Consider the following 72,089-nt stretch of genomic DNA (forward strand, 5'->3'; position numbering starts at 1 on the left):
ATTTTTTCAATTTGAAAATTTGAGTGTTACCCATTAAATTCATAAGTTAAATTCTATTATTTATTAAGTTTTATATAATAAATATATATTTTGAAAGGATAACAAATATATTATTATATGTGTAGCGCTATATCAACTTGCTATTTTTAAATAATACTTATAAATTCACGACATGTTAATTAGTGAATATAACAAATCAAAATTGAATTATTGAAATTTGAAAAGTATAAAATTAAAAGTTATCATATTGGAAAATAATGATTAAATGTATAATTTAAGCATAGGATGATATTAATAGCGAGAAATTGAAAAATACAAAACTAAAATTGATCAAATTAGAGTATAAAGTTAAATTTACAACTTTGATAAATTAATAGAAAAATTTTACCATTAAATAAAATTATTTTAACAATAAATAAATAAAATTAAATCGATTTGCACAAATAAATTTTATATTTTTGTTTATAACTTAATTTTATAGACTATAAATTAAAAAGTATTAAAATTATATTATTATTTATCTTTTTATTTCATTCCTCAATTATTATCAATAGACTCATTAAATTAATTAATTGTTATAAATATCAAATGTGAAATTAAACTAATATTTCAAATATTAACTTCTTTTATACGACCTGCAATGAAGATATTGAAATAATATTAACTTCCTTTTCTTGGTTTACGTGGCTTAAACATATATATCAACTTCTTCAACAATAAATAAATGTGATATATCCTATCATAGTTTAAATAATATTATAAATGTTAAAATTTAGGATAAATTTTGGTCCACGTGCAATATAAATGTACAATTTGTTTGATTAAATTTTAACAAAACACTACCATCATTATCAATACTAAATTATGACACATTTGCGACATGGATAAAAATATATATAACAAATTAAAATATAATAGACTTTGATTAAATTAGAAAGTTGAATTGTTAAATATCATAATATTTTGGAGTCTGAATCCAATCATATTACAAGTAACATTTTAAATTTTATAAATAAATAAAAAAATAAAATTGACTTCAAAATAATATATATATTACTTCATAAAAATAAGAGGGTTTTGGTAACAATATGACTGAATTGAGACTAAATTAATTGGTGATATCAACTCAATCAAAATATTAACATTATTTTATGTTAAATATTACATACACAAATAATTATACTTACTTAATATAAATATAAATTGATATATGATTAATCTAAAATAAAATTAATGATTAAAAGAAAGGTATTGTATTAAAATGTTATAGCAACAAAACATTGGATCACAAATTTATGTAAATAAGTTTAATTTATTAATTGCCAGGGGTCACATCGGTTAAAACCAGTTTAATTAATTAATTAGCCCCCAGAACAAAATACCAGGAGTCACCGTTGGGGCAATCAGTGGTAAAATATAATATATTTATTTATCTATACAAAACTTCATTCAAGAAGTTGAAAAGAAATGTTTAATTTCATAATGCTCCCACAAAATGTAAGACATAAAACACACTAAACCAACCATTTTCCAGCTCAATAAAATAAAGATATCAATTTCTTTTTAACCCAAAAAAAATTAATAAATCCAAAAATGCTATAGAGATAAAAGATGGGGTACTCACATGATTATATATTTGGGAAGCAACAAAAACCCACACTTCCTTGAAGGAAAATCGTAAAAATCTTATCTGAAAACCTTAATTTCAACGCAAAAAAACCGCCAACTCACCTTTAGAGAAAACCCTAGTTTTCAACAAAGACAAAGTTATCTAAAACAAGGGGAAAACGTGGGAAGAAAATTAACAAAATAATTATTTAAAAAAAAAGAGTTTTATGAGTGAGATATAATTAGGTTTTCTTCTGATATTTTTAGACATAAATGATGGAAGAAAATAAACGAAAATAATGAAACTAGGGTTTCAAAAAAAAAAAAGCCTTATGTCTGGTAATGTTGAATCAGAAAAACGAGGGGCCTAGTTTAATTTTACAGAAATTCTAATTTTGGTTATTATTCAAACTAGTTATAAACTTGTATGAAGTATAGCATTGAATAACACATTCATATTTATTTTTCATATTATAGCATGAATCCATCCACATACACAATTACAATATTTCTAACAAATCACCATATCACAAATATACTCAATAACATTTTTTTTAGGAAGGCAATACCCTAACAACAACGTGACTCGAACCTAGATCACATTTGGGATGGTAAACATCCTGACCATCAAGCCAACATATGGGATTCTGAGATCAATAGTATTATTACCTTATTTAAATTATTATTTAATAGGCTATGAATTGAAATCAAATCATGAAAGCACAAATCGAATAGGGCTACTCGTCTACAACCTTCATTTTTCCTTTATCCCTCGACGTCTCGATGTCGTCTTTAGTTACACACCATAAATCTGATTAAGAAAAACTTATTAGTTTCACTTATTAAACATAGAGGCATATTAATTAAATATGATATGCAATCTATTCAATTAAGTTCCTTTAAGACCTAATATATGAAAACTTTTTATCTCTCAATTTTCTCAATTGAATCAAATTTGGACTTCATATTTATTCACTAAGGACCTCAAACTATCAATTTATAGCATATACTTTCAACAACTTTCATTATTTATAATTTGGCACCTAATGACATATAATTAACTATATAGCCTAATTGGAAATGGTCTAAAAAAATTGTCCCTATTTCAGACATAACAATGTCTATTGTAATATCCCGAATTAGGGCCTAATTAGAATAGTGGTTTTGTGTCCACAAATCTGAGATAGAAATAATTATTTTATGATTATTTTGAGGTCTATGATATGATTTTATGATTGTGTGAAAATTTCGTGAAGAAATTCTATGCATAAAGTGCTTAATTTGAAGTTAGGGACTAAATTGAATAAGTTGAAAAACTTGCATTCTAGAAGTTTCTAGTATGAAATTGCTTTGAAATATTAATTAGGAGGTCTTAAATAGCAATTTGACAAATTTCAAAGTTTATGGAAAAATATTGGATATGAATGGAATTTTTGGAAAGTTTAGTAGTAAGGGCATTTTGGTCATTTAGGGGTAAAATGAATTAAAATACAAAATTAAAAGCCAATTTTTCTCATCTTCTTCACCATGGACGTGTATACCAAGGGAGACTCCATGGCTAGGGTTTCCAAGCTTCCAAGCTCGATTATGAAGGAAATCGAGATTCGGGCTTAAATCGGGAAAATACAATGTTATGGACTAAAATGGTAAATTGTTGTTTCTGGATCGAGGTAAGTTCGTATGATAATAATAATGCAATGTTATGTTTGAATTATATTTCTTACTATTATTGCATATATTTTATGATTTAATATATTGGAAAAGTTGATGGAATGGTGTTTATGATGTGGAAATATGACATGAAAGAATGTTATATGAAATGCAAGAAAATGAAGATACATGACAAGTGATATATGAAATATGTGATATATGTTATGTAAATTCTTAAAAGCTGATTTGATATTTGAGTTGTGTCTTATTATACTATGAATGGACAATTGGTACTATGGATAGTGAGATCGACACTTGAGTAAATTCGTACATAAATAATCTATCGATTCTTTTTATGTTATTATATTTTGATATCATATGAAATGTGGCTGCCTATCAAATGGTTATTTGATGTAAATTATGAATTTAAATTGATTACGGACAATTTAGTAAAATGTTTAAAAGTGAGGAATTTCCCGATTGAACCTTCAGAATAAAAACTGTAACGCCCCAATTTTCGGGAATTCTGTGAATGTTGGCATAGGTTTAATTATGTTAGTGGGCCTCTAGAAAGCCCAAACTTAAGATAGAACCCGACAATTTTAGTTAATTTTTGTTCCATAAGAAAAAGGGGGTGAAATTATGAAATAGGACCTATGTGAAAATGTTTGAAAATGCTATAGGCTAAATTGAAGTGGCCAAATAAATAGGAGTGCAAAATAGGAGGATTTGCATGACAAACCTCCCATTTTACATGAAGTGGCCAACCATCATGTTGTTGTAGACAAATTGATACAAATTGATAATAGGTTAGGTAAATGTTCCATGATAATAGGTTAGGTAAATGTTCCATGATAATGGGTTAGGTAAATGTTTCATGATAATGGGTTAGGTAAATGTTTCATGATAATGGGTTAGGTAAATGTTTCATGATAAGAATTTCATGTCTTTTGTATTAAAGAATTAAATGGATGAAATATGAAGTTTTATTAAAAGAAAAGGGTGAAAAAACAAAGTTTTGTCCATCTTTGTTCATCATAGCTGAAAGTTAGAGAAGAGAAAGGAGAGGAGAAAGCTCTTGAGTATTCGGTCATTAGGAGGAGGAAAATTGAAGGTAAGTTCTTGGTACCTTGCTTCTATTTTGAGGTTCATGAGTTCTTCTTGATTCTACCTTAACTCTTGAAGTATATTTTGATTTTTAGTTGTGCTGTGAGCATTTATTCATGAATTAAAATGAAGGAAATGGTTGTTGTTTCATGTTCTTTTGATGAAAAATGGAAGATAGGTGAAGTTGAGCCAAACAAATGAGCATGCATGTGCCTTAGATGTTAACGGGAAAAATCAGCTAACATGTTGTGCTTTAAAATGATGAAATGGAGATTATACTTAAGTAAAATCATAGATATGTGATGATTGATTGGTGATATACATGTTTAAATAACATGCATGCAAGTTATGTGTGAAAGAGTGATTTGGTAATAAATCTGCTTGGGATAGCAGCAGTAACGTGACTTTGGAAAATCACCATAAATTGTGGGAGATGAGTTAGAAGGTGAATAAATTATGTAATTAAAGCTTGTTGAGTCTAGTTTCAAATGAAATAAACGAGAACATATTTTGAATTCTGTACAATGAGAAATTTGATTCGTAATGAAGAGTGGTCAGATTAGTCAAACAGTGAAACATGGGAAACTTTAAGAAAAATCTGGTATTGATTGGACAAACCAAAAATTCTGAAAATTTTATGGATAGAAGATATATAAGTCTATTTTCAGGGAAAATTAACAGCACTTGATTTGGAGTTTCGTAGTTCCAGTTATAAATGATTTAGTGACTGTTGCTCAGAAAGACAACTTGCAGTGAAATTATGATTATGTGGTAAACATTGACAAAAATTTGTTAATGAGTTGCTTATTGATTTCTTATAAGCTTACTATGATCTGTAGGTGTGGTTGACTGAATATTGTAAGGGGTTAATACGTAGTTCGTATTTGAATAGTTAGATTAACGTGTTAGTAATCCAATTGTAGGCAGTTCGTGTGTGGATCTAAATCAACATATAAATGCAAGCAAGTGTGTAGCGACACCTCTCATAGACTAGATTGGCAAAAGCGAAAAGCCAAAATGCCGAAAAGTCGATATTTTGGGAATTTGGGAGTGTCTGAATGCTCGTAAGATAGTTGGGTTTGTATATTTGGTAATCTAAAGTAATAAACTGCGATGCAGCGATTTCGTACATTTTGATAATTTGGGCTTAATGGGCCAAAGATCGGGTTCATGGGCCAGCGGGCCCAATTCGATAAGTGTGTGCGGTAAGTGTTACGATAGTACGTAAATATTTAGGATATGCATGAAAACCCTAAAAGTAGCTAAATTACTATAATACCCTATGTATGAAAAATTCTTTGTTATACCCTTAGGTGCAAAATTACCGTTATACCCCTAGGGTTAATTTTGGTGAAAAGCATGACGATCGATTACGTATGATGTATGCCATGATTATATATCATTGCATGAGGACATGGGTTATATTATAGAGGAAGCGTTACGGTGGCTATGCCACAAATATCGATCTGGTGGCTCGCCACATATATCTGATTCGGTGGCTCGCCACGATTATCATATCTGGTGACTCTGTCACATTATACGATTCAGCAGCCATGCTGCAAATTACGTGGTGTGTAGCAGTTGGGTGGGTCGAGTTGTCTCCCTACGGTGTAAGGTTGGTGCGGGGTGTATACGGTTGGATATGGTTAGGTTTACGCATAAACATGTAATATACATTACGTTACATTATGGGCCTATGGGCTTTATTTTGAATTACATTGCAGGCTAAGGCCAACTTATTCTATTTACGTGGTTTAAGCTGATATAGGCTATGGTTGGGTTAATTTACACTGAGTTTCCCCAAACTCACCCTTTTATTTTCATCCACGTAGGTAATCCCCAACCATAGTGGGCTTGGAGTGTGAGGGAAATTGAGTGGCCACATTCGAAAGTTTGATTTTCTTACGGTGAAGCTGGACATCCTTTTATTTACGCTTGAAGTTTTGGGTTTTAAATGTAATAAGGTCGCTTATTTATTTTTGATGGTTTTTATATGTATTACTAAGATAGGTAATACTTATTTTAAGCTATTGAAATTGGATAGCTTTAGGCGCATTTTCAAAACAACAGTTGATTTCAAAATAACACGACAACAAGCAAAGCTTCCGCAATGAAAGTATTTTCCAAAATTAATCACTTTTCCTAAAATGACTTAATCAAATCGGTTTCCTAGAAATATCCATGACGTTAAAGTGTGGCAATGGCAGTATGCATGTCTAGGATTGGATCCGAAGGGAGCTTGATACTTAAGCAGTCCGATGGACTCACCACCTCTTTTCCGGTTTCCTACCTGGTGCACAGCTTCTATTCACTTTAACCTTTAATGAATTAATCTTTTGAACATCAAGTACGATTTTACGGACTTAGAATGGAAAATTTTTTTTACGTTTTGATGTGGCATGCGGATCCGCCATAACTTCGGGCGGGTTTGGGGTGCTACAAAAGCAATCTGAATGATCTATTGTGAGGTCGCATATGTAGTACTAAGTGCAGGCTACTATGCGTGCAAAAGCTGTGATCACGTGTGTAGTACTAAGTGCGAGGCTACTCGTGTATCGGATGGTTAGGTCACGTGTGTAGTACTAAGCGCAGCTACTACGTGTACCGGATAATTGGTCACGTGTGTAGTACTAAGTGTAGGCTACTACGTGTGCGGATAATTGGTCGCATGTGTAGTACTATGTGCAGGCTACTATGCGTAGCAGATAGCTTTGGCTACAAGTGTGAAAATATGTGCAGGCAATTGAGTATCAGTTATTATTCCGAAGAGTTCAACGGGAAAATCGATTAAGTAAAAATACAATTGAACATGATTCTATGATGAATAAGTGTAGGTATATGTTTATGAAAAATTATGAGCAATGTGCTCGATAATTGGGTGAATTTCAATAAGACAAAATGGATTAAGTGCAATTATGTAAGAATGAATTTTAGTGGTAAAATAGTGTTGGACAGCAGCAGTTGCATGACTTTGAAAATTCACTAAAAATTGTGGAAGTTGAATAAAAATGCAAATGATATATTAAAATAAATCTTAATGAGTATATTTTCCCATGAAAGAAACAGGGGAAGCAAAAGAATTCTATATTATGTGATATTTGAATTCTTGTGAAACAGGGTCTGAATGAATTCGAGATTCCCTGCTCTGACTTTATAAATTCACCATAAATTATAAAAAAATTATTAAGAGTCATACCTTACATGGATGGATTCCTTATTGAGTCTATTTTTAATGGAAACAAACTTCATATTCGTTGGAATTCTGTACAGGGAGAAATTTGGTTCGTAGTGCACAGAGGTCAGAGTAGTCATACTCTGAAACAGGGGAGAATTTAACTAATAAACTGTACTAATTGGCTAAACCAAAAATTCTGGAAATTTTATGGGAGAAATATACATGAATCTAGTTTCAAGGAAAATTAACGAAACTAAATTTGGAGTTTTGTAGCTTCAGATATGAATGATTTAGTTACTGTAACTCGATAACACATCTTAACCTGAATATGTGTAATTGTACAATTATAGTGTTTTATCTTGAAAAGCATGGTAGTAATTGCTTATTATTTTCATATGAACTTACTAAGCGTAAAGCTTACCCATCCTCTCCATTTCTTTAGTATTGGCAGGTCGGCTCGGGGTTGGAGATCGTCGGAGGCAAAATCACACTATCAAACTATCATTTTTGGAAAAATTAATTCAAATATTAGAAATATCAAGTGAGTGGCATGTATAGGAAGTTGGTTTGTGATATGTATTTTTATTATGATTTTGACCTTACGTATCAGTCTGCATTGAGTTATCGTATATGAGTTTATAAGTTTAATTAATCGTGCCATGTCCTACGTTTTGATGTGATGATATAGTTAGCTTTGTTTGTTATGCATGTGTTCGAAAAGTTTTGAATTACATGAAATTTTATGGCCCCGTTTTCGTCTATGTGTATTGTTAAGTCTGGTAATGTCTCGTACTCTGTTCCGGCCTTGGATACGGGTAAGGGGTGTTACATCTATTGCTAGCAATAGTGGTGTAGTAATGGAGACCTCTTCTCTAGTGTCTAAAGTAAGAGAGTGTCAATCAGGTGTGGTGCTCACGATTTTGCGTGGTTTGCACTTGACGGGTGTGGTGCAATCATTGTCTAGCCGAGGGTCTGAGGCATGGTATATTCTACGGTTTATCGTTGGGTCAAAAAGGGAAATTAAGCGAATGCGGCGGTTGGCCACCATGGGCTATTGTTTAGCAGGAAAGAAGTGTAGTGGGTGATAGAGGTTGTCGTTAGTAAGGGTGTGCATTTGGTCGGTTCGGTTTTTTTATATCATAAATGGAATAAACCAAATCATCTATGTAAATCAAATAAACCGAATCGACCTAGGGAGCAAAACCGAATAAGCTAAATGGAAAATTTTCTGTTTGGTTTTTTTATTTTTAGCCTTTTTTTAGTTGGAAAAAAATTCTAATTGAGGTGCTTATAATTTTATTTCCTTTAATTTTTCACATAATTATCTTCTTTCTTTAGTTTAGTATATCGTATTACTTTTAATTTTAATTTTTAATTTTAATTTATTTCAAATTTATTATAAAAATATTGAAAATTAAATCAAAAATTTTAATGAACTCAAAAAATATTTATTTTCTTACATGGTCAACATATCATTTTCATGTCTTCTACCGTACTTAATAAGTATACATCAATTTAGGTTTTTATATATTAAATAATAAAAATAAAATAAATATCATAAAATTCAAATTATCATTAAATATTAATGGGTATTGGGTTTTAAATTTTAATTGGTTTAGGCTTTTAAGAGTGCTATATTTTAATAGGTATTTGAGTTTAAGGTTTAATTTTGGATCTGGGTATGTAAATAGGTTATGTGCTTTTGGCCTTATAGGTTATGGCTTATTCAATTTACATTGTCAAAATCAAAAACCATACGAATAAACCAATTAAACCGAACATGAAAATCGATCAAATCGAAAAACTGAATAAACCAAAAAAATTTAATTTTTTCGATTTGGTTCACTTTTATTTTTTTGGTTTAGAAATTTTTCACACACCCTTAGTCGTTGGGCTATACCTGTTGAAAAAATATGATTTGAAAATAGTTTTTTTGCACAGCGAAAAATTAAAATTTTAAAAACTAACCTGATTTGTGATATTTATAGAAATAAACCTGTAAACTCTAAATTATATGGAGTTTTTATAGTTGTTTATAACACCTTTTTACTTAAAAAATTATGTTAATCTCGAATATTTGATAGTTAATTGGGTGGATTGTGTTTATATTGAGATAAAGGGCATGATTTTGTAAAGTAAGCAATTTTATACTTTCATGTATTCAATTTGTGCATAATTTAATTATTCAATGCTACATAATAATTTCTTCTATTTAATTGTTCCAGTGCGACCATGGAGTTAATAATTTGTGAAGCTTATTTTATTTATACATGGACATGAGCTTTATTCTATCTTAATTGGATGGCAAAGGCAAGCAAATTGGGTCAAGAGAATGTCACTTTGATCCATTTAAAATTGATTTAATTGAAGACCAAGTCTGACAAGTAATTGGGTCACAAAACGTCCAAACAAAGGGGAAAGAAGCTTAATTCGGCAAGGGCATATAAGAACCCAAAATCAGCTTTTGGAAGATTTATTCAGAGGTCTTTATACTTGTCAAAAAATTAAAAATCAGCTCCTAAAAATCACCCAAGAAACCGTTCAACCCTTGCATGATTCATGCATGAAATCAAGCATGAATCAAGCAACCAACAACCTCCCCTCTCCACAATTCATGGTCAGTCAAGCAATGGAGAAACCTAAGGGATATTCAAGCTATCTTTAGTGAACTTCTTAGCCGTCCCTCTACTATAAATACCACCCTTTAATTCCCTCTACTATAAATACCACCCTTTACTTCCCATTCATTTATCCCTCATCATTCAATAATTCCTCAAGCCCCCACTTCACATCTTTCCTTTTCCTGTTATGCATAAACCATCCATTTTCCCTTCCATTCAGCTAGCAATTCCTTAAGAAAATTCTCTCTTGGTTGGCTACCTTGAGGAGTATCTTGCGAAGGAGAACTTACAAAGATCGAAAGAAGCCATTGCGATCAATTTCCAGAGGATTGCCGAAATTATTTCAGAGTTTCTTCTTTCTTAATCTTTATCGTTGTTCAACTTGTTTGCAATTTGCTTTGTAGTTTTTTCATTAACAATGATAGATTAATTTTGTTTAGCTAGAATGACTACATTAAGTTGATGAAGTTCAATTGATTTGTGTTCATGATATTCTGTGCCTCAATCAATCATACATGTATTTCATTCATTAAAATGCAATTGAATGCATTAGAATTAGATGATCAATCCTAGCCAGATGACAATTAATGGACGCAATAATTGAAAGGTGCATGGTTAATTTAGGTCCTAGCCCGATTAAATTAAAGGTTCGTAATAACTCGAGAGAGCTCTATTACCTTGCATAACTTTTAGATTTGTGTGGTTAAATAGTTTTAAACCTAAACCGTTCCTGTTACTTCACATAAACTCTAAGAAACCCTTAGCTAAATATGATCATGGTAGTATGCATGTTTTTCTAAGTAAAATATTCTGAAGGAACTTAATAGTGGTTTAAAAAAGATCATGAAAGATCGAGTTGTCATGGAGTATTTTCTAGAACATTGTGAACATGATAAAAATGAACCAAGTCAATTGTTTTAATTATTCTAGTCTATTCATGTTATTATTGTTAAAACTTGCGAATTTGCTGCTAAATCAATCTATCCATTTTAATTATTCATCACACTTAGGTTAATTTGCATTTAGGTTTATTTTGCATCTAGTTATTTATTTTTACATCAAACACTCAAAATTATTGTGTTTTCTCATCAAATTGTAAAACATTAATTTTGCAAAATATTGATTAACATATATAGCCCATATGGAGACGATAACTCTTTTACTTACTTATTACTTGATAACGACTATGTACACTTGCACAAACCCGAGCATTACAAGTTTTTGGCATCGTTGTCGGAGACTATTAATTTAATTATTATTTGTGAAATTATTTCTTGCATTTTTTTATTTTTATTTTTAATTAATTTTTTATTCTTTATTTTTTTATTTTCAAGTTGTAATATCCCGAATTAGGACCTAATCGGAATAGTGGTTTCGTGACCATAAATCCGATATAGAAATAATTATTTTATAATTATTTTGAGGTTTATGATATGATTGCATGATTGTGTGAAAATTTCGTGATGAAATTCTATGCCTAAAGTACTTAAATTGAAAGTAGGGACTAAATCGAATAAGTTGCAAAATTTGCATTCTAGAAATTTTTAGTATGAAATTGTTTTGGAATATTAATGAGGAGGTCTTAAATACCAATTTGACCAATTTTAAGTTCATGGACAAATTTAGGACATGGAAGGAATTTTGGAAAGTTTAGTAGTAAGGGTATTTTGGTCATTTAGTTATTAAAATGAATTAAAAACAAAATTAAAAGCCAATTTTGTCCATCTTCTTCATTAGGCAGAAATTTCAAGGGTTCTCCATAGCTAGGGTTTGTTTCAAGCTTCCAAGCTCCATAGTAAGTGATTCTAAGCCCGTTTTAATGATTTTACGTTTTGAGATCCCGTAACTCGATAAAGCTTATGTTAGCAATAATTTAACCTAGGGTTTATATTTGGAAAAATACCCATAGGTGAAATTTGTGTATTTTGATGTTTTATGATAGAATATGAAGTTTTAAATTATGTTAGACAACTTGTACTACTCGATTTTAAGCAAAAACGAGAAAAAAGGCTTAATCGGTAAAAATACCTAATAGTCACAAGTACATGTTAGAGTGAGAATTTGATGTTGCCATAGAAGAGAAAAGTGATCAGCATGTTGTAAAACATAAGAATAAGGAATAAAGTTTAATCCCGAGCCTAGGGCCAAAAATGTAAATATGTAAAAGTTTAGGGGCAAAATTGTAATTTTGCCAAAATTTGAGTTAAGGATTAATTTGATAATGTGAGTATTAAATGAGCTAAATGTGTTATTTTAGATCAAGAAAGACTTGGAATCGACCTCAATCGAGGAAAAGAAAAGATTGTGGACTAAATTGCAAAATCTTTGTATTTTGGTACCAAGGTAAGTTCATGTGTAAATAATGTAGCATAATGGTTTTTTAAGTTATTGATGTTAATTATATGTTATGCTGAATTTTATTATGAAATGTATGCTTTGTGGTTAATTTCAAATAATATGTAAATTATGTGAACTACTTGTTAAATATAATTATTCTGAGTATTGATTTGGCATTCTACGGAAGACGGCAAGGATAAGTGTTCGAGAAAATCCCGTTTGAACCTTAGGAATAGATTAGGATACAAGTGACATGTCACTAGGATGGTTGAGCATCCGAACTCGTTGAGTTGAGTCCGAGTTCACTTATGGATGCGAATGTTCGAACTCGTTGAGTTGAGTCCGAGTTCGTGAAATGTAACTAGGCATCCGAACTCGTTGAGTTGAGTCCGAGTTCACTTATGGATCTGAACATGAGCTCGTTGAGTTGAGTCCGAGTTCGCTTATGGGCGGGTTACATGATTGCTTGATTGCATATATGGCACTTATGTGCAAGTTATCCATGTATCCGAATTATATTCGATGTGTTCAACGGGTAAAGTTCTACTCAAATGGAGGAATATTCGAGATGTAAAGAGATGTATTGGTAAGTGATGTGAAATGGATATTTTGGACAGGTATGTATTTAACCCTCGGGTTGAGTATTGATACAACCACGATAAGGTAATAATATGATGAAAAATGATTAAAAATGTGATATGTGTTTTAGTGATACATGCTAATGTTGATTGGTATAACTGTTTGTTATGTTACTTATTATTTGCATATGAACTTACTAAGCATTTATGCTTACTCCTCCTTCTTACTCATTGTAGTTTTGGACAAGCCATTTCGAGAGTCGGGATAGGTCGAAGGCTCGATCACACTATCCAGGAAGACTTTTGGTAAATGGCTTGTAAATTTAAGTATGGCATGTATAGCAATATACCTTTTTGTGTAAATGATCTTATGGTATGGTGATGGAATGGTTGAGGAAATGCTTGATAATGATAAATTATGAAAATAGTTAGTTTAGATTATATTTGATGTTAAGGAAAATTATTAAGATACTTAGTGCATAAAAACTCATATAAGGGATGAAATTTGCCATAAACAGAATACTGCAGCAACACTGACGTGAGTTTAAAAATTTACTAAAAATCATAGAAATTTAACTTGGTGATGGACTACATATCAAATTGAAGCTTATTATGTCTAGTTTCACATGAAACAAATGAAACAGGTAAAGGAATTATATGTTACAAGATATTTGAATTTTAGTGAAACAGGGTCGTAGCAGTTTCTGAATCCCCTGTTCCAACTTTAGAAATTCACCATAAATTGTAAAGATATAATTAGGTGTTGTATTTTATATTCTCAGAATCCTTATTGAGTCTAGTTTGAGGAGAAATAAACCTAATAGTCATATGAATATTGTACAGAGAGAAATATGGTTCGTAGTAAACAGAGGTCAGACCAGTCAAGTCCTGAAACAGGGGTAACTTTAACTAATAAACTGTACTAATTGGCCCAACCAAAAATTCTAGAAAAAAATTAGTAGATAGGTATATGAGTCTAGATTCAGGAAAAATTTACGGATCTTGATTTCGAGTTTCGTAACTCGAGATATGATTTTTCTTGTGACTGTGAGGCAAGTAGCTTAAAAGCTGTGAATGTAGAAATAAATAATCCAAAGTTCTAAATATGTTAAACTAAGCTTAGTAACACCTCATACTCGACTCCGGCGACGGTCTCGGGCGTGGGGGCGTTACACAAGTCTTCATGAGCATAGATCGAAACATCAATTTACTCCCTGTAGACCCTGAAATCGAGTGGGCATTTACACAAAGAAGACGAGAAAAATTAGCCTAGAGATAAGCCGGAGAAATAGACCTTGAGAATCAAAATCATGTTCAAGGGAATGAGCCGCTAATGTTCGTAATCCAATCCTTATTGCTGATGATAGGGATCGTGCTATAAGGCAGTATGTTGTGCCACTTTTTAATGAGTTAAATCCAGGAATTAGGAGACTAGAGATCGAGGAACCGTAGTTTGAATTGAAGCCTGTGATGTTTCAGATACTTTAAACAATAGGCTAATTCAGTGGAATGCCCATAGAAGATCCACATATTCACCATCGATTGTTTATGAAGGTGTGCAATTCCTTCAAGATAGCTGGTGTAACTTAAGACACACTAAGTTTGAAGTTGTTTCCATACTTGTTGTTAGATCGAGCACAAGCATGGCTTAATTCATTGCTACTCAACTCAATTTCTACTTGGCAAGAATTAACGGAACGATTTCTGGTAAAGTATTTTCCCCTAGCAAAAATGCTAAGTTGCGAAATAAGATCACCACTTTTCAGTAGATGGATGATGAGTCACTATATGAGGCATGGGAAAGATTCAAAAAGCTACTACATAAATGCCCTCACCATGGGATTTTGCGTTGCATCTAGTTGGAAACATTTTATAATGGTCTCAACACACACACAAGGTTGGTGGTAGATGCTTCTGCAAATGGTGCTCTCTTATTCAAGTCTTATAATGAGACTTACAAAATCATCGAGAGAATAGTCAGTAAAAACTACCAATGGCTGACAAATTGAGCAGCTTCAGGAAGATGAGTAGCAGGAGTGCATGAAGTAGATGCCTTTACTTCACTTTCAACTCAAGTATCTTCTATCTTTTCAATGTTGAAACAATTTACTACTAATGGTTTAAATCATGTTGCAGCTTAGCCATTGAGTTACTTTGATGTTATTTCATGTGTATATTGTGGGGACGGTCATTCTTTCAAGAATTATCCATCAAATCCTGAGTTTGTTTACTATGTAGGGAATCAACACCAAAATGAAGTGGACAAGGACTACAATCCAACTTCTATAATCTTTCGTGGCGAAAACGTCCAAACTTCTTTTGGAGTAACCAATGAGTTAGATCAAACAACAATTACATGTAGAACAGATCAAATCAACCTCTTGGTTTCAATCAACAAGTTAAAAAACCACCGTAAGTTGAACCTTCCAATAATTTGGAGAATTTGTTGAAGGCATGCATTGCTAAAAATGATGCCTTGATTTAAGGCCAAACAACAACATTAGAGAATCTAGAAAATTAAGTGGGACAACTGTAACACCCTTAACCCATACCCGTCACCAGGACAGGGTTACGGAGCATTACCGGAACATTCAGAAACGTTTACAAATAATTTATGTAAACTAGTATTCATTAACTCAGATCATTCAAAACACCCCTTAATTGGACCCTCGAGGCCAATATAGGCACTAGAATGGAGTCGGGACTTAATTGGAGACTCTAAGAATTTTCCGCAAAATTACAAAAATTTTCCAAAGTGCAGGGCTCACATGCCCGTGTGACCCCAGGACACGTCCATGCTACAAGCGTGTTCGAACCCGTGTAACTCTCTAACTTGTGCACACGGCCATGCGACACGCCCATGTGCTAGGCTGTGTGGTTAATTAAATTCTTTCGAACTTAGGTGTAGGTTTCACACGGCCAAGACACACGCTCGTGTTCTAGGCCGTGTAGCACAAACGGCTGAGACACACACCCATGTCTCTGCCTATATGCTCAATTCTGAGCATTCAGTTTCTCAAAATTAAGGTAAAGGGGACACACAGCCTAACTACACGTCCATGTACCCGACCGTGTGTCACACATGGTCTAGACACATGCCCATGTGTCTGCCCGTGTAGACAAAATAAAGCCATTTCTAGCTTCATTTCTCACCCAAAATCACACCCATGACCTGCACTTGAAACACACATCCAATACCAACCATTCCAAGCATTCAAATTAAACAAATTTCATCATTCAACAAGGCATATCATTGCTTGCATACATATTTATAATCTTACCTTGGTATATTACATATGTTAGACATAATTTGATCAACTACTTAACATATATTTAGCTACCGTAGCATAACATTACAAGTATATCAAAACAGCCATTACTAGCCATTCCAATGGCTAGATTACAAATATCATTATCAAGCCTCTAATGGTCAAGTTGTCCTATACATGCCATTATACCAAAATGATTTTACTATGTATACCCAAAATAGCTAGTAGATAATGTGTCGATGCTCCTATGATCTCCAACCTTCGGGAGCTTCTGAGCACTATAAAATAGGGAAAATAAAACAAAGTAAGCATTACATGCTTAGTAAGTCCGTATAACAGAAACTAAACTTACCAATCTCGTTTATTAAATCTAAGCATACAACAACATGTTTTCCATCCATTTGGCAAAATTGCCTAAGCACATACATCCACTCAAACATGTTAGTCACAAAGTTTACACATACATCAGGTAAGGGTAAATGAGCTTATCATGCAATATACTTTCAAGTCATTATCATTTCATCTCATAATTCTCATACCATCTCAAGAGTTTTATGTTCGTTGAATAATTGAAATTCCGATGGATGCTCAAGTAGTACACTCGAGGTGTATGATTCAATAATCCTTCAATTTCTTATTCAAGGGCACCCATTAGGGTACTTAATCAAAGAATACACTCTCGAGCCACATATCGTATAACAAGATTACCAGTCCAGGCTAAATCCTTTATATAGCGTATATTCAAAAGAGCTCAATTAGGATTACCAGTCCAGGCTAAACCCTAATCATAACGTATATTCAAGAGGTATTATATCAGGATTACCCATCCTGGCTAAATCCTTTCTATAATGAGGTCAATAGGATTAATCATTCGAGCTAAATTCGTCAGCAACAAATGTAAGATCTCATCCATCTCGGGAAAGCACATATGTTCATCGGAATTTAATATTCAATCGGGACATAACCCTATTTCACCATTTTCAAGCATGTATTAATTTCTCCTATTATAATATACAAGTAATTCACATAAATGATAATCACATTTCATACAATCACATCATTTAATTTAACATAATTACATGCTCGATTAAGTTACACGAACTTACCTCGACACTTGTTCGCGTAAGTAATCTACTAATCCGAAACCTTTTTTTTTTCTCCATCTAATCTCGAATTTGTGTTATCCAGATCTAAATAAATAGCTTTAATCATCAATTTCTCATATTTCATACTCATTTGGACTCAATTTACGTTCTAGGAAAAATTACCATTTTGCCCCTAACTTTTCCATAAATTCCAATTTCATCCTTAGGCTCGAAAAATGAAACTTGTGCAATTTACTCCCTATTCCAAACCTAACCAAAATCCCTATATAAAATTTACAGCACATGTATTCATAAAAATGAAGAATTTTTCATCAAATTTCACAACCTTATATTTTAGTCCCTAAATCATGTTTTCATCAAAAATTACTTTGTAAAAGTTGTTTATCTATCAACAACCTTTCATTTTATACCATAAATTTCTAATTTTTAGCATATTCATCCATGACCCAAATTTCATACCTTGATAAATTTTCAAATTAATCCTCTAAATAGATAGATTAGACTATCCCGATTCCAAAAATATAAAAATTACTAAAAACGGGACTTGATATCATACCTTTTTAAGCTTGAAAAGTTTTCTTCCTCTCTCCTAGGGTTTCCATAAAAATTTTAGGGAAGAAGATATGAAAATAAGATGATGATTTCTTTTTAATTAATTATCATCTTTTAATTTTTGTGATTTCCAATTTAGTCCCTACTCTTTTCTAATTTTTCCATGGATGAGTCACTAAAATATCTACATACTTTTCTTTAATGGTCTAATTACCATATAAGGACCTCTAATTTTGAATTCCATAGTTATTTAATCCTTATAGCTACTAGAATTCAACTTTTTCATTTTATGCAATTTAGTCCTTCTCGTAATTAAACACATAATCAGTAAATTTTTCTTATCAAAATTTTTATGTGACACTTCTAACATAACACGGACCATAAAATAAAATAAAAATAAATTTTATTTTTGGATCGAATTTGTAGTCCTAAAACCACTGTTCCGATTTCACTGAAATTGGGTTGTTACAACAATTAGCTAATAGGCTTAGAAGTAAACCCTAAGGTCTTTGTAACACCCCATACCCTGCCTGGACTCCAGGCCAAATAACAAGATGCCACACCACTGTCTCACGTCAATTTCATTGTAATTATCATAGTTGAAATACATATAGTTTCGTTTTTCTTTAATTATTCTAGCATTAATGATAATATCAAGTCATGCAATCTTAGTTTAGCGTTTAATCATACTAACATACGACAAACAAACATAGAATATACATATCTCAAGTATTGGGACCACTTAGCAATTTTTTTCAAAAATGTTATGTAGGTATCGATACCGCCTTTATGGTATCGATATTTCCTTTAAGTGGTATCAATACCACCTGGAAAATCGATACCAAACAAGAAATCTGTTTCTAGCTAAATTTCAAAACATCAAAAAATATTGGTACCTTTTGCAAGGTATCGATAATTACACCATGAGTATCAATACTTGGGCCAAGGAATCGATACCAAATTGATATTCTGACTCCCTACACTTTCGAAAATACAGAGGCAAGGGCACATGAGCAGACCAAAATCAGCTTTTCAAAGATTTATTCAAAGGTCCTTACACTTGTAAAACAATTAAAAATCAACTCAAACAATCACCTAAGAATCAAGCGTGAATCAAGAAACCAACAACCTCCCCTCTCCACAATTCATGGCTGGCCAAGCAAAGGAGAAACCTTAGGGATATTCAAGCTATCTTTAGTAAACTTCTTAGCCATCCCTCTACTATAAATACCAACATTTACTTTACATTCATTTATCCTTCATCATTCAATAATCCCTCAATCCCTCACTTCACATCTTTCCTTTCCCTCTCATGCATAAACCATTCATTTCCCCCTCTATTTAACTAGAAATTCCTTGAGAAAATTCTCTCTTAGCTAGCTACCTTGAGGAGCATCTTGCGAATGAGCAATTACAAGGATTGAATGAAGCCCTGTGATCAATTTTCGAAAGATTGCCAAAATTATTTTAGAGTTTCTTCTTCTTTAATCTTTATCATTATTCAACATGTTTGCAATTTGCTTTGTTGTTTTTTTATTAACAATGATAACTTTTTTTTTTAGCTAGAATGATTACATTAAGTTGATTAAGTTCATTTTATTTGTATTCATGATGCTCTGTGCCTCAACCAATCAAGCTTTCAATTAAAATCATGCATGTATTTCATTCATTAAAATGTGATTGAATCTATTAAAATTAGATGATCAATCCTAGCTAGATGACGATTAATGGAAGCAATAATTGAAAGGTGCATGCTTAATTTAGGTCTTAGCCCGATTAAATTAAAGGTTCGTAATAACGAGAAAGAGCTGTATTACCTTGCATAACTTTTAGATTTGTGTGAGTAAATTGTTTCAAACCTAATTCGTCCTTGTTACTTCACATAAACTCTAAGAAACCCTTAGTTAAATATGATCATGGTAGTATGCATGTTTTTCTAAGTAAAAGATTCCAAAAGAACTTAATACTAGTTTCAAAAAGTTCATGAAAGATCGAGTTGCCATGGAATATTTTCTAGAACATTGTGAACATGATGAAAATGAACCAAGTCAATTGTTGTAATTATTCTAGTCTATTCATATTATTGTTGTTAAAGCTTGCAAATGTGTTGCTAAATCTATCTCATCCATTTTAATTATCCATCACACTTAGGTTAATTTGCATTTAGGTTAATTTTGCATCTAGTTATTTATTTTTACATCCAATACTCAAAATTATTGTGTTTTCTCACCAAATTGTTAAACATTAATTTTGCAAAACATTGATTAACTATATACAGTCCCTATCGAGACAATAACTCTTTTACTTACTTATTACTTGATAACGACTGTGTACACTCACACAAACACGAGCGTTACAAAACCCTAGACGAAATTCGTACATGTTCTTTCAGATAGGCAGATCATTGTCATTCCCTGCTTTCAACGAAACAATCATCTCCGCTATTCTCATACCACGAACTGCTACGAGTGTGGATTCAAACAAATTGAATCAAATATAGAACCAAAAATATTTTCTTTACTTTCAGTAGAAAAGTAAATCTCTCTAAATAGAAACTCGTAGAATTGCAATTCCCATAAAATAGAATTTATTCTTAAAAAAATTATTTTCCACTATTTTTTACCAAAGTAGCAATATTAAAAACTTCAAAGAAACTTGTGTTTTTCTCTTTCAGTTGGAATGATTTGAAGCCTACTAGTGCTATCTATTTATAGGAAGAGTTGGTAGAATCCTGATTGAATTGGTAGAATACAAATAATATTATTTTGATTGAAAAAATCTCCAACTCGCTATTATTTAGGGAAAGGGGTAGCAACCCTAGATGTTTCTTAGACTTTAACCTAGCACTTTATAATTTATTCCAACTCAGTACATGCTTTTTTTTTTCTATTTCTCAAATTAAATATTATTTTCTCAATTAATTTAAATTAGTTAATTTCTCAATTAAATAATTTTCTCAATCCAATTCTAATTCCGTTAAAATCATGACAAATTTATTGCAAAAGAATCTATAAGAAAATATACTTGATTTGTAACGCCCTCAACTCGACCTGATTCACCGAGTTCAAATCTCAAGTGTTACAACATAAAATACTTAACAAAATATCGAAATAGTTTACATAAACTCTTGAATGAAAAACAATTTACTTATTATTGTAATTGAAAAACTGAATATCTAGGAACAAAGGAAAATATTTAAAATAAAATAAAATATTACAATAGTCTTGTTACAACTCATTACAGTATAAAAGTTTGCTAAGACAGACTCTTAGACCGTAACCCTAAACTATGCCATTATCTCACTGTATGCATAATAACCCACTTTGCTACTACCTTGGCACGGTCTTGCCCTATCCCTCCTAGCACTTTCAAACAACTGTCACACCTAAAAACAAGTACACATCTTGTAAGTTCAAGAGAACTTAGTGAGATTTATTACAAAAAAAAAATACCTTGGTGGATACTTTATCTTATTTGAAGAACATTTGTCGCTAACTACCCTTCTGAACCAATTACTTCCATTTCGGATGGACATTTTATAGTTTTGACATACACTTACACGCCAACTTTCATACTCTTAACTTACCAATGTACCATTCAAAAAAATATTCCTTCAGAGCCCACTTTATATAGACCAACTATTCGCACATACATTCATTCCAAAAAAATTGTTCACTAATGCTAATCGCTAGCGAATACATACATGTTTGGCAGGTACTCACTTTGATTTGCATACCATCAATTTACTAATCAAATCATACTCTGGCTCGATATCATACAAACTCACATTGATAATGTACTATACAAATCATCCAAATGAATTTCATACAACTTTATTACAGAACCCCAAATACTCAAAAAATACAATGACTCGATTTCCATAAGATTCCAAAAACAGGCATGATACTGTTCAAATATGGCGTATACCTGTAACCTCGAAATTATATAGGATTTTTCTAGCGGTTTTTACCACATTTTGACTTAATAATTATATTAATCTTGAGTAATTGTTAATAAATTAAGTGGATTTTGTTTAAATGTTAATATTGGACATGAATTTACAAAGTATTGGAAATTATGCTTTATTATAAGATTTTTGTGCATAAATTATATTATTTTCATGATAATTATTAATATGTTAATTTTTATTATGCAGTGAGTCCATGGAAGATGAGATTATCATGATGTTGCATGGACATGAACACATCCACATTACTAGGATGGGAAAAACATGCAAAATTAGGTCATAAGAATGTTAATTTTACTGAGCAAAAATGTTGTTACAAAGTGGACATGTCTGGTTATTTATTGGATCATGGAACTGTCCAACAAGGGGGAGTCAAGCTCAATTTCGGCACAAGCATATGGCTGCCCAAAAATCAGCTTTGGGATATTTTATTGGAGGTATTTTCAAATGCAATTTAATCAGAAAAGAGCCTTGGAAGATTTCCTTGAAAACCGTACACTTTATGCCTAATTATAGCATGATTTTGTGCTCAAAATAAACCAAATTACCACCCTTTCCACATATTGTGGTCGACCAAGCAATAGAGAAGATGGAGGGATTTCAATCCCTATTTTTAGTAAACTTCACCCTTAACCTCACCTATAAATACCACACTACTCTCACCTCTCAAATCATCCCTCATATTTCATTTTCACAAACATCATTCATTCTCTCATTCCCTCTCTTGCTCTCTTTTCCCCATGCATAGCCATTCCATTTTCTATTCCATTTAAGCAAAAAAAAAATGCCTTGAAAATATCACCTCTTGGCCAGCCACCTTGAGGAACCATTAGCAAAAGAGCAATAAATGGATCGGAGGAACACTTTTAATCCAAATTCGAAAGGCTGCTGCATTGAAATAAAGTTTACTCTTTCCTTACTAGTTGTTTAATTTAATCATGTTTGTAATGTGTTTTATGGTTTTTTTCAGCAACAATGATAGCTTAATTATGTTTAGCTAGGATGATTGCGTTAATTCAATAATATTTGTTTGAATCATGCTTAAAGTGTTTGTGTCTCAATCGATCATGTTTTCAATTAAAATCAAGATGTATTTCATTCATACATGATTGGATACATTCAGATTAGCTGAGCGATCCTAACCAGACGATGGCTAGTAGATACAATAATTGAAAAGTGCTTGCTTAATTTAGATCATTAAACCTTATAAATTGTAAGCTCATAATAACTTTAATTAGCTCTATTATCTTGCATAGTTTTTAAGTTTATGTGATTAAATTGTTTCAAACTTAATCTGTCCCTTTTACCTCACATAAATACTAAGAAACCCTTAGTTTAATATGATTAGTAAAATGCATATTTCACTAAGTAAAAGATTCCAAAAGGACTTAATTTCATTTCCAAACTCATGAAAGATCGAGTTGCCATGAAATGTTTTTTGAACACTATTAAGTATTATGGAAATGAATTGATTTGATTAATGTAATTATCCTAGCCTATACATGTTATTTATTATTGAAGTTTTGTTTCTATTGCTAAAATTCATTCATACGTTTTGATAATTTTGCATACTTAGTTTAAAATTGCATTAGGGATCAATCTTGCATTTAGTTAAATTAATTTAGTTTAATCATCATCACTCAAATTATTGTGTTTTTATCACCAAATTGTTCACTTATAATTTTGCAGATAATTGATTAATATAAACAGTCATTGTGGAGACAATAACTCATTTTATTTACTTATTACTTGAACGACTGTGTACACTAGCAAAAAAATCCCGTTACAATACCAAATACTCATATTTCAGCACTATACAACACAGACGAATTCAAATAAACAATTTCTTATGTCTCTCAACTGCTAATACACCTATATTCAACTCTAATAGATTATCATGACGAATACCTTTCTTAGCATATAGATACACACTTCTCTTCAAGAACTTCATTAAAAACTTATCCAATTACTTTACAGATCTTATTCCATCAAAATAACCTCAGACATATCATATCTTTATCTGAGCAATACTTATTACAGAACATTCAGGATTTACTCAGACTTACCATAAAGGCAGATAAGTATATTTTACCAGACATATTTATCGGAATAAGCCGCAAGGGCCAAACAGAATATGCCATAAGGGTATCATCTAGAATCACATGTTTACTATCCCAATAGACTTTCACAGAAGGTGCCATGGATTTCTCTCTCATGGACTTATACATAAGTTCATGTATCATGACCTGCCTATTCGGTTTACAAATCATCGAAGGCTACACCATAACATTCATACAAACATATCTTACCATGGGTCTTAACCACATGGTCTTACACACATTTATGTATCATGATCTGCCAGTCCATTTTTCATCTTACTGGACGCTTCACCATGAGTATTTCCAAATCATATCAATATGCCATGGGTCTCAACCTCATGATCTTACAATTATTTTCATATCGTGATCTACCAATCTGGTTAGCAATATAACTACCCTACCAGAGGCTTCACAGAGGGACATTTCTCATCATTTTCTTACCTAGATTTATTTGCATTCCAGACTGGCTCATACTTTTCATATCTTAAACTTTACTTGCATATTTAACAATCAACATTCCTTTCAACAAATCTTATTACATATCACCATAGCACTTATCTCCTCTTTAAAATACTTGTACATTTACTGATTATTATAGATATCATCATCTTCTATATATATTTTCTTCTACTTGAAAAGTTTATATAAGAGAGAGAGTCAGGGTAAAGACTCACCTTAAACTCATTTACTACAGTTTTAAGCTCCAGACTTAGACATCCTTCTTGAACCAGCAGCAATAATTGTTTACAGAACATGGGATCACCATTAAAACTCATTTACATATAATTTACTATTATCTCAAACTCTAGTAACCTTCATGCAAAGCCTTACACTTACAACTTACTATTCATATACCACATACAAACTCACTCTTTCAAAACATCTAACATGTATAGCTGTAATACTTACCCAAAGATGGAATGATAACTGATTAAACCAAGAATCATTAACTTCCAGCTTAATGAGGAAAATATACCATTGGACTTAAGAAAAAGAATTAGAAAGTAGAATTGAAGAAAGAAGAAGAACCTTCTTCAAAACCCTTCTCACACATAGATATGATCTATTTTACTTAGTGGAACTTAACAAGTGTCACAACTTTAGAATTTGTCCTTCTTAATGGCCTAAATTTTTCTAAAGAAACACAAATGAGAATCTTACATTATAAATATCAAACTAGTCTATCCAGTTGGCTTCTAACCATGTTACTTTACAACCTAACTAGCACAGTACTTCAGAGAAACAATGTGTACTATACTTTTGGTGTTAACTCATGCCATAATTACCTTTTCACTTAACTAAGTATTTCTCTTTAACTAGTAGAATAATTTGAAATCTTCACTTACTTATACGGTGGATACCATACGCCCACACATATGCTCCAAAAGAAACATATGGGCAAATTACATTTTGCCAAACAAATTATTTTCCCTCTAAATGCCAAAATCTTAGATCTATCAGACTTGGGGTGTGACATGATTTTCTTATACATTGTTTCAAATTATGTTAGCACCATTAAGCTAATTCGCAGGTGCGAATTTGTTTATTTCTACGTATAGGTGACGATTAGGTCTTGTAAAATCGAGTAGATTAGCATCATTCGAGTCTAACTTCTTAGCTTAACATGTTTATATTGTTCTTTCAATGCTAAGTTTGAGTTGGCATGTACCTAGCATAAATAATAGTAGTTAAGGTCCAATTTCATGATTTTGAACTTATAATGCTATGAATTGCAATTGGATTGGATGTATGCATATGCTTTAAATTTCATATTGTTTTGGCTTGAATCATAGAAATACCATTGAGCGTATTTTCTCAACGTACGATTTGTTTTCTCCGTTTGTAGGTATAACAGATTCATGGTAGAACGAGAAGTTGATTTGGCATCTCTGAAGCAATCTCCAACTAAAAAAAGCTTGTATAGGTTTTGTTTTGATGTCAAGTATGACATGTACCTAGGTTGAGTCAAATTTTGGTATAATACTATAACTATATACAACCTTGAACTTGATGTATGGAATTGGTCAATCGGAAGAAATTTTGTAAATAGATTCCAAATATGTTTTGAAGTAGTATGAAAAGCTGCAATGGCTTGGTGAATAGGCATGTATGTTTAAGGTTTGAATGAAATATAATAGTTAGTTAACCTAAAGATCAAATGGCATTGGTAAATAGTTGAAACAAGTGTTTTGGTTATGTTTGTGACATAGATATTACATGTTTTGGCTAGGAATGTGGTTTGAATATGCATATTCATTTGATTGTAAGGTATAGGATGGAGACTCATTTGGGAATTGTAGAAACAGCTTGTCACGTTGCGAAGTCGAGTGTATGTCATTGCAACGAGATTAGGCCACCATGTCACGACATGACATCGAGCATGGGTCATTGAGATAAGGTTTAGTCAGTATGTTATGTCGTGATGAGAAATCCCTTGACGTCTCGACATCAACTTGAAATTTTGAAATATTATAGTTTAGTCCTAATTCGACCTCAGGTTAGCATCAAAGCTCCTGTAAGCTCGTATAAGACTCAAAAATGTATAAGAATCATTTTATATACTTGTTTAACTTACATTGGGATGTTGATGTTATAAATTGAACGGTGAATAGATTGTAGTTGCTCCGACAACGAATGTGACACCTTGTAACTCAGACCCGGCGATTGGTTCGAGTATAGGGTGTTACAAAGTTAGAGAGAGAAAACTTTCATATGGTAATAAATGTTAATTTTCACCTTTCCTAGCTTAATATTTTATCTCAGATGTTACAAGAAATCTTGGTAAGCTTGTAAGCTAATATACGATCATATTTTTGTGTATGAAAAAATGAGGAAATGTTGAGAAATAAATCTTTAGCTAGGATAAAGATAAATTCAAGTAAGAGGAGGCTTGCTTTTGAGTTAATGCGCATCCAAAAGGTAAGTACCATTGGATATCCTTACTTCTCCTATGCTAATATGTTCAGGTACATGGTGGAAATTGTGTAATAATTATGAAAATGATTATGAAATAAGAATGTGTATATTTCATGGTTTTGATGTGTTGATAATATGTGGTTTGTAATATTTTCTCTAAATATGCATTGGTTATAAAGTTAAAGTATTAACTACAAATGTGTTATTAAATTGTGATTACTATGGAATGGTTAACATAAATATCATTTACTATGTAAAACTAGAATAGTGTTGACAACACTAAAAAGCGACATAAAAACACAACTAAAGCTAAATGCAACATATCTAACTTCTATAAAATAAAAGACTCAATTTCATTAAAACAAACTAAAATAAGCATGAAATTTACCTAATTGCATATTTCAAATCTTAGCACATCAATATACTATTACATGATATAATAATAAATTATATAACTGTGACTAAAACTACTAACACACTTATAACTATTATTAATATTATATATTATAATAAAAGAAATAATATTGCATAATATTGTAATGTTTAATCATTAATGCATATATATAAACTATTAATATATTATATATTATATTATATGAGATAACATTACATAATATAGTTAGAGGGCAAGTTTTCAAATATAAGAATAGTATAAGGACTTAAAGCATATTTCAACCAATATAATAGTAAACAATAATATTTAATATTTAATATTTAATATATTATGTATTACTATCACTTGTATGTGATATAGTATTACATAATATAATAATATAGTATATAATTATGACTAAAACTATTAATACATGTTGTTAATTTGGTGTACAACAAGATATGGTGGTACTAAAAAAGTCGGTTCACCTTAAGAGATAGAGAGCCAGAAAAGACAAGAGGACAAAGAGAAAGTTGAGGAGGATAAATGCTCAAAGATTGCTTAAGGGCTCCAAAAGATCCTTTTTCTCATTGTTTAAAATGATATTTTATAAGCGAAGTCTTCTTGTTTGTTAGTGTAATGTGGCAGGTCATTGCAAAGGAGTTGCCATCAGGGAGTATATGTAGGACATGCACTGTGAACTCATTTTGTTATGGTAGTACAAGATTGTTGTGCTCAGGAAGGGTTCCATGATATTCAAGGGTGTGTTCACACTTAAGGAGTGTTCACACTTAAAAAAGGGTAAGAATTTTTGTCAAAATAGGTGGATTATTCCTAGAAGCAGGTGGTCTAGATCCCTATTAATACAGAGGGCCAAACGGTGAGTAGGGATCCAGGAGGGCTAGTCATTGAGGCATCCGAGTAGAGTCAAAGAACTAGCTACGGGCATTTCTTAGGTAGCCTATTATGCTGACACGTTCCCAAGTTAAAAGGAGGTATAACACACATATATATTACTTTTATTTTATTATAGATTATTATAAATGATATAGTATCAATAGTTATGTGTAATTTAGTATATTTCACTACATGTTTACAAAAATATTATTAAAACTTAATATTTTAATAAAATAATATTTTTATTAAATTAGATTTTGAATTAGGTTTTAACTTTTACAAGTTGTATTTAGGTTTAATTTATTTTTATTTTAGACTTGAAATTTGAGCTAGAACTAATTTATTTTGAGTTTGGGTAATCATGGGTGTATTATTTGAGTTCTAAGTTTAATATAATATATTTTAGTTTTGAGATAAATATTTTAGAATATGAGTATTATGTTTTAAATTTAATAATAAAGATGAAAGTTATAGAAATGTGAATATAATATAATAATAAATTATAAAATATATTTTCCTTAATTCATATATATATTATATAATAGATTTTACATAATAAGCATTGTAAAATTTTTATATTATACAACTCTTTAAATATATATATATATAATTTATATAAATTTAAATTGTTTTACTTACTGTTTAAAAATAAAATAAAATATTATTTTAAAATTAAAATATTTATAATTTAAAAATTTAAAATTATTTTAGTTCGAATCTTATATGATAATTTAATTGTTAAGTGTGTTTATCATATTGAGTATGGTCTAAATTTAAGTGGATGTTAATTGTATTTGTTGTTTAGATTTTAGGGATACTATAATTCACTAAAATTATATTTTAGCTTTGATTCAAATCCGAATTCAAAAGAATGGAGCTCCAAAATATTCAAACCCGAAAATGTGAGCTGAAAAAATCCCAAAAAAACAGATGCAACAGCCCGTTTGCCACCCGTAATTACAAACTGTCAGTTGTACGCTGAGTACGCTGATACAGCTTTCAATTCCATCTCCAACGGCGATTCCTATCTAGCGCTCGCCTCGGCTCCCCGGGAAAGCGGTCGTGGTTCCTCGCTGGCTCGCTCAACCCTGTAAAAGACTTAAGCGGAAGACAATTGATTTGAATGCTAAAAGCGTAACCCGAAAGCGACTCCTCCCTTAAGAATCCTCACTTCCTCTGCCAATCATTTTCACAAACACCTTTGCCGCAATATAATTTCAAAATCCCTGAAGTAGTGAATATCCGACAGTATGCTTGGAAGGTCAATTTTGGAATTACCACGTTGCCGAGGGGCTCCTTGGAGAATACCCAGGCAGATTATGCCCCAGGTAAACTCAACTGTTTTCACTTTCAGTATCAATTTTGGAGTTCCTATGTACTATTTTTATAATTGATCCTCTTACGATGCATGGTTAAAATGTAGTGTTCATCACCTTTTATTTATTCAAGAAAGCAATTTTCGACTTCTTCTGGAGAAAATGGTACTCCGAAACCTGAATCGAAGAGTGGGCTTTCAAAATTTGTCCTTGGAACTTCTCTTATTGGTGGTGCTATTTTGGTTGCTTACCAAACTGGATATTTAGAGCAATATGGCGCACGCCCCAAGGTTTCTATTGATTCAACGAAAACTGGTTTTGATGAGAAAGATGAAAAGGATATCCAAGATGTTTCTTCTCGTGATGAAGAAATAAACAAATTGACTCCTCATGTGGACTTGCCTGAGCAAAAAGCTGCAACTAATATCGATCTACCTCCTGAGCCTGAAATTTCAAGTGAAACCCAAGGTGAAAACCAGTCGAATATTGAAGGTAAGTTGAACGAGATAATTGAAGAAAGCACAACATCTGTACCAGAAAAGGCATTACCTGAATATTCTCAGAGCAACTTGCCATCTGCTGATCACAGTGCAGATACCGATGCATCAGCGGAGGGGAATCTTAAAAAGGTTGAGTCTCAAAATGTAACGGCACTGGAGAAGGAAATTCAAGATATTCCATTGGATACCCGATCAAGTGCATCCCTTGGAGAAAAGGAGACAAAAACTGTACCATCTCCTACTACCGCAGTTAAGCTGCAGGTACTCTTTTTTATGCACCCTGTATTAGTACTGATACTGATCGATTGGAGTTATAGATTTTATGAAATTTTGAAGAATGACTTAAGCATCTATATGCGGATTCCATCTTTATGGTGTAATGTCTATGCTAGCCACTATTATAATATTAAAGAGTGATCAGATGCACTTCAATATGAACTAGACAATATAGGTTACTTTGTTATTGTTATTAAAGTTTTGCTAATCTATTTCTATCGCTCCGCAACTCAATTATGGCAGAAATGCACCTTAGCCAATTGTCATTTGTTTGCCAAGAAACACCATTGGCACTTTACGTGTATCTATGCACATTCTTATTTCTTTCAATATAATTTACCTGCCATGGAATCTGGCAATATTTCATAATTTTGTGCATGGGTGCATAAAGAAATGTCCCTGGATGCCAAAGAACCATGGTGCCTTTTCTTGTTTCCTGGGTAGGGCACTGGTTTATATGGAAGTTTCAGTAACAAAGGGAGTGAGGCTTAACTGTTGTAACTTGCTAAGCATTGAATCTCTTTGTATAACTTTGCATTTTTTTCAACCGCAAGTATCAAGTTAAGTGGCAACAATACCACCAGACTGTTTCTAGGCTTACTGTACATTCCAAAAATTTAATACTGGAAAAATATCATCTTTTTCGCATATACTTATACTGCACAGGCTCAATATGACTTGTGGTGTTCCACCATTGCAGGATGAACCAAGTAAAGGTGCAGAAGTGCTTAGTTTAGGCCCTGAAGAAAGTCAAATAAATTCTGTCCCATCTCTGCATCCCACTATAGAAGTATCCTTTGTTCTCCTCATCAGTTTCTCTTCTTAACACCCTACATTTCATGTTGTTTCTGGTTTGTAACTTCTTGGAATAACTTCACGTACCATTGTTATTCTTTGTAGGTTGGTCCATGAAACTTCTTAAAAAGTTTTCATGTTTTCATTGTCTGAATATTAAATACTTTGGAATGTACCTTTTATTTATTATGTTCTTCAGCACATTGTTGGTTTAAGGGGGGATAAAAAGTCTGGTTGGAAGGCTTTCTCCACTTTCTGTGGGAATAAATATGCTTATGATTCAGAGGCTGTCCACTGCTTGTGGATACCTAGCTAATGCTTTAGGATGACAAAGAGTCACCGCATTTCTTTGTTTAGTTCCTTGGCAAGGGAAGGCTTTATACCAAGGTTTGATCCCCAAAAGCGTAGCTTAGGATTGCAACATTTGAGCATTATGTGTGTGTTTAAATGAGGAAAAGACTGTCATTTGAGGTGGCAAAGAACTTGCATTTCCCTTTTTATGTTCTGGGCAAGAAAAAGCTTTATAGGGAGGTTTGATCCCCTAAAAAGTGGGCTTAGGATTGCAACATCCGAGGGATTAAAGTTTCTTTTATGCCTGAGCAGCTCCTGTATTCACTTCAAATATATAGATATTTATATAGGTATATATGTACATATACTTATTCATTATTCTATCAGAGTTGATACAAAACAACATTTGGTTTTACTTTGCTGCAGGATAAACCCAGTAAAGATATAGAAGCTCCGAGTTCTCTTCTTGATGCCTATCACCTTAGGGAAAAGGCAGCTGAAGGCTACTTGGCTTCTCTAAACAGAAAATATGAGCAGCTTTCTAAAGAAAAAGAGGTTATTTACATCTCCTATTTTTTGTTTAATACATATGATAAGAAAGAGTGTCAACTAACACTAGGTTTTCATTATTTTTAACACGCTAGGCTTTTGGTACCGCGATTGAGGAACTTAATGAGGGATATTTATCGAAGGATGGAAAATTAGTTCTTGATTTCCTGCAAGCCATTCATGCTGCTGAAAAGCAGCAAGCTGAGTTGGATGCACGTGCTTTTGCTGAGGAAAAACGAGAATTGAAGGTCTGAAGTTTGAGCACTAGGCTCTGCTACACATCATCTGCCTTCTTAATTTCTGCAGCTTCATTTTGGCCATCGCATACTGTTTGCTAATGTTTTTCTTTTTTTCCACCCACTCTCTCTTCAGGAGAAATATGAAAAGGAATTAAGGGATTCAAGAGCCAGGGAACTAATGCGTACAGAAGAGGCAGCTATGTTGGATAAGGTTACAGCTCTTTTCATATTTTCATTGTTTTTACTATGTTATATTTCATGTGATTGATAGCTAAGCTTTTTGTCATTGCTTTCAGCTCTATGCTTATTGGGTAATTCTAATTTTCTTACATCACATTGACTAATGCATTCATGCTCTGACTTCCTCTTTTCTCTTGCGCTTGCTGTGCAAAACATACAGTAATTTCTTTCATGTTTCATGGTGAAAGAGGGAAAAAATATTAATTTTTTCATCTCTTTTGTGGTACTTGTGTCTTCTGTTTATATAGATATATATTTATATATACTTTGTAAGGGCTTGAAAACATTGATTTTTTTTCTTCATTTTTGAACTATACACACATATAATGAATTATTGTCTGTCAAATGAAATCAGCCAGAAGAGGACTTATTTTTCTTGCTGTCCACTTTACGAGACACATATTTGATAACCTGCCTTCTTCTTACCCATGTGTATTGTTGGAATTCCTTAAATTAAGCAGATTTTCTACCTTAGTTCTAGGAATTTCCTTGTACTATTAGCCATAATCAAATTACTAATTTTTAGGGATAGGCTAATTTCTAGAGATTATTTCCTTTTTATTTTTCCTGCTATTCTTTAAAAGGCTATAGTCAGATTAGAAAAAATAAGAATAATTCTTCTTCCTAAACTTGTTCATGGTATCAAAAGCATCAGGAATTCAGTTGATCCTACTCTTTCTTCTCTTTTCTTGTTCTGTTTTCTCTGTTAGAAACCCTACTCCCATGGGTGACACCGAAAATTCCTCTGAGACTCTTCATAAACTTCGGCTAGCCAAAACTCAATTTGAGGCTCTTCATAAACTACTCAGGACTCCTACAGCTAGTGGGTCACTAGCTATTCAAGGTACTGCTTTAAATACTACACACGAACCTATCACAACTTCCTGGATACTAGACTCGGGTGCATCCGACCACATGACAGGTAATCTAAGTTTGTTTCACACCTATTTACCTTGTCATGATCACTCTCGGATTCACATAGCTGATGGATCTTACTCGCTGGTGGCTGGAATTGGGACAGTTAGACTTACTGAAAATTTTTCCCTTGATAAAGTTTTACATGTTCCAAATCTTTCCTATAATTTACTCTCAATTAGCAAGCTGACCAAGGATCAAAAAGTACTTGTTGAATTTTCTGCTTTAGGTTGTGTGGTTCAGGAACAGGAATCGGGGAAGATGATTGGCACTGCTAAAGTTGATGATGGCTTATATGTTTGGAACAAAAACAGTTCACAAGAAGGGATGGCCTTATCTACATCAAAAGAAGATTCTATCATGCTATGGCACCATAGACTAGGACACCCAAATTTCATGTACTTGAAGAAATTGTTTCCTCTACTATTTCTAAATAAGAAAATAAGTTCATTGAACTGTGAAGTTTGCCAACTGTCTAAACACACTTGTGTCCCTTATCCTTTGAAACCTTATGTTCAATCTCAACCTTTCTCTTTAATCCACAGTGATCTATGGGGAGCCAGTCGAGTAAAAAACATCACAGGGGCTAGGTGGTTCATAACTTTCATTGATGACCACACTAGAGTTTGTTGGATCTATCTCCTTAAAGAAAAATCCGAAGTCTCTAGAGTCTTCAAAATTTTCATTCAATGATTGAACCCAGTTCAATTCAAATATTCACACCCTTAGAACCGATAATGGGAGAGAGTACTTTAATTCTATCCTAAGTCCTTATCTTTCGAGCAAGGAATCATACATCAAAGTTCTTGTCCGACACCCTCAACAAAGCGGGGTTTCGAGAGGAAAAATAGACACCTTGTAGCCGTGGCTCGTGCTCTTATGTTTACTATGGGTGTACCAAAGTATTTATGGGGAGAAGCTGTCCTCACTGCTTGTTATCTTATAAACCGACTCCCATCTAAGGTATTAAACTTTCAAACACCTTTACATACTCTTCAAAAAATTTTCCCTTGTTTCGTGTTCCTAATCTCCCAACCAAAACATTTGGTTGCAAAGCATTTGTCCGCAACCATCAACCTAACCGATCTAAACTTGATCCTAGAGCCCACACTTGTGTCTTTATTGGTTACTCACCTACACAAAAAGGGTACAAGTGCTACTCTCAAACCTTACACCGGATGTTTGTGTCCCTTGATGTTACTTTCTTGAAAACGAGCCATATTTTCAGCCTCTCATCTTCAGGGGGAGATACTTAGTGAAGATGAGACCTTGAGCAATCTTCTCATTATACCTCAAGACTCTATCAGCCCTACCACCACTACAAAACCTGCTGAAAATCCTACAGCCACTGTTTTTCCTGTTTTGGAACCTGTTTTTCCTGTTTTGGAACCTGTTTTTCCTATCTCCACTGTTCAGCAACAAGAAACAAGGGTGATTAACCATACTAATGAAGAAAAACAGCCCACTCATTCTGAAAAACAACAAGAAAAAACTCAGGGGCTTCGTGTATACTCTCGGAGACATCAGCTGCCTGAAACAGAAACAGCAGTGCCAATGCCATCTTTACCCGAGGACTGTCTTGAGGAAGAAGTTTCACCTCCTTCATCTTCCATCTATCTTCCAATTGCAGTAAGAAAGGGCACTAGGAGCTGCACTCAACATCCCATTTCTCGGTTTGTATCCTATGGAAACTTGTCTAAATCCTACAATGCCTTTGTTTCTAATGTTGACTCTATAGAAACTCCAAAAAACATAGAAGAGGCTCTTAAGTCAACCAAATGGAGGCAAGCTGTGTTGGAAGAAATAAAGGCTCTTGAAGACAATGGAACTTGGGAAATATTTAAACTACCTACTGGGAAGAAGACCGTGGGTTGTAAGTGGATTTTCACCACAAAATTTAAACCAGATGGGAGCATTGATCGATACAAGGCTAGACTTGTGGCCAGGGGTTTCACTCAAACATATGGGTTGGACTATGAGGAAACATTTGCACCGGTGGCCAAATTGAATACTATTCGAGTGCATCTCTCAATTGCTATCAACTTAGAATGGCCTTTGATCCAATTGGATGTAAAGAATGCTTTTCTCAATGGAGAATTAAACGAAGAAGTCTACATGGATTTTTCGCCTGGATTCGAAGGAAGCAAGGGCCAAGTATGCAAGTTGAAGAAGTCCTTGTATGGACTAAAGCAATCCCCTAGGGCTTGGTTTAATCGTTTTGCCAAAGCCATGACTAGTAGACATTATACTCAAGGTCAAGCTGATCACACCTTATTCTACAAACACTCGGATAATGGGAAGTGTTGTATTCTCATTGTCTATGTAGATGACATAATATTGACAGGGGATGATTCTATTGAAATTGAAAGACTAAAAGAGTTCTTAAGTCTTGAGTTTCAACTTAAAGATTTGGGGAATCTTCGATATTTTCTAGGAATGGAGATAGCAAGGTCAAAGGCAAGTATTTCAATCTCTCAAAGAAAGTATGTTCTTGATCTACTTTCTGAAGTCAGACTGTTGGGTTGCAAACCAGCCGAGACTCCTATGGAACCAAACCTTAAATTAGGAACTGATAAGGATGGAGAAGAGGTAGACAGGGGGAGATATCAACGGTTAGGGGGAAAACTTATCTATCTTTCTCACACTCGTCCGGACATAGCTTTTGGAGTAAGTGTTATAAGTCAATTTATGCATGCTCCTAGGGAGAAACATTAGGAAGCTGCCTACAGGATATTGAGATACTTAAAAGGGACTCTTGGTAAGGGGTTGCATTTCAAGAAAGATGTAAATCGAAGCATAGAAGTCTACACTGATGCAGACTGGGCAGGGGCAGTTAATGACAGGCGCTCCTGGCGGTTACTGCAGCTATGTTTGGGGTAATCTCGTGACATGGAGGAGTAAAAAGCAATCTGTTGTGGCACGCAGCAGTGCTGAATCTGAATATCGAGCTTTGTCCCACGGTATATGTGAAGGAATGTGGTTACAACGGCTAATGGGAGAACTAAAATTATCCTATACAAAACCTATAACATTATACTGTGACAACCAGGCAGCAGTTAGCATAGCTCATAACCCTGTACACCATGACCGCACCAAGCATGTGGAAATTGATCGCCACTTTATTACGGAGAAAATTAACAAAGGGGAAGTTTGTGTTTCATATCTACCTACAAGACAACAAGTAGCAGACGTGTTAACCAAAAGCTTGAGCAGAAAAATATTCGAAGAAATTATGGGCAAGCTGGGTTTGATTAACATCTACACTCCAGCTTGAGGGGGAGTGTTGGAATTCCTTAAATTAAGCAGATTTTCTACCTTAGTTCTAGGAATTTCCTTGTACTATTAGCCATAATCAAATTACTAATTTTTAGGGATAGGCTAATTTCTAGAGATTATTTCCTTTTTATTTTTCCTGCTATTCTTTAAAAGGCTATAGTCTGATTAGAAAAAATAAGAATAATTCTTCTTCCTAAACTTGTTCATGTATCTTTTTCTTTAACCTTTCAACAAAGCCACAATGACTCCCATCTGCACTTTATGCTTAATTGTCCCGGTGAATCCACTTTCTTTTTGTATCCCTAGAACCTGTATGTCAGGACTGAACATGAGGCAGAATGGGTGAGTTGGGACTCTAACACAAACAATTTGATTAAAAGTTGATGGTTCTGTAGTGCTTTATCGCCCATCACATGACAGAAATGGATATGATAGGTAGTGATTGATAGTTGAAGCTCTACCATTTCACCACTGTAAAGAAAATTTTATCCCGTGATATAGAGTTTCATGCAATTTTATCAACCTTATATATTTTGGTTTTCCTGTTTTGTGTGTGACAATGACAAAACGCAATCGTTATTTTATTAGTTTGGAACAACTTGATCTGTTTGTAAGGAATAACAGAAGCCGAAAACTTTGAATTATAGGAAGACCAGTCCCAATCAGTTTCTCTAATTTTTATGCTAGTTAACGAAATTACATTAGTATGTTTATCAATAAACTTAATCTATTCTATGATTTTGCAATATGGATTTTGATGAGCATGCTTATTTTTCTGTATTTACCTTGGAAAGTCAATTTCGCTTCGAGATAGAGTATACTCTGGCATCCATATGCCCTTCCGAAGGGTTAAAAGATTAAGTAAAAGAAAAGAGGTAATTATATTATTTTGTGAATTCAAGCTTCTATGAATTCGATTTTACCACTTTCAGGAATTGAAGAGAGAAAGAACAAAAGCAGCAGCTGCTATAAAATCCCTACAAGAGAGAATGGAAGAGAAACTAAGGATGGAACTTGAAGAAAAGGTACGTAGTTTTATGCTAACAAAGAAGTTCTATAGCATTTTTTCATAACTAATGAACTCAAGCTGTTAAATCTTTGGTTATTGCAGGAAAGAGAAGCTGAAATGAATTTGAAAAATGCACAGGAGCAAGGAAAAGCAGAATTGGTATCTGCAATTGCAAATGAGAAAGCAGCACAGATTGAAAAAATGGCAGAAGCAAATTTTCATGTAAGCTATTTCCTGGTGGAATTCTTTTATTGAAAATCTGAACAAAATTAAGTTTTCTAGTTTTTAGGAAGAAAACATGAATTGGAAAGTTCCTTTCAGTGTTATTTGATAGAATATGGAATAAATAAATTTAAAACTTATGATGCAAGATTTTTCTTATATGATATGTTGGAATATAGAATGTCATGGCTCTACTTTGAGGGATATAGCTTTCAGGGGAAAAGACAAGCTAAATGTCATGGCATGCATCAATGTTTTAGCTTTCAGTTTAACGCAGTATCAACTTTCATGCTTTCTGTTTTCTGCATGATGATGCTCCATTTGTTTGATAGACATTGTGCATCAGTATATATTATATTTATGTGTGAAAAATGAAACTGTTTTTTTGTTGAAGATCAAACTCATTAAGTGATCAATGATCACAAGCAAATTAGTGAACCTCTTGTGCAACTTCTTGCTAAAATCAAAGGTTTTGCCATTAAATTTTTCTGAATATTATCATTTGCTGGAATGTATTGATTTACAATCTAAACAGTTAATATATTTCCATCGTCACAGAAACCTGAACAAAGTTTAACTAGTACCACCTATTTTGCAGAAGGAAATGAAAGCAAGAATAGTTTCTGATATATGCTTCAAATATTAAAGTACCGTATTTTATATATATATTAAAGTACTAAATCAAACATGAAAATTATTTCAGGATCAATGTGCATGTCTAAAGTTAAAAAAGAGTAGCCTTCTGAATTGGAAGCTTCTAGTTCATCAGTTACAAACATTAGTTTTAAAAGTGTTTCTCATTTTTTATTTTATTGTATACTGTTCAGATGAATCTGATTTTGAGAAATACACATGTTGTTAACTTCATGCTCGAGTATTATTTCATAGTCTAAAATATTGGTTTATTATTAGCCATTCAACACCATGGATGTGATTAGAGGATCTAAACATGGCCTGAACTATTCTGTTGTAGATAAATGCCTTATGTATGGCATTTTATGCACAATCTGAAGAGGCGCACAAGATTCATTCTATTCACAAACTTGCTTTGGTACCTTCTCCACCTTAATTCGTTGTTCTTAGACTCTTTTTTTTTTTTCTTTGGAATCTGAGTTATGTTGTATAATGATTGATAGATCTAGTAATAATTCGTCTGAACTTGTAAATCATTGTCACATAACTTGAATGTTCTTGGGTCCTACAGGGAGCTCTTGCTCTAGAAGATGCACTTTCCAAAGGATTACCAATCCAGAAAGAAATAGATACTCTATACACCTATCTTGAAGGCTTTGAGAAGGATTCAGTATTAGGTTTGGTCCTTTCATCCCTTCCAGAAGAAACTCGGTACTGTGGAACAGACACTCTACTAGAGTTGAATCAAAAGGCAAGTTGTTTTGTACTCTTAAGAATTATATGCTACTTATTTCTGAATCATTTCAAATGATATGATCTTTTGGTTACATGGTTGATAGTTTGCCCTTCATAGAATTCAATGCAAGAATTGTATGCTTTACATAGAATCTTAGTTTGTCATGATATGTTTCAAAGAATGGAACAATTTTAAATGCTTTATAGTGACCGGCTAAGAGTATATAGAATCTTAGTTTTTTCCAAAGCCTAAAAGCCGGGAGGATGGCATCATTCACTTGATCCCTTTTAGCTATTTATAAATTTGTGCACTCTTTTCTTCCTCTTATAGCGGCAGCCACAAAGCCCTTGTCTGCGCTGAAAATGGACTGCTTTTATGATTGTTTCATTGTCAATAGCATTTTTCTTTGGCTATGCTAAATAAATTGAACTAAACATGCTCTCACCCTCCTCTTTGTTGTTATCGAATATGCTTCCTCTTTGATTAGGATTGGCTTTGCATTCATTTTTCGATGAGAAACAAAGAATATGTAGGTTCTTTAGCAGTCAAATTTCCCAAAGTCTGGCTTTTTCAATAATAAATTTCTTCAATATTGAAGGGCGCTTAAGCACTTAGATTCTGGATTGTCAAGGTGAGAGGTTTCTAGCTGAAGCCCCTTCATTGGGAATCTTAACGCTGTAACTGCATTAACAATCCTTGGTTTGCTGAAGTTGGTAAGCTCGGTGCTGTGAAGGGAAGCTGCTAGGAACTGGATTACTTATCCAGTGGATAAAATATTAAACCAGAAAAAGGGAGACCAACAATGCTATATGCATCATTTAAAATCAACCCAAAGGAGGTTTGCTTCTCTGTTTCAGAGTTAAGGGTCCATTTGTATTCTAACCCTTATCAACCTGATACTAAAATCCATTAAGGATTTTATGATGGATAGGAATGGAGACTAATTGTCTAAAGATGGACTATCGAGTGGTTTGGTTCAATGGGTCAAACTTGATGAGGATAAGATTGTTAAGAGAAAGAAATGCTTTTTTTTTTTTTGTTTCTTCTTTTACATGCTTGGTCTAATTTTGTGCAAGGAAAGAAAGTATTACTCCTTTTATGTACCACTGCCCACTGGTGCATCTAACAGGCATTCGCAAGTCAGTTACTGGCAGAAATTCCTAAATTGTATTCTGTTTAGCACCTTAGCTATTCCTATGGATATAGGGCCAAATTACAAGCTACGTCTAAGCAGTTTTATGAGTTCATTTCAAAGGTGGACTGGAATACTGCTAGAGCTGCTGAGATTTAGCAATAGATTGATGGTTAATAGTTGTTTTGATCCTTAAGCAATTCTAACAGACGCTGATTCATGACATTCAAAGGAAATTCCGTAGATTACTGTTTGACATATGTTCTTCTTGCAGTTTAATGCCTTGAAAGGAAACCTAAGGCATTTCAGCCTGATTCCACCAGGTGGTGGTGGTATCCTGACGCATTCTTTGGCACATATTGCATCCTGGTTAAAGGTGACAAAAAAATGGGATTTACTTTTCACATAATAATAGATCCAAGTCCCTGAAAGAATCTCATTCTTGCCTTTTGACTATCTAATAGGTAAAAGAAGTTGACGAATCTAGTGAAGGGATCGAGTCTATAATCAGTAGAGTTGAAATTTACTTGGCTGAAGGAAAGCTTGTTGAAGCAGCTTCCACTCTTGAACAAGGTGTCAAAGGTAGCCAAGCGGAGGAGATTATTGGTGATTGGGTGAAACGAGTGAGGAATAGGGCCATCACGGAGCAAGCATTAACAGTGCTTCAATCTTATGCAACTTGCATCAGTCTTACCTAATCTCCGAGTCCTGAATATTTGGTTCCCCTCAGGTATGGAACTTTAAAACCTCATTGAATTAGGGGTTAAAGGTAAAGAAATTTTCTGGCTTTCCTAGTCAACATAACAGCAACCATATTGGTCTTTTTGCTTTTGGGAAACCTATATCACGATTTTTTTTTTCTTTAAACTGTGTAGATCGTCCCCACGATCCTCCAAATAAAATTTTGGTTTCCATATTTTTTAGAAGCCTTCATGTTGCAAGTAAACTTAGGATTGTTGTAAACAACAGGCGTTATATAGAGCCAATTTCTTGTTCTCTTATGAAGATTGTAATAACGATGCATCATTTTCTTGAACATATGTTAGGTGAGTTCAGTTTAGTTGATTCATGCAGCTACACTAGGAGCTATCCTAGGGATGTGTTGTCTTGGGCAAGGAGGTTTTTCAAATTCGGACCAACTTAGCTCGAATTATTGTTTAATAATAACTATTTTTATTTTAATCTAAAATATGAATTTCAGAGTTATTAGTTGGATATATACATATACTGATGAGAGAGGGTATTGTAAGCAAACAGATTAGCTAAACAAGACACATGGCATGTTGGTTGCGGCGTTGTATGGTTCAGTGTTTTTAAATGAATAGGTTGGTGTTGTTTTGTTCCTTCTCTTGCCTTCCGGCGTGCTTTTCATTTTTCAACCCAATAAAAGACCCATGTGCTTAAAGATTTTAAAACCTGGTCTACTTTATATATATATTGTCTCCACCACTGTTATTAATTTTGATTTAAGGTGAAATTGTTGAACATGTCCTAATTTTAATTTTAATTTTAATAACTACAATATTTTTCGTTGAAACAAAATTTTAAGTTTAATTTATAGATGGATAACCTTTTCTTTTCTAGAATTTGACACCTCTCTCCGTAAATTGCTTCTTTCTCTTTCTCTTAATTTCTGTCAAAATAAATATTGCTTTTAAAAAGTAAGATTTTTTTTTTAAAATGTGTAAATGCCAAAAATCTCGTAAAATAATTAAAAAATTGACTAAATCTTTCATTAAAAACAACACCTAATTGAACCTTGAACCTTTAAAATTATGAAATACAATAACTTCAAAATAAAAATTATGAAACACTTAATTAAGTCATTGAAATATAGTTTATCATCGAAGCTTTTGATGGACTATTAAGTATTGACGTGGTTGATTTGATAATTGATATGAAAGATAATTGATATGAAAAAATGGTAATATGGTAGTAAGTTAGAAACTAAAAGAGTATTGAAGTTATAAAAATCTAAAAAATATTAAAGAGTTACTAAAAGTTATTTAAATCTTATAGAACTTCTAGAAAATCATAAAAATATAGAAAATTATTTTAAAAATTAGTTATAAAATTATAGAAAAATTATAAAAATTCTAAAAAAAATAATACTACTTTTGTTTTCCTTATACTATGCTTAGGTCACAAATATATTTTCTTGACGGTTTGCTAAACGAATGAAAAAATAATTAAAAAATTTAGAAAAAATATTTTTTATTCAAGGTTTTAATTAATTTCTTTAACTGAGTAATGGTGTACTTCAAAATAAAAAAATTATATTTAGTGGGAATAAACAAACATGGCATCACATTGAAGTCCCCAGCCAATGATTGAAAATTGATATATGAAAATGATGGGATTAGTGTCTTAATCAAATGTCGCAGCATGGGCCTTTTGCGTGGGTTTCATTTATGAGTTTTGAGTCTCAATCATAAATCAACTTCCATGAAAGACTCTATACCAATAAACAACATTAGGGAGATCATAATATATATTTTGTACCACATCAATGATTTATTGATAATTTCGACATTTGTAACATGCTATTTTTAGCTTAAAGAATCTTAATTTACGTGATTTTGAGTTAAAATCATTTTTAATTTTAAAATTTGAGTCATTAGCTTAATTATTTAAGCTTTCAATTTAGCTTTTAAATTATATAATGTTAAGTTGATATAATTTGGATTTAATTTGTCTCATATTTTAATCATTTTATAATAAAATCATTTTGGTTTTCAATCATTTCAAATTTAAACTATTTTAAATTAAAATTATTTTAAACTTACATGATTTTCAAGTTTGAATTATTAATTTTATGATTTAATTAAATTTGATCGGATTCAATTTTTAAGTTAATTAATTCATATTTCCAAATTCAAGATAAAATTGATAGTTTAATTGTATCATATTTTAAGTTCTCATTTAACATTATTGTTTACGCAACCAAAAAATTAAGATGGCTACTGATTTTTTTTAATTTTAAAATTTTAGATTAATAAATTTAATAAATAATTTTCTCTATGTTGATAATCATATTTAAATTTTATTATTTAAAAATAAAGTGATAAAAATTAAATTACAAATTTATAAAGAATACATATACTTGTATTATATGTTAATCTGAGAACATTTTTATTTTTAGGATTAAATATAAAATTGGTACTAAAATTGTCCACTTCTCCCAAATTGATACTTATAATTTTTATGTTTTAGATTGGTACCAATTTTTTCTATCCATGAAATCAGATTGACATCAACAAAAACATGTTTGCTTAGGATTGTAGAGTCAACAACATAAAGTGAATGGGAAAAAAGTTCAATGACCAAACCGGAAGAAGTGGATAAATTTTAATTTTATATTTAACCCTATTTTTAATGTTTTAACAAAATATGTAAAATTTTTAAACTTTTATTTAAACATTTGAATTAACCCTCATTTAATTTTAATATAAAATTTTTATAAAAATATTTTACATAAAAATTTGACAATAATCTCGGAAGCTTTAAAAATTCTTACAATGGCAATGGAAACTTGGTCCGTGAAATAAGTTTAGAGACAAAAGGAAATGCATTATTAGAAGGAACTAATTAATGATTAAATTAAAAGAATTGTACTTATTAGGTGTATCTTACTGTCTAGTAGAAGCCTAATTTTGCCTTGACACAATCACAATATCTATTATTGTTACGACAAAAAAAAAAAAAAAAAAGAATATCCAGTCAATTAAGAGAGAGAACCGTTACCCAGGGTTTCCTTTTTGGCTTGCCTAATTTTAAACCTCTTTTCTATTTGTTTTTTTTGCTTAATCAATATTTATATTTTTTTTATTAATTTGATTAAGTTAAATTTCACCAAGAAGAGTTAAATATTTATTTTTCAAACAGAAATATTCACTAAAATATTAAAATTTTAATAATATTACTGAAGCAACTCACCAAACAATCTGTGTGTATTTAAATGCTAACATAAAGTTATTTATTTTATATGCCATATCAATAAATAATTTAAAATTTATAAAATATTAAAACAACAAAAATTCAGAATTCAAATAAAAAATAAGTATACGTGGATTGTCATGCCGATTGTAATGTTTACAAAACTAACATTTTACTTCTCAAATAAACCAACATTTTAATAAATATTTACGTAAAAAAGTAATTCGCTCTTTTGAATGGTTAATGATCAAATTCAACTATTTTTAAAAGATTAAAAGTAAAATTTAACTAAATAACTTAATTAACAAAAATTAAATTTACCATTATATATTTTTAATTACTTTCTTCTTCATTTTCATATTTATTGGTTAATGGATCATGGTACACAATATTGTAAGATTGGAATGGAACAGTTAAAAAATAGTTAAAAATTATAAAATTTAAATTTAAATTATTTTTCATCGAATGAACCTAAAATTTTCAATTTAACCAAATAATTTTAATGACCGAAACTCAATTTAATTTACACGCAATTTATCATTTACATTACACATACTAAATGTTAGAGGGTAAATTATACAAATGGTCATTTAATAATATTTTCATCCAATTTTAAAAATTTTAATTTTGACACTAATGTATGAATTCATTCTGTTTTGATCACCCGCTATTAAATTGGTTACATAACGTCTTTTTCTAACTAATATAATAACATATTTAGTCATCAATACTTTCATATTCTATCGATTAGATCTTAACTCTAAATAATTCAATAAATTTAATCCTTCACATTTACAAATTTTATCAAATTGATTCTCAAACTTCCTAACTAAAGTTTTCAACTTTTAAAATAGAGGTATTCCACATTTATTAATTCTTTTATTTATGGTTGAAATTATCTAATTCGATACATAACCCTTTTGTTTTATATTTTTAAGAAGTTAGTGTTAGAAATTAACTAAACACCATTAAAAATAATAGAAAATACAAATTTTAGAATTATAATATATAACAAAATTATATAAATAATTTAACTTTGAATGGCATAATTTTAGTTTTTAATTAATTTAGTAAATGATTTGACACTAAATTAAATTAATAGTTATACATATTGCTTATTGTGTATTTAAAAATTAAAAATAAATAATTAAAAATAAATAGAGTAAATAATAATCTCTTAATTAATTTAACAAACGGACATTCAATTAATTCCTTCACATTTTTTTCTTGTGAAAATTAAATGTTCATAATTTTCTTATATTATTAATTGAATAATTAGATTTTTCCAAGACATTTTTAAGTCTTAATTTCCAATTTGAAGAACCAACTTCGATGACTATTTCTATATATCTTGATGGAAATATCATATTGTTAACAAGAGTAAATCTAAATTATTTTTTAAAAGTTTTTCCATTTTCTTTTGTGGAAATTTTGTAAATCAAAGGGTTACAAAAATATTATATTTAGAAGAAGACTAATGAAAAAAGAAAAGCAAATAAAGTTTCAAGATAAACTTATTAGTATCAAGAATTGACTTGGCAAATGGATAAAATTTGTAAATATGATGAGTTAAATTTATTGAATTATTTAGAATTAAGATCAAATTGATAGAATATGTAAGTATCGAGGCTTAAATATATTATTGTACTAGTTAGAAAAAGGCTTTCAGTTAATCTGGAGTGACCAAAACAAAAATAACTTCAAATATTAATACCTAAATTGAAAAGTTTTAAGATTAGATAATCAAGGCAGCAACACGAACATAATTGGGTGGATAATTTAATTCATGTTAGAAAATTATTCGAATTACGAACGTTACAAAAGCCGAGCTCAGAACACAAGAAGCCAAGCTGAGCCGAGCCGAAAAGTAGAGCCTTCAAGTTGTCGGTGGTTCACTGAAAGCGTCGGCTGTAACTGTAAGTGAGCTGATTTAAAAAGGCAAAATATATATATATAGGACAGAGAGAAAAAGTAGAAGAACAAATATAAAATATGTATATATAGGAGTATTTATCTTTTTATCATTTCTATAGTTATTGTTTTTCTCATATCAAATCAAGAATTGATTAATTGTTCTCTCTTTAAAGGTATCTTCTTTAATTCTTTGCATCGAGTTTTGATTCTTTAATTCTTTCTTTAATTCTTTCTTTAATTCTTTAATTTAGTGGAAAACGATTCATTTCAGTTTTCTGTTTTCTCTCCTAATGAAAAGAAAAAATCAGAGTGTTGGAAATGTGATTCATTTCTCGATTCGTTTTCTTTCGTTTTAGTTTACTAGTATTAGCTGCATTGGATTTTTGCTCTTTCGAGATACACTTATTGTTGAATTATGATGATTTTTGCTTGATCTGGATTTGATTGACAGATTTCTCATTTAATTGATTTCGGTTACTGTTTGGCAGGAGATTTTAATGTTTTGACGACGCGTAGTGGCTGAATCTGGAGAGGGGCTAAGTTTTTTCTTAGATTCAGCGAATCTTGCACTAAAGAAGCAAAGCTGGCAGCGACACTCGCTTGGCGGTTTGCTGCTAACAATAGCAGCGGCCTTGCTGCTAATGATATGGTATGTTTCTAGTTTTTAGACTTCAGTCTTTGGATAATTTAGCATTAAGGGTATGGGTTGTGAATTTATGATATTTTCCAATTATGAAGTTTAGGTGGTTTTTTTTCTACTGTATTTAGATCTCATTTTGCAATCATTGGTAATAAATAAATGCATCCTTTTAGTGGATAATTTGTTTCTTGAGGCTGGGAAAACAGTGTATCTGGCGGCGATCATTTGGAATGCAATTCAATAGTGCCTTTTTCTCTTTTTGGAAATATATTTATACTGATATTTAAGATCTGATGTTCGAACATGCTAGCTTGGATTAATGCTATCAGTTGGCTCCATTTCTTTTAAAGTTTCCCTTTTCCATAGAGATCAGTTTAGAGATATATGCTTAATGATGCTTCTGTCGCTGTATTCTCTGCTTTTCTCCAACTACCATATGGTAGGTAATTGGTATTATTGCAGTCTCCAAGACCACAACCCCCCAAAGACCCCTTCTCTTTGACCCACTCATCCCTGAAAAAGAAAAAAACAAGGGGAAATGAAATACTAAATGTATATGTCAACTTCATCTAACCCCTGGAATTATCATCAGGGATGTGAGTTACCTAAATACCCTTGGATCTGATTTCTCCAATGCTTTTCTTGTATATGTTCTCTATATCTTGTTGTAGCTTCTTATGGTCATCATATATTATGTTTTTTTCTTTCACATGGCTAGTTCAATGTGGAGAATATCTAGTTGTAAGCATTTTACATCATTACATTCCTATGTCTATGGTTGCAGGAAAAAAATGGGGATGGCAAACTTCAAGATTCGGAGCTCCCAACTCCACATTCAGTTATGAAAATGGGTTTGAGGTTAGTTTGTGCTTTATTATTTGTAAATATTGTGCAAGGATAGGAGGAACATTGCAACATGAAGAACCGAGCATATGTGAATAAGTAATTCTGTGCTTGGAGTCGTTTACTAAATTTGGAACAGTCTAAATTTTCTGTACAAAAACAGCATAAAGTTTCTTCTTTTTGGCAATGATAGCATACTGTTTAGCTAACTACTTATGTTGTCATTCTAGCTTCCGACAATATATATGTTGCCTTCCTTTGGTATTTTCAGTGAATTTGACTTGGGTTTTATGGTCATAGCCTCATAGGCCTCATTATTACACTATTTGGCTGTTTTCGTTGTGCTTCCATAAGCCTTTGTATTTTTTTGCTGCTTCTCATGGGTTGTAACTGATAGTGTCTGCTTTAGTATCAATCCCCTGCTGTCCATGATAACATCTATATTCTCCCATTCTCTGGTGATCTCTATGATTATTAGCTGTTATAATTCTATCTTGACCATCTCATGGCCTAAAACTAGGGATCGTACAAGTAGCATGGAGGATCCAGATGGGACATTGGCAAGTGTTGCAAAATGCATTGAACAGTTGCGGCAGAGTTCCTCATCTTTACAAGAGAAAGAGCATTCCTTAAGGCTATTGCTAGAACTCATTGACACACGTGAAAATGCCTTCAGCGCTGTTGGTTCTCACTCTCAGGCAGTTCCAGTTCTTGTCTCTCTTCTCCGATCAGGATCACCTGGAGTGAAGATTCAAGCTGCAACTGTTTTAGACTCACTCTGCAAGGAGAATGAACTAAGGGTTAAAGTCTTGCTTGGAGGCTGCATACCACCATTGCTCGGTCTCCTCAAGTCCAGCTCTGCAGAAGGACAAATTGCAGCAGCTAAGACCATCTATGCTGTTTCACAAGGGGGTACAAAAGATCATGTTGGATCAAAGATTTTTTCAACTGAAGGAGTTGTGACAGTGCTTTGGAAGCAGCTACAGAATGGGCTCAAGACAGGAGACTTGGTTGATAACTTATTGACTGGAGCCTTAAAAAACCTTGCAAGCAGCACAGAGGGATTTTGGTCGGCGACAGTACAGGCTGGAGGAATTGATATACTTGTAAAGTTGCTCACAACCGGACAGTCAAGCACTCAAGCTAATGTCTGCTTTCTTCTTGGGTATATGATAATGGAGGATGCATCTGTTTGTTCTAAGGTATTGGCTGCTGAAGCTACAAAAGAATTGCTTAAACTATTAGGACCTGATAATGAAGCCTCCGTTAGAGCTGAGGCTGCAGGCGCCCTTAAGTCTCTCTCTGCTCAGTGCAAAGAAGCTAGACGGGAAATAGCTAGTCTCAATGGTATTCCTGCTTTAATAAACGCTACGATAGCTCCTTCAAAAGAATTCATGCAAGGTGAGTATGCCCAAGCATTACAGGAGAATGCTATGTGTGCTTTGGCCAACATTTCTGGTGGTTTATCATATGTCATCTCTAGCCTCGGTCAAAGCCTTGAGTCATGTTCTTCACCTGCTCAGACTGCTGACACACTTGGGGCTTTAGCTTCAGCTTTAATGATTTATGACAGGAAAGCAGAATCCACTAGAGCATCAGATCCTCTGGGTATTGAGCAGACTTTAGTTAATCAGTTCCAACCTGGCTTACCATACCTTGTGCCAGAACGTACAATAGAAGCCCTAGCCAGTTTGTATGGGAATACTATACTCTCAATTAAACTTGTGAATTCTGATGCAAAAAGGTTACTTGTTGGATTGATCACCATGGCAACCAACGAAGTCCAGGAAGAGCTTATAAGAGCTCTCCTTGCTCTTTGCAACAATGAAGTCAGTCTATGGCGTGCACTTCAAGGGCGTGAAGGTGTTCAGCTGTTGATATCACTTCTTGGCCTTTCATCAGAACAACAGCAAGAATGTTCAGTTGCACTGCTTTGCCTTCTATCTGATGAAAATGATGAAAGTAAGTGGGCCATTACTGCTGCTGGTGGCATTCCTCCACTCGTTCAAATTCTGGAAACTGGTTCTGTGAAGGCTAAGGAAGATTCGGCATTGATCCTGAAGAATCTTTGCAATCACAGTGAAGATATACGTGCATGTGTTGAAAGTGCTGATGCTGTTCCTGCACTATTATGGCTGCTCAAGAATGGAAGCCCAAATGGGAAAGAAATTGCAGCAAAGACTCTGAACCATTTAATTCATAAATCTGATACAGCTACTATCAGCCAGCTGAGTGCATTATTAACCAGTGACCTACCGGAATCTAAAGTATATGTTTTGGATGCTCTGAGAAGTATGCTTTCAGTTGTCCCCTTCCATGATATGTTGTGTGAAGGTAGTGCTGCAAGTGATGCCATGGAGACCATGATTAAAATATTGAGCTCAACTAAGGAAGAAACTCAGGCGAAATCTGCATCAGCTTTAGCTGGGATATTTGAATCCAGGAAGGACTTTCGTGAAAGTAAAATTGCTGTAAAAACTCTTTGGTCAGTGATGAAGCTGCTAAATGTTGAATCTGGAAACATCTTAGTAGAGTCCTGTCACTGCCTTGCTACAATATTTCTTTCAATTAAGGAGAACCGGGATGTTGCTGCTGTTGCTCGAGATGCAATGTCTCCCTTAGTTGCACTTGCTGACTCTTCAGTTCTTGAAGTTGCAGAGCAGGCTGTATGTGCCCTATCAAATCTTATGTTGGATACAGAAATATCAGATACGGAAATTGCTGAACAAATTATTCTGCCTTCTACTCGGATTTTACGTGAAGGAACACTTTCTGGGAAGACTCATGCAGCAGCAGCAATAGCACGTCTGCTCCATTCAAGACGAGTTGATTATGCCATAACTGATTGTGTGAACCGTGTTGGATCAGTTCTTGCTCTAGTTTCTTTTCTAGAATCTGCCAGAGTTGGATCTGTTGCCATAGGAGAGGCACTAGATGCACTTGCTATTCTGTCTAGATCAGAAGTGGCTGGTAGTCAAATAAAACCCACATGGGCAGTTTTAGCTGAATTTCCAAAAAGCATGACTCCAATAGTTTTGTCTATTTCTGATGCAACACCCTTGTTACAGGATAAAGCTATTGAGATACTGTCACGACTTTGCTGTGATCAACCAGTTGTTCTAGGAGATGCTGTTGCTAGTGCTTCTGATTGCATATCATCAATTGCTAGAAGGGTGATCAGTTCCCCTAACTTAAAGGTCAAAATCGGGGGCACTGCACTTCTGATATGTGCAGCAAAAGTTAATCACCAAAGAGTGGTGGAAGATCTCAATCAATCAAATTCTTCTAACTATCTAATTCAATCACTTGTTGCAATGCTGGTATCTGGAGAGCCGTCCTTGGCAAATTTTCATAGTGATGATCAGGATGCCATTAGCATCTGTAGGCATGCTAAAGAAGAAAGCAGGAATGCGGAATCAGATACAGGCACAGCAGTTATTTCTGGTACCAATTTGGCTATATGGCTACTTTCTGTTATTGCTTGTCATAATGAAAAGAGTAAAACTGCAATAATGGAGGCTGGAGCAGTTGAAGTTGTCACCGAGAGAATCTCTAAACGATCTTCCCAATATGCTCAGGTATTCAATCTTTTTCTTGTCAATTATTCATTTAAAATAGTGTTGATAAGAATAAAATATATGGTGCATATAGTGATATATAAAATTTATTGATATTTTTCCTTGTCCGTCTGTGCAATTGTGGTTATGCTCCTTTTGTCCTCATTTTAGTGAAACTGTTTCCATCGTCTGGCATTGCAGATTGATTTTAAGGAAGATAACAGCATATGGATTTGTGCATTATTGCTAGCAATCTTATTTCAAGATAGAGATATCATTCGCGCGCATCCAACAATGAAATCTATACCAGTTCTGGCAAATTTAGTGAAGTCAGAGGTATCGGCGAACAGATATTTTGCTGCACAAGCAATGGCCAGTTTAGTCTGTAATGGTAGCAGAGGGACTCTTCTATCTGTTGCAAATTCAGGGGCTGCTGGTGGGCTTATCTCCTTGCTTGGCTTTGCTGATGTTGATATACAAGAACTTCTGGACTTGTCTGAAGAGTTTGCTTTGGTACGCTACCCAGATCAAGTTGCTCTTGAGAGGTTATTTAGAGTTGAAGACATTAGGGTTGGTGCTGCATCTCGAAAAGCAATACCTGCCCTTGTTGATCTCCTTAAGCCAATTCCTGATCGTCCTGGTGCACCTTTTCTGGCACTCGGGCTTCTGACTCAGCTTGGAAAAGACTGTCCATCAAATAAGATTGTCATGGTGGAGTCTGGGGCTTTAGAAGCACTGACTAAGTATCTTTCTTTGGGTCCTCAAGATGCAACTGAGGAAGCTGCTACAGATCTATTAGGTATTTTATTTACCAGTGCTGAAATTCGAAGACATGAGGCTGCATTTGGAGCTGTTAGCCAACTTTTAGCAGTTTTACGTCTTGGAGGAAGAGCTGCTAGATATAGTGCTGCAAAAGCCCTTGAAAGCCTATTCTCTGCAGACCATATCAGAAATGCTGAGAGTGCCCGACAAGCTGTTCAACCCTTGGTCGAGATTCTTAATACTGGAATGGAGAGAGAGCAGCACGCTGCTATTGCAGCATTAGTTAGGTTGTTGAGTGAAAATCCTTCTAAAGCCCTTGCGGTTGGAGATGTTGAAATGAATGCAGTGGATGTTATTTGCAGAATCCTTTCATCAAATTGTTCAATGGAACTGAAGGGAGATGCTGCTGAGCTATGTTGCGTTCTTTTTGGAAATATAAGAATCAGGTCCACTATGGCTGCAGCTCGTTGTGTTGAGCCTCTAGTGTCTCTCCTTGTATCTGAGTTCAGTCCTGCTCAGCATTCAGTAGTCCGTGCATTAGATAAACTTGTAGATGATGAGCAACTGGCAGAACTAGTTGCCGCACATGGTGCTGTAGTACCACTTGTTGGCCTTTTATATGGTAACAACTACATGCTTCATGAAGCTATCTCAAGAACTCTTGTAAAGTTGGGGAAAGACAGGCCTGCTTGTAAGATGGAAATGGTCAAACTTGGAGTAATTGACAGCATACTTGATATCCTTCATGAAGCACCAGATTTCCTGTGTGCTGCTTTTGCAGAATTGCTACGAATACTGACAAATAATGCTACCATCACTAAAGGACCATCTGCTGCGAAGCTAGTTGAACCCCTTTTTCAGTTGCTGTCTGTACCCGAATTTGGACCTGATGGACAGCATAGTGCTTTACAAGTCCTTGTAAATGTTCTGGAGCATCCACAGTGTCGTGCTGGTTATACACTGACCTCTCACAAAGCTATAGAACCACTTATCCCACTTCTTGATTCTCCAGCTCCAGCAGTTCAGCAGTTGACAGCAGAGCTTCTATCACATCTGCTCTTGGAAGAACATCTTCAGAAGGATGCAGTGACACAGCAAGTAATCGGTCCCCTTATAAGAATTCTTGGTTCTGGTATACATACCTTGCAACAGAGAGCTGTGAAGGCACTTGTTAGCATTGCACTAATATGGCCAAATGAAATTGCAAAAGAGGGTGGTGTCTGCGAGCTGTCGAAGGTCATATTGCAAGCTGATCCTCTGCTCCCAAATGCTTTATGGGAATCAGCTGCTTCTGTTTTAGCTAGCATCCTTCAATTCAGTTCTGAATTTTATTTGGAAGTTCCTGTTGCTGTTTTGGTAAGGTTGCTCCGTTCTGGCTCCGAGGGCACTGTGATTGGTGCACTGAATGCTCTTCTGGTATTAGAAAGTGATGACGGAACCAGTGCTGAAGCAATGGCTGAAAGTGGTGCCATAGAGGCACTCTTAGAACTTCTCAGATCTCATCAGTGTGAGGAAACAGCTGCAAGACTGTTGGAAGTATTACTCAATAATGTAAAGATTAGAGAAACAACGGCAATTAAAACTGCAATTGTACCATTATCCCAGTATCTCTTGGATCCACAAACCCAAGCTCAGCAGGCAAGGTTACTGGCAACATTGGCTCTTGGTGACCTTTTCCAGAACGAGACACTCGCTCGAAGTGCTGATGCAGTTTCAGCTTGCCGTGCTCTTGTTAATGTGCTTGAAGACCAACCGACAGAAGAAATGAAAGTGGTAGCTCTATGTGCTTTGCAAAATCTTGTAATGCACAGCCGATCAAATAAGAGAGCAGTGGCTGAGGCTGGTGGTGTTCAGGTTGTATTGGATCTAATAGGTTCAAGTGATCCAGAGACATCCGTTCAAGCTGCAATGTTTGTGAAACTTCTATTTTCTAACCATACCATTCAAGAGTATGCTTCTAGTGAAACAGTCAGGGCCATAACTGGTAAGCTCCACAACTCTGTTGGACTTTAGTTTATGTGGATGGCTAATATGAGAAATCACTTAAAAGCATGTCTAGTTTACGAAAGTTTCTGTTCTCATGCCTACTGTATGGTTATATTGCATATACTTTAAGTAGGGTTCACAAACCTATGGGTGTAACATTTTAAAAGAACCTCTTTCATAATGGTTGCCCTTGTTAATGTTAGTGTCTTGGCTCACTTTATGCTTCCATTTTGCTGGTAATTCTGAGGGCTCCATCATTGATTGAGGGTACTTCTGGTTGTGGACATACCATCTTAAAGGGTTTCTGTTATCCCCATTCCATATCGCTTATATTGGACAGAGTTGCGGAACACAAAAAGTGATTTACTGATGAAATGCTTGCAACTCAATTCTTTCTGTTCTTTCATAGTCCATGAATGTTGCCCTGCAGCTGAACTGAAAGAGCTGGATGGTAAATTGTCTGCTTTTAGACCTTTATTGCCTGTGTGAACAATATTGACTGTGCTTGTGTGTTTATATGCACCTAGTTTTCAAGATCATGTGCTAGGAAGAAGTGACAAACAACATACATTGTTCAAAGACCCACTTATTGAATTTTGTTTTTCTTTTCTCAATTTGGTTTATGATGGTATTGCTAATCCATTTTTCTTTATAGAACCTTTTCCATGCAAGCTTTTCATTCTCTCCTTCAGTAACATCTATCAATATCTTGCAGCTGCCATTGAGAAGGACTTATGGGCAACTGGAGCTGTGAATGAGGAGTATCTAAAAGCTCTGAACTCTTTATTTAGCAACTTCCCACGTTTGAGAGCAACTGAGCCTGCTACACTCAGCATTCCCCATTTGGTTACATCACTCAAAACAGGTTCTGAGGCAACTCAAGAAGCTGCTTTGGATGCTCTGTTTCTACTCAGGCAAGCTTGGTCGGCTTGCCCAGCTGAAGTTTCTAGAGCTCAGTCAGTTGCTGCTGCAGATGCAATCCCATTGCTGCAGTACTTGATCCAATCTGGCCCACCTAGATTTCAGGAGAAGGCAGAATTTCTGTTGCAATGCTTGCCGGGGACATTGGTGGTGATAATCAAGCGTGGCAACAATATGAAGCAATCAGTAGGGAACCCTAGTGTTTTCTGCAAACTTACACTTGGCAACACTTCTCCTCGGCAAACCAAAGTAAGATGCTTTATCCTTCTCCATCCTGTGTGTCCAACTGTGATTTGATACGAGGAACTTTTCTTTCTGAACTTTTTGGTTATCACCTAATTATTTGGTAGAACTAAAAGATTAGTTATGTATGGTAACATGAGATTTTGGTAGCCTGTATATTCCCACACTTTTTCAGCTGCTCAGCTCCTTTAGTCCTCATAACTACTTTCCTCAAAAGGATACACAAATTTGCTGATGTTTGGTTTCGAATCTCTTAACCAACTCGTGAAGAGTTATGGTCAAAATGAAATCGTGAAGAGTTATGATCAAAATGAAAGGGGATGTTTCTAGTTATAATATCTTCAAGCTTTCTTGGTTGTGACTCACTCGAACAAATTTTAGTCTATTTGTGCTGGTCTGAAAATTACTTGAAAACAGTCTCTGCTTTGATCACTCTCCACCTTCTGTAATTTGTGCCATCCTATCTTATCTGTTCGTTGTTAGGTTGTATCGACTGGCCCTAATCCTGAGTGGGACGAAAGTTTTGCATGGACTTTTGAGAGTCCTCCAAAAGGCCAGAAGTTGCACATATCTTGCAAGAATAAGAGCAAAATGGGGAAGGTAAGCATATCACTTGCTTGTTTGTGTTTTTTTTTTTTCAAGAGAATGTTGTACTCATTTTAGTTTCCCTCATTTTCTTTTTTTCACGTCAACAGAGTTCCTTTGGAAAAGTTACTATCCAGATTGATCGGGTTGTAATGCTCGGAGCTGTTTCAGGAGAGTATACCTTATTGCCGGAGAGTAAAACTGGGCCCTCACGGAATTTGGAAATAGAATTCCAGTGGTCTAACAAAGAATGTCAAAGTTGATTTTTATTTTTTTATGCAAATAGAAAATTTTGAGGGTGGGGGAGATGATTATAATGATCAATTTGGAAACCTCTTTTTTCTTTCTGTTTTCTTTTTCCCCTTTTCAGTGTAAATATTCTACAAAGATTTTAAGTCTTTAAAATAGTCATTTGTGAAACGTATTCTTTTTTAATCTGAGTTTCTTACATATGGATGCAAAGCTGTTTTGCTTTGTACTTCTTTGTATTCAATTTGAAAGAAGATAAAAAATTTTTGTTTTTCCTTTTGGAACTGAACGTCTTTTGATTGTATCGAACTCTTTTCTTGCATGAAGTTGATCAAGTCGACGCTGAAATGGTTAAAAATTTTTGTGCTTTTTCACCCTTTACATCGTGCATGGTTTATTATCAATTTATTTTTACAAAATGTTTTCTTAGTACAATAAAATATATATTTAATTGTTTTCTTAAGAAACTATATAACATAAACTCTATATTTTAAACTTTAAACCTTAATAAAATAAAATAAAAATGTGAAATTTGATTTTCCGTAATTTTTATTGAAATCTTGAACTCCGCATCTCTTTGCCAATATTTGAATTGGACTGGACCAGTTTTGAAAGGTTTCAGATTAATTGAGTTAAGAACCATTATATATCGATTCAATTAGGTTAAAAAACCGATTGAATCATCCAAACTAAATCAAACCAATTGAATTGAATTTTTATTTCTTGAATATTATTTATGGTGGCTTGATTGGTTCTAGCACCGGTTCGATTTTGAAAAGCTTGCTCTTTGCTCAAACTTTAATTGTATGATTGAACATTTAACTTTTAAATTAATATGTAGTTTGCCCCCTATACTTGTCTAAAAACACTTAGTTTTTTTTGTACTTGGTTGGTACCTTCGCACTAACACCATTAGTTTGTATTGACATAGCACCGATGACCAATATAGTGACTCGTGACAATCTCTCAGTATGTTACGTGGTGGATATAAATTTAAAAAAATATTAAAAATCTTCTAAAGAACATAGATTAATTTTAAAAAAATATAATTTATTGGATAAATTTAGGTACCAACTAAGTACTTTTAGACAAATTGAGGGAGCAAACTATATGTTAATCATTAAAAAACTAAAGATGTTAACAAATTGGGGACAATGTGTGTGACAGAATACAAATAAAGGTACCAATTAGGTACAAAAAAGAGTTCAAGTACCAATTAGATACTTTTAGACAAGTTCAAGGGGCAAATACATATTAACCCTTAAGTTTTTTATTTGTTTATACTTGTTTCTCAAGTTAAATAAAACAAATATGAATAAGATTTTAAAACTCATTTATTAAATGAATTGAATATAATCAAAATTGTTCGATTTATATATGTTATTGTTTATATTTGTTTAAAGCTCGTTTAATAAATCAATTACAACTCGATTATTGTTCGATAAATATATAAATAATAATATTATTAAGACTTAAATGATCAATTGGTCTTAGTTGATTGAGTCTTAACTCGGTTTGTATTGTTATCGCAACAACCTTGAAGATGTGAGTTTGAACACAGTTAAGCACCTAATATCCTCTACTTCAGGTAGGTTAGGGTATTTTAGGTATTGTATCAATAACGACAAAATGGTACCTAAATTAAATCATTTTTCCATCTTGATACCTATTTTTTTTTCCAGAAGTGGTACTTAAATTATATCTTCGTTACCCAAATCATCCCAACCATTACATCTAAAAGTTGTCACGTGGCACAAAAATCACATAAGATGACCATGTATTTATTTGGTAAAAAACTCCTTTTCGATCCCTTTTAATTTAAATATCAAGAAAATTGGTCACTTTCAAAAAATTAAAACAATTTAATCCTTATCAATTTTGAAAGTGAGCAAGTAAGGAGAATTAATTATAGCATTATATTTTATGTTAATTGTATTTTATGTTAATTGTACACTATTTTTATTGGTATAATAACAAATTTAGCTCTCAATGTTTATATATTCTATGTAAATGTTGACAGAATGTATAAATGTTGTGGGTTAAATTTGGACCAAATTGGAATGATGTGTAAATGTTACGAGCTAAATTTGTTAAATCAAGACCAAATTGATAGGATATGCAAACTTTGAGGACTAAATTATATTATTATACTATTATACTAATAAAAATATGTAAAGTTGACAAAACAAATTAATATTGTGATAAATTATACTTAGTTGCTCACTTTCGAAATTAATAAAGATTAAATTGTTTTGAACTTTTAGAGGGACCAATTGGCTTAATATTGAAATTGAGAGGACTAGAGCAGTCTTTTTAGCCATTTATTTATATAAAATGATTCCAATAAAAAGTAAAAAGAAAAACTTGCAAAATTTAAAATAATTTTTAAATATATATAAATTCAAAATATATATATTTATTAAAACATTATTTTATAATATATTAATTATATAAAATTAAGAAAATATATCAAAATTTAAAATATATATTTAAAAATTTTAAAAATAAAATAAAATCCAAATATTCAAAATAAAAGTTTAAAATTATATAAAAATCATTTTTTAAATATATGATATTTCGTTTTACATTAAACAAATTATATAAAATCATATAGAATATAAACAATTAACAATATGTACAAATTAAAAAAAATCCAAATTTAAAGTTGAGGTTAACTAGTCAATTTGGTCAACAATACTCGATCAGTGGGCAATGCTTATGTGGTTTTTTATGCAACATGCCACTATGTGTTTAAGTTGTGCCATTGTTAACTACCGCTTGACCGACGAAGATACCAAAGTGGGAAAAAAGTATTTTAGGTACCAAGATGGAAAAAAAAACGTACAATTTAAGTACCAATTTGCAACATTCCTTGGCTCGAGGGCTAACATGGACAAGTGATGTTGCATTACACTTCCTTTACATTTGCAAAATTTTTAAACAAAAACATCATTTACACAAATTATTAGCATCCTTTAAAACAATTTACAACATTTAGAAAGCTTTAGATACATTTTGAAATTATTTTGAATAGTTTTGAAAGTGTTTGGACAAGTCTAATACACAAATGAGTTCCGAGGGCTTATAAAGACCAAAATACACATTGCACAAGTGTTTTGGAGTAAGTCTCATGACTTGAATGTCAAGTCTTGAAACTTCAACCTATAAGTTTTAATACTTAACCTATAAGTCTTGAGACTTGGCTTGCTTATTGTAACGTTTTAGCTATTGGCTTGCAAGTCTTGATACCAAAAGGGTCTAGTCTCGAGAGTTGATGTAGAGGACCTCAAAACATTCATGATACTTGCCACTAAGTTTCAAAATCATTTTAAGGCCTTATCAAAGCTTAATTAAACACAAATTCAATTCATACTCATGTTTAAATCAATGTTTAAATCAACTGAGGAACCAAAGGCCAATTTAATGTATTAATATAATATCAAATAACACATGGCAACACAAGCCTATGTAATTATAAACACTTAAGCTAGCCTAAGTCTTTATGTACATGCTATTATACTATCACAAACAAATACAACATCAACTACTTTACAGTTTTCAAACCTTGTATAGTGATGCGATCCACCTAAGAAACGATCTCAAGCTTCTTACAAAGTCTCCCACCTACACATTTTATACAATTAACACGATAAGCTTGAAGAGATTAGTAAGTACACTAAGATTTCTTACTTTACCTTTTCTCATATTAGTGTCGAGTCTTTTATAAATATAGAGTCTAAATTCAATTATAACACTTACTAATAAAGTTTTATTTTCGTTCTGAAACAACTCTCACCTGTCCCGATGTACAGTATGAATTGGAGGTGCCATTAGAGCACATATTTATCAGAAATAAAAAATTATTATAAATTAAAAACCTTAAATAATTTTTATAAAATCATAAAATCAAGTTTGAGATTATTTTGGGACTTAATATTAATCGATTTAAAATAATTTAGAAAAGGTTCAAAAGCGATCAAGGTTATCTAAAACCCAAAATAAACCCCTGGTAGCCAAAACAATATGGTGGCTCAGGTTTAGGGTAGTTGTGTTAGTAGCTCTGGGGAGATATACCGATTCAACTCCCACACAATACCCATTTCAATCCTTTGCCTCAGTTGTTCCAAAACAATTGAGCAAGGTATCGATACATAGACTCCCTAGAGGTGAAAACCAATTCAAAAACACTTTATTACATCCCTTTTCCAAATGTTTCCACTTCTCCATTTCCACTATTTCAATTCATTTTTGTTCATTTGATTCAACATTCAATTCATTTATGGTTTCATCGAGCTAGTGGAAGGGCTGATTGGACATATGCGTTTGAGGCTAAAATGATTTATAATTAAGTTCTAGCTTTTCACCTATTAATTATAAATTCATTAGTCATTAACTCGTTCTACCATAGTATCATGACTGAGCTCTCTCCAATGGCATATCATTACGAAAGCAGCTCAATCAATGCTCGTCTAATGACATTGTCATAATTGTTGCTACCCTAATAGGATATCCTTAATCTCTATAGGATAATATCCGTTCTCCCATTGTGATTCAATTTATCTCAAGGTAACCATTACATCTTCATGAAAATTCAATTATAATCAAATAGTAATCATGTAATTTATCACAAAGATGAATGACCTATGGCCACGTTTACTTTTCATCAACCATGTAATGCCAATGAGAAAATATCATTTACCCATGTCTCGGGTTATGAATGCCACTATTGTGAATGACACTACATACTACAGAAGTAGTATACCCAACGCACTGGCTTTCGGTTCCTTTTTTATTTGAATTCAGGCTTTTATTTACATCGAAGTATACGAGTCGCAAATACATAGTCCGTCATCCATTCAGGATTTAGGTATGTCACACCATGAACGTCACAAGTGAATAAATCCATAAATAGATTCAGGATCTATTCTTCTTGGGTCTAGTCCGATGCACTATCAGTCTAGTCAGTCACATCTATGTCTCTATCTTCTGGGAGTCATCCGCTCTGATGTCCAAGACAATACATATTCCCAATTGGACTAGATAAATGGCATATTAGTGTAACAACTTGTTTTTAGTGGTGTTAGGAACAGTAGTTTTAGGACCACGATTACGATAAGCGAGTTAGTATTTTATTATTTATTTAATGTTTATAGAGTTGATATAGGGTTGTATTAAATTTTGGTTAAGAAATTTAAATGTTTAATAAGTTAATTTAGTAAAAAGAACTAAATTGTAAAAATTAAAAAGTTAGCTTTTATTAGTTGAATATGTTAAATGGCTATGGATAGATAAATAGGTGAAATTAAATGATAATTATACCATATGAATTGTTAGTGGATGGTTAAGTGATATGATTCATGTAATTAAAGTTAATTTTAAAGGTTAAAAAGGTAATTTAATAATTAGAAAAATAAACAAAAGATGGATGGTTATCATCTTCTTCTTCATTTGGTCAAAATTGATTCTACCATGGATGCTTAAGCTAGGTTTCAATAAGCTTCATTTCACATTGCATGATCAAGAAACAAACCAAACGGACTTGAATCGTGGGAAAGCTAAAGTAATAGAATAGTTGTCGGTCTTGTTCCTGTAATCGTTTTTTTTAGGTAAGTTCGTAATTTAGTTAAAGTAATTTATTTGGTTGCTAGTTATAATTTAATATACATTTAGAAATTTGATGATCGGATTCGTTAACTTGAGAAAACAAGAAACACCATGGTTGAAAGATATCATAGCATTATACCAAAATGAGAAAGACCATAGTTGAAAGATACTATGGCATTAAACTGAATTGGATAAGACCTTAGTTGAAAGATACTACGACACTTTACTGAAAAATGAACAAAACCATAGTTGAAAAGATGCTATGACATTAAATGTGATTGAATCAAAACCATAGTTGAAAGATACTACGACACCACTTTGGGATTGTGTAAGACCTTAGTTGAAAGATACCATGACATCCTCTGAAAAATGAAATAATTGAAAAGGATCACAAATTGAATGGTTGTTATATTAATGATCTAAGGTTTTCCATGTGAATAGGAATTAATGAGTACGTAAGTGATATTTGTGATAATGTATGTTTTATGTAAAGTAATTTTACTCAGTAAGTTATGTTTACATTTGTTCGCACTTACTAAGCATTATGTGCTTATGTTGTTTGTGTTTTTCCTTGTAGATCACGAAAAGCCTAGTTGATTGAGAGTTCAAGTCAGAACATACACACTATTCATCTCTCATCTTGGTAGATGTTTTGGGTCATTTTGATGTTGGTTATGAATGGCATGTATTAGGATCTTTTGGTTACCTTGTTTATGTTGTTTATGTTTGGAACTTGACTTGGTGATACCTTGTAAGTATGTACTTATGTTTGATACTTTGGTTAATGTTGTGATCGCAAATGTTTTTGGTCTTTTGGTTGATGCCTTATGATAGTAAATATAAATGTTATTTAAAGGATTTGATGAAACAAAATATTTGAATAGTGTTAATTACATATTTTAGCTGTTGCCTTGAGATGAAGTTGTGTGATTGTTGGAATTAGACATGAATGGTATGAATGAATGGTAAGTTAGGTATGTGACTATATTTGTACAATGTGAGTTTAAATGCAAGTTGGCTTGGTGTGTGATGGCTGTTTGATTTGGCTTAATTTGGAAAATGAATTGTGGTGTCAATGAGGACACATTGGTTAGGCACTTAGGTTGAATGTTTTGGCAGGTGTATGACTTGTTTGAATGGGTTTTGAAGACTTGAAAATGGGTGATTTTGATTTGGCTTGGCGTCTAAGAAAAGGGCTTTGTTTTAGCTTGTTTTAAAAGGCATTTTTGATGCATGGCCTGATAAATGGCTGTCACACGGTCGTGTGCCACACACGGTCACACCACATGACCGTGTGTCATTTTAAACTTTAGGTGCAGGTTGGTACACACGATCACCGATAGTTACGCGATATGTCAACATGGTTGTGTAACCTTACTTCGAACATACACATGGTCTGACACACGGGCTGGGACAAGGTCGTGTCTCCTATACTTCGATTTGTACAAAGGTTAGCAACACGACCATGTTTTTGAGTCACACGGCCTGACCATATTGCCGCGTGACCCCTGTTTTCAAAATTCACAAATTTTCTTAAAATTTCATATTTTGTTTCAAATTAGTCATTGATTGTTCCCAAACTATTTTTAAGGCCCCGTAGAATCGATTTAAGGTCGGTAAATGTAATTGTGCTATGAATGAATATTGGAATTGAATTTTAGTATTTTAAATTGATTAATTATTCTTTATGATGATAAGTGTTTGAAATTGTACTGTACTACTCTGTAACTCTAATTCAATGATTCAGACGGGTTAAGGGTGTTACATTTAGTGGTACCAGAGCTACGGTTTAGTCGATTCTCAGACTGAACATAGTATGTATGGAGTCTAGGAATACATGCCATTTTATAACCTATGATACTGTGATGTCTCCTGACTTAAATTGATTTTGTTATTTATACAGATAATAGATGACATTGGAACCTAATTGAGTTAATTAGAATGAACCTGAAAGTAATATTCTAGCCTCGATACAGGGGACAGTTCATAATGAGCCCATTTCTAAGGGCTGTGGAAGTGAGGCATGTGAAGCTTTCTTCCATATGATGTTAGAGTGGTTTACTGACTTTATGCAAACCAATTGAGGGCTCAACAACCTTCGCTGTAATACCCCAAAAATCTTGAAGCCTAAAAATTTCGAAATCTCAAACTTTTTTTGTTTCGATTTTGATAAAAATTTTGTTTAATATTCTTATCCAAGCGATAATTTTAGTAAGTCTTAGTTAAGGTTTGAGTTCGAACCTAGGAATAAATGAAATTATAGTTTAGATATTAAAAGAATCAGGGCTGGCAAGTAGTTGGGCTTTTAAATAAAGTTAGGGGAAATAGTAACAAAAAGCCTTGTACAAGAGTGGCTAAGTGACGCCACTTAGAGTGTAAGGAGGTGGCGTTAATAGCTAGCAAGGAGGTCCAAGGTTCAAATCCTAGCTTAGTGTTTTTAGAAGTTTAATTTTGGCCTTCTAGAAGGATGGAAGTGGCGTGAAAGTGGACTCCAAGAGAAGTGTTCAGGAGAGAAAATTAAGGAAAGGATCAAGGGATTATTAGGGAGAAAAACGAGGAGATGAGAAGGGAGAAGTGATGGAGCCGAATGGGGAATTGGGCATGGGAAAATTCAGATATAAGGCTTATAAATAGGTGCCGAATGCTAGGGTATGAAGCTAATGCCGAATTTCCTTCACCCTATTACCAGAAACTCTTTTCTCTAAAAGCCGAAAACCCTCTACTTTCTTTTCTTTTTCTTATTCCTTGTGCCGAATTCTATTCTTCCTCTACCTCATTACTGACTTTTCTTTCTTTTTCCTTGGAGCCGAATAACTCTCTTTTACCATACAAATCGCACGGGCAGAAACCTTCTTGGCCGAATACTCTTAGTGTCGCCAGTACCCTTTCTAATCGGTCAAGCCTAGTGTAAGTGCTTTGTTCTCATAATCAGGTTTTGCTAAGTATTGAGTATACAGTCCCTCACTTCTTCTAATCAGTTTTGGGTAGGAATAGGTAACGAATCTCAGTCCCTGGATCTCTACCGATTTGCTCCTCCGGTGAGAGACTTTGGTAAGTGCTTTTGATCTTGGTTGGCCGAATGTTCATAGTTAAAGTAAGGAGACTTGTTATCACAAAAAAAAAGTAAGGGGACTTGTGTTGGATACGAGTCATCTATTATTTCAGATTAATAGTTAACATTAATGCAGATCTAAGGAGTACGAGATCAAGGAGAAGCTATTTGGGATTTGTGTTCAAGGTAAGGTTAAGGTGAGATTCCGGCTTTTCGGAAAGTATTCGATAAGTATGTAAGATTAATATTTGAGTGATATCGATTGTAGGTCTAGGCTAAGGAGATCATATCATGCTTGCTTACCAGGTGTGTACATACACTGTACACACACAATGAATCAGCAAAAGCCAAAATGCCAAAAGCTGAAATGCCGAAAAGCCGAAAGTTGGGCTACGATAGTCACACGAGTGCGCGAACACTCGTGGAAAGGAAATTGATGGGTTGCCTGAGGCCCACATACGATTCCGTGGACTTGGGTTGAGAATTGGCCAAATGGGCCTGATGGGCTAAATGGGCCTGATGGGTTGTTGGCCCCATAATAGACAAAGATTGATAAGTGATGCTATGTGTTTGAAAATTTGTATGTGAGCATGAGTATAATATGATTTAGGCCTAATGGGCAATATAAAGGTGAATTGGGCCTAGTGGGATTTAAGAATATGAATTGGGCCAGATGGGCCATTTGAATAAGATTGGGCCTAGTGGGCTATATGCATGTATGTAGGGGTATTGGGCCTAGTATATGATGACTACATAAAACTGAATTAATTAATTGAGATCGTGGACAAGTCATAGGGTAAAGGTGTGGCAACGGGTATATGCATGTCTAGGATTGGATCTAGGGAGAGCTTGGTACTTAAGCGGTCTTAATGACCCACCACCTCTTCTCTGGAATCCTACCTGGTGCATAGTATTCGTTCACCTTAGCTTGCGGGGCTTGTTCATGGGCCAAGGTAAGTGAAAACTGTAATTAAGGGAAAATTACCGAAATTCCTCTAATGGCAAAAATGACCAAAATACCCCTAGGTGTTGAATGTAAGTTTTGTGGATGTGACATGCATACATATGATTTTCTGCTTAGGTTGCATATGGGGTGGGAATTATGGTACGGAGGAAGTATATGAGGATCGCATGGTTGCCTGAGAATCGTGGATCTATCGACGGCTTTTAAAGCCCAATATGTAAATGAAGGTAGTTTTGCAACCGGGCTACCATTGGTGTGTGGGCTGGGTGGGTCGATATTTATATCCCCACATAGTGTTGTGGGGGACGGAGCTGGTGTGTAGTGGATGGATAATTTGAATGGGATTGCATTGCATGTTTGATGTGTGATAATTTTTGAATGCTTGTTTTTCATCGAGGGTTGTACACACTGAGTTTGCGAAAACTCACCCCCTCTTTCATTTTATTTTTAGGTGATGCCTAGTAGACGGTTCGATGTTTGGAGGGATTCTGGGTGGCCAGCTAGCAAGACAAATTTGGACCTTTTTTTAAGCTTATAAGTTTTATTTTATTAAGTATGTTTCAGACCAGATTGTAGTAAGGTTTTCATTATGCTATTATTACTGGAAGTATTATTATTTCCATCGTAATTACGAGAAGTTGAACATGGGTTTCCTAAATTATAGTATGTTTTAAACTTTTTCACAACTTAATTTCTAAATGATAAGTTTTCTTAAATCAAATGCTTAAACCAAAGCTTTCGTAATTGAAAAGTGTGTTTATTAAGGTTTCTTTTGTTTAAGAAGGGTTTTCAATGAAAATACGGTTTTCGCTAAAACACTTCAATGTTACATGTCAGATTCGGCCATAACGTTTGGGTCGGGTTTGGGGTGTTATATTTAGTGGTATCAGAGCCCAGGTTGTAAAACTCGGGCTGTGATTTGGGCCTTATTACTTGGTTTCTTTTTGTATTTTAATTTTTTTTTACAATATTTTGGAAAAGAAAAAGTCTTGCTGAGCGACACACTGAGTCTCCAACGTCAAACCAAGTAAGTATTCTTATTCTAAAGTTTATTTAAATTTTTATATAATAGATAGTTAGAGGGCTACTTTAGATGATTTTGTTAGAATGGAACCAAAGTCCGCAGGAACTTGAAACTGTAGAGGAATTCTGAAAATAGTCTTCTCTTTAATTACTTCCATAAAACATCGGGTTTATTATTAAAATAATTAAAACTTCACAAAATTTGTAATCCAGATAATACGCGAATTGACGATGAGTGCTAGAAGATGTACAAGGGGCCGTGGCTGAGGCAGCGGAAGTTTTAGGCCTGAATCGTCGACATCGGGCCATATGCCCAATATTGGAGTAGAAGAGGCTCTGGCCTCACCTTTGGCTGGGAATGGACCGTATGATCGGGCCGCGGAAGAAGATACATTGTCGTAGGTAATGCTGAGAATTTTGGAAAGGGTCACTGGGCCCAATAATGGCAGCAGAAATCGGGGGTCTATTCCGAAGCGACTTCGATCGAACCGGGCTGAGATCTTTAAGGGCGTGGCTGGCGTGGCTCCTAATGTGGTGGAATATTGGTTGGAGGTCACTGAAAGGATAATAGAGGACCTGGACTGCTCACCTGAGCAAAAGTTGAAAGGAGCAGTGTCATTGCTTAGGGAGGAAGCCTACCAGTGGTGGTTGATAGTGAAAGAGGGCACCCAACTGGAGCGGGTCACTTGGGAGTTCTTCAAAGCTGCATTCGAAAGGAAGTATATGGGTGCAAGCTATGTGGATGCTAGAAGGAAGGAGTTCCTAAACTTGACCTAAGAAAACAAATCGGTGGCGGAGTATGAGGCAGAGTTTTTATGCCTTAGTAGGTATGCAAGAGTAATGGTGGCAACGGACTATGAATGTTGCGTTAGGTTTGAGGATGGATTTAGAGATAGCCTCAGGATGTTGATAGCTCTACAAAGGGAATGAGTTTTCTTAGAATTGGTGGAGAAAGTAAAGATAACGGATGAGGTAAAGCGCATTGAATGCCTAAACCAGGAGAAAGAAAGAGGTAAGAATAAGAGGGAGGTTGAGACTCCTGGTGTGGGACAAAGGCCTAGGGCTAGGGCCAGAAATAATGGGCCAGTTAGAGTAGGGTCCCCTGCTACAAATCCAGGGGTGCCACCTTGTGCTGATTGCGGGAAAAGACATGGAGGCAAGTGTTGGAAGAGAATGGAGCCTGTTTTGCTTGTAGGTTTATGGAACATAGGATCAGGGATTGCCCCCGAGCGCTAGGTCGAGAGCCAGTAGTGGGCCAAGGTGGTGCTCAGTCGCCACGGGGTGGACAGCTGCCGCTAAGGGGTCGTGGACAGGCCAGGGGCGATAACGGTAATGGACGTAGAGGCAGAGCACCAGGCAGAATTGCAGGCCATGCTAAGGCGAGACAGCCAGCTTTGGTTTATGCTGCTCGTCATTGAGAAGACGGGGATGCCCTAGATGTGATAACGAGTATGTTATTTATATATGAGTTACCTTACACAGCCTTGGATCGACGCATTCATATGTTGCATGTAATAAGATTGAGTCTTTGGGTGATTTGTTTGAAATTACTATAAATGAGATGACTATGATAAGTCCGTTAGGGCAGTATGTAGGAGTGAATAAGTTGTTTAGGGAGGAACCCTTAGTAGTCCAAGGGGTTACTTTTTTAATGGACTTGATGGAGTTTTCGTTTAGCGAGTTCGACTTAATCTTAGGTATGGATTGGCTGGTGAAGCACCAAGCCACCTTGGATTGTGCTGCAAAGGGAATGTTTTTAAGAACAACAGAGGATAAGAAAGTAGTGGTGATTGGTGAATGTCAGAATTATCTGTCGAACGTGATTTCAACATCAAGGGCTGAGAAGTTAGTACGAAAGGGATGCGAAGCCTTTTGGCTTATATTAGTAATACGGAGGCTAAGAGCCCTACTGTTAAGAAGTTGAGAACAATTAGGGAATTTTCGAATGTCTTTCTCGAGGAGCTGCCTGTGTTGCCACTCAGTAGAGAGGTAGAATTTGGAATCGAGTTGTTACTTGGGACGCTCTAGTGTCTATCGCTCCTTACCGGATGGCACCAAAGGAGTTGGTGGAACTTAAGACACAGATTCAGGAATTGTTGGATCGAGGATTCATCCGATGAAGTGTGTCTCCATAGGGAGCACCGGTGTTATTCGTGAAGAAGAAGGATGGAACTTTGCGAATGTGCATCAACTATCGACAGTTAAACAAGTTAACTGTTAAAAACAAGTATCCTTTACCGAGAATCGATTTCAGTTTAGGGGAGCTTCAATTTTCTTAAAGATTGATTTACGTTCGAGATATCACAAATTAAGGGTGAAGGAGGTGGATGTCCATAAGACGACTTTCAGAACTCGTTATAGACACTACGAGTTTTTGGTGATGCCATTTGGGCTGACGAATGCACCTGTCGCTTTCATGGATCTCATGAATCGGGTTTTCCAACCCTACTTGGATCGGTTCGTGGTAGTCTTTATAGATGATATTTTGGTGTACTCAAAAGACGAGGATGAGCATGATGCACACTTAAGGATTGTGTTGTAGACTTTGAGGGAGAAGCAGCTGTATGCCAAATTCAGTAAGTGTGAATTTTTGCTAAGGGAGGTTACTTTCCTTGGTCATGTGGTGTCAGCTGAGGGGATTAAGGTGGATCCCTAGAAAATTGAAGCGGTGTTAGACTGGAAAACACCCAATTTGGTATCAGAAATCTGAAGTTTTCTGGGCTTGGCAGGATACTATAGGTGGTTTTTCGAGGGCTTTTCAGTAATTGCTGCACCCCTAACTAAGTTGTTGAGGAAAGGGGTACCGTTTTTTTGGACAGTCAAGCAACAAGAGAGTTTTGGAAAACTCAAGAAAGTATTAACGGAGGCCCCTGTGTTGATTCAGCCAGTGCCTGGAAAGGAGTTTACAGTTTATAGTGACGCGTCGCATGTGGGCTTAGGATCAGTATTGATGCAAGAAGGAAAGGTGGTTGCGTATGCGTCACATCAACTTAATACTTACAAGGAAAATTACCCAACCCATGATTTGGAGCTAGCTGCGGTGGTGTTCGTGCTTAAGCTATGGAGGCATTACTTATACGGGGGGAAGTGGGTAATTTATTCAGACCACAAGAGTTTGAAGTACCTCTTTACCCAAAAGGAGCTAAACCTTAGGCAACGTAGGTGGGTGGAATTATTGAAGGATTATGGTTGCACGATAGAATACCATCCTAGCAAAGCAAATGTGGTAGCCGACGCGTTTAGTTGTAGGGTTAAGTCAGACTTGAGAGCTATGCTCGCTCGTTTAAGCTTGTTGGACGATGGTAGCTTGTTAGCGGAGCTTCAAGTAAAACCGGTGTGGGTTGAGCAGATAAGGTGTAAGCAGTTAATAGATGAGACCTTAGGTGTTCGTTTTAGACAAGTGGAGAGTAGGGAGACATCGGACTTTGGGATAAATAGTGAAGGGGTTTTGTGCTTTCGTGGGAGAATGTGTATACCAAAAGACGATGATTTAAGGCAGTCTATTCTGCAGGAAGAACATAGCGGTCTCTATGTTATGCATCTTGGTAGAAACAAGATGTATTAGAATTTTCCTGAGCTTTATTGGTGGCCTGGACTTAAGCGCGAGGTTGTGGAGTTTGTAAGTAAGTGTTTGGTCTGTCAAAATGTGAAGGTAGAACATAAGTTGCTTTTGGGATTGCTTCAGCCAGTGAAGATTCCACTCTGGAAGTGGGAAAGGATAACTATGGACTTTGTTAGTAGGCTACCCTTAACGCCTACTAAGAAAGACTCGATATGGGTTATAGAGGATCGGTTGACCAAGTTTGCCCATTTTATACCGGTTCGCACTGATTACTCGTTACAAAGGCTGGCGAGGTTGTATGTGGTGGAGATTGTGAGATTGCATGGAGTGCCAGTCTCCATAATATCAGACAGGAACCCACGTTTCACTTCGCAATTTTAGAAGAAGCTGCATGAGGCGTTGGGTACTAGGTTGAACTTCAGTACGGTTTTCCACCCTCAAACTGATGGACAGTCGGAAAGGGAGATTCAAGTATTGGAAGATATGTTGAGGGGATGTGTGATTGAGTTCCGAGGTAGTTGGGAGGACTATTTACCGTTCGCTGAATTCACATACAATAATAGCTACCTAGCAAGCATTGGGATGGCTCCATATGAAGCACTGTATGGGCGAAGGTGTCGAACTCCAACTTGTTGGACGGAGTTGGGCAAACGAAGAGTTTTGGGCCCTGAGTTAGTAGCAGATACTGAGGATAAGGTGAAATTGATTTAGGATCGTTTAAAGGAGGCCTCGAATAGGCAGAAGTCGTATGCTGACCTTAAACGACAAGAGATAGAGTATGCAGTGGGAGACTTAGTTTTTCTTAAGGTCTCTCCGTGGAAGAAGGTATTAAAGTTTGGATGAAAGGGAAAGCTAAGCCCAAGGTTCATCGGGCCATATAGGGTGGTAAGGCAGATTGGGCCAGTCGCTTATCAGCTGGAGTTACGTCCTAAACTAAGCCAAATCCACGACATGTTTCATGTTTCTATGCTAAGGCAGTGTCGCTTGGATCCTTCACATGTCATGGCGGTTGAAGAAATTGAGGTTAGGCCAGACCTAACTTTCGAGGAAGAGCCCATACAAATAATTGGTCGAGATGTCAAAGTATTGAGAAGGAAGTCCGTTCCATTGGTCAAAGTACTTTGGCAGAATCACAAGGCTGAGGAGGCTACTTGGGAACCTAAGGAAGCGATGCGACATCAATATCCTCAACTGTTTGAATCAGGTATGAATTTTGAGGATGAAATTTCTTTTAGGGGGTAGAGTTGTAACGCCTCAAAAATCCCAAAACCCAAAAATCCCGAAATCTTGAACTTTCTTTGTTTCGATTTTGATAAAAATTGTATTTAATATTCTTATCCAAGCGATAATTTTTGTAGGTCTTAGTTAAGGTTTGAGTTCGAACCTAGGAATAAATGAAATTATAGTTTAGATATTAAAAGAATCAAGGCTGGCAAGTAGTTGGGATTTTAAATAAAGTTATGGGAAATAATATCAAAAAGCCTTGTAGAAGAGTGACTAAGTGACGCCACTTAGAGTGTAGGGAGGTGGCGTTAATAGTTAGCAAGGAGGTCCAAGGTTTGAATCCTAGCTTAGTGTTTTTAGAAGTTTAATTTTAGCCTTCTAGAAGGATGGAAGTGGCGTGAAAGTGGACTCCAAGAGAAGTGTTCAGGAGAGAAAATTAAGGAAAGGATTAAGGGGTTATCAGGGAGAAAAACGAGAAGATAAAAAGGGAGAAGTGATGGAGCCAAATGGGGAATTCAACATGGGAAAATTCAGCTATAGGGCTCATAAATAGGTGCCGACTGCTAGGGTATGAAGCTAATGCCGAATTTTCTTCACCCTGTTACTAGGAACTCTTTTCTCTAAAAGCTAAAAATCCTCT

At 34.0% G+C, this 72,089-nt stretch overlaps 3 protein-coding genes and 1 non-coding gene across 11 annotated transcripts in view; 2 read left to right on the forward strand and 2 right to left on the reverse strand.

The window, feature by feature from the left end:
• LOC108478007 (uncharacterized) overlaps positions 1-1,861 on the reverse strand; it is a 4,402-nt gene extending 2,541 nt beyond the window's left edge. Inside the window, exon 1 of one of the 2 annotated variants that reach the window (XM_017780452.2) lies at positions 1,625-1,861. The gene's annotated coding sequence lies outside the window, so the exon portion shown is untranslated. The remainder of the gene's footprint in view (positions 1-1,624) is intronic. The other variant, XM_053023547.1, reaches the window with a different exon arrangement.
• Positions 1,862-14,812: 12,951 nt separating this feature from the next.
• LOC128286309 (small nucleolar RNA R71) lies at positions 14,813-14,919 on the reverse strand. The gene has a single exon (XR_008276852.1). It is a non-coding gene; the product is annotated as a small nucleolar RNA R71 (small nucleolar RNA).
• Positions 14,920-29,011: 14,092 nt separating this feature from the next.
• LOC108479325 (uncharacterized) lies at positions 29,012-41,573 on the forward strand. 6 transcript variants are annotated; one of them, XM_053022799.1, is made up of 14 exons: positions 29,012-29,583; positions 29,679-30,063; positions 30,166-30,332; positions 31,048-31,137; positions 31,860-31,988; positions 32,078-32,230; positions 32,355-32,432; positions 37,585-37,677; positions 37,764-37,883; positions 38,857-38,934; positions 39,088-39,267; positions 40,659-40,760; positions 40,849-41,114; positions 41,431-41,573. In XM_053022799.1, the coding sequence occupies exons 1-13, from the start codon at positions 29,506-29,508 to the stop codon at positions 41,080-41,082; spliced, it is 1,887 nt and encodes a 628-aa protein (XP_052878759.1). In that variant the 5' UTR covers positions 29,012-29,505; the 3' UTR covers positions 41,083-41,114; positions 41,431-41,573. The 6 variants fall into 6 exon arrangements, with proteins under 6 accessions (XP_052878759.1, XP_017637349.1, XP_017637352.1 ...); XM_017781860.2 differs by having other exon boundaries at positions 29,679-30,332; XM_017781863.2 differs by having other exon boundaries at positions 40,849-41,573.
• A 4,652-nt stretch (positions 41,574-46,225) lies between these two features.
• LOC108479200 (protein CELLULOSE SYNTHASE INTERACTIVE 1-like) lies at positions 46,226-56,191 on the forward strand. Of its 2 annotated transcripts, none has more exons than XM_017781658.2 (8): positions 46,226-46,407; positions 46,723-46,883; positions 47,659-47,732; positions 48,238-51,295; positions 51,476-54,020; positions 54,738-55,192; positions 55,670-55,786; positions 55,882-56,191. In XM_017781658.2, exons 2-8 carry the CDS (start codon positions 46,881-46,883, stop codon positions 56,032-56,034), a joined length of 6,405 nt encoding a protein of 2,134 aa, XP_017637147.1. In that variant the 5' UTR covers positions 46,226-46,407; positions 46,723-46,880; the 3' UTR covers positions 56,035-56,191. The 2 variants fall into 2 exon arrangements, with proteins under 2 accessions (XP_017637147.1, XP_052878669.1); XM_053022709.1 differs by lacking the exon at positions 46,226-46,407 and adding an exon at positions 46,427-46,554.
• The last annotated feature ends 15,898 nt before the right edge of the window (positions 56,192-72,089 follow it).

Source organism: Gossypium arboreum, chromosome 12, assembly GCF_025698485.1.
Source record: "Gossypium arboreum isolate Shixiya-1 chromosome 12, ASM2569848v2, whole genome shotgun sequence".
Lineage (NCBI taxonomy): Eukaryota > Viridiplantae > Streptophyta > Magnoliopsida > Malvales > Malvaceae > Gossypium > Gossypium arboreum.

Excerpts from the sequence above, each read along its gene's own strand:
- LOC108479325 (XM_017781859.2), top strand. The coding sequence starts at position 29,506 with ATGCTTGGAAGGTCAATTTTGGAATTACCACGTTGCCGAGGGGCTCCT. Across the intron at positions 31,989-32,077 it reads AGCTTTCTAAAGAAAAAGAG|GCTTTTGGTACCGCGATTGA; the intron begins GTTATTTACATC and ends TTAACACGCTAG. Across the intron at positions 32,231-32,354 it reads AGGAAAAACGAGAATTGAAG|GAGAAATATGAAAAGGAATT; the intron begins GTCTGAAGTTTG and ends CTCTCTCTTCAG.
- LOC108479200 (XM_017781658.2), top strand. Across the intron at positions 47,733-48,237 it reads GTTATGAAAATGGGTTTGAG|GGATCGTACAAGTAGCATGG; the intron begins GTTAGTTTGTGC and ends GCCTAAAACTAG. Across the intron at positions 51,296-51,475 it reads GATCTTCCCAATATGCTCAG|ATTGATTTTAAGGAAGATAA; the intron begins GTATTCAATCTT and ends CTGGCATTGCAG.